This window comes from Pelobates fuscus, chromosome 5, assembly GCF_036172605.1.
Source record: "Pelobates fuscus isolate aPelFus1 chromosome 5, aPelFus1.pri, whole genome shotgun sequence".
In the NCBI taxonomy this organism is placed as follows: Eukaryota; Metazoa; Chordata; class Amphibia; order Anura; family Pelobatidae; genus Pelobates; species Pelobates fuscus.
In genome coordinates, this window is record NC_086321.1 from 147,828,662 (window position 1) to 147,900,750 (window position 72,089).

General features: G+C 37.7%; 1 protein-coding gene across 4 annotated transcripts; it reads right to left on the bottom strand.

The window, feature by feature from the left end:
* Positions 1-11,477: 11,477 nt before the first annotated feature.
* TBX1 (T-box transcription factor 1) lies at positions 11,478-45,381 on the bottom strand. 4 transcript variants are annotated; one of them, XM_063454445.1, is made up of 9 exons: positions 45,165-45,381; positions 40,053-40,163; positions 36,843-37,269; positions 30,589-30,690; positions 27,867-28,038; positions 27,190-27,345; positions 22,501-22,568; positions 20,446-20,543; positions 11,478-13,222 (listed from the first exon to the last, which is right to left on the bottom strand). In XM_063454445.1, the coding sequence occupies exons 1-9, from the start codon at positions 45,187-45,189 to the stop codon at positions 12,837-12,839; spliced, it is 1,545 nt and encodes a 514-aa protein (XP_063310515.1). In that variant the 5' UTR covers positions 45,190-45,381; the 3' UTR covers positions 11,478-12,836. The 4 variants fall into 4 exon arrangements, with proteins under 4 accessions (XP_063310515.1, XP_063310518.1, XP_063310516.1 ...); XM_063454448.1 differs by lacking the exon at positions 45,165-45,381 and adding an exon at positions 40,257-40,594; XM_063454446.1 differs by lacking the exon at positions 45,165-45,381 and having other exon boundaries at positions 36,843-37,218; positions 40,053-40,246.
* Positions 45,382-72,089: the final 26,708 nt, after the last annotated feature.

Consider the following 72,089-nt stretch of genomic DNA (forward strand, 5'->3'; position numbering starts at 1 on the left):
ATGACACGCCCTAGGCTGTCCAAGATGGCGCGCAACAACCATGCAATAGAGCCACTGGCTGGGCAAAAACAGCTAGAAATTGGAGAGCCCAAGAGATAATTTCCGACTCGCACAATAGTGAGGAGAAGGGCTCAGACGAGACATTCTAAGACTCGTATGAGGACGAGGTTTCCAAAGACGAGAGTATCATGGGGACACAGTTTGTCCCCACGCTTCGTTCAGAAAGGCCCAAACTAACGCGGACGACCTCCGGGATGCTATGACTACCCCGGCGTTCGACCCGGATGACCTACGGCATCCGCGCTCCTCAGAGTGGGAACGCATATTGCACAATACCTGGTGCTAAGAGTCCGCAAACCCCTCTCCCCGGAGGGCCATAATAAACTGAGGGCCAAATGCCTCCGGCCCATTATCTCAGAAATGGTGACTCTTACGATAAAACCTTCACAGCGCTGGATAAAGTGTAGACCTCTATTAAAAGATAGTCTCACCAAAAGGTTGAGGTAGGAGTCGTCTATCCCTTTCTTCCCTACCAGAGGACGACCTTGGAATGCCTACAGCAGTCGGGGAACGACTCCAGGAAAACGTCCTTATGGTGAGTACAATTTGTCCCCATTTTTTCCATATAAATGTGGGAGGAGGAGTGGCTCTGTTTTACCAAGCCTGGACTATGATTATGTCCGACACATGGGTCTTACACACAATCCAGGGGTACTATTTAGAATTAACCGCTTTACCCATACAGGACACGCTGCCTCGGGTGCTGATGATGTCCAAAGAGCTTCACCACCTAATCTCCACAGAAATCAGGGAATTGAGGTCAAAGAACGCTATAGAGGAAATTCCTTTGGGATATACCAGGGGTTTTGAGCAACATCTCTCTAGTCCCAAAAAAGGGCAGAGGCGTCCGACCGGTCATAAATTTGCGACCACTGAATGCCTTTGTCCAATACTGGCATTTCAAGATGGAAGGCAACCACTGCCTCAGAGACCTACTACTACCTGCAGATTGGATGGTCAAACTCGAACTGAAGGATGTTTACCTGACAATTCCTGTGGCAGAGCACCACAGGGACCTGCTACAATTCCTATGGGAAACAAGGAAATGGCGCTTTACAAGAATTATCTTGAATTGTAATAATACAGCAACAAAGGGATTGAAAAGATGGTTAACATTTATAGATAAATAAGTCATAAATAAGTAAAATAAGGGAGAAAAGCTGAGTTCCCCAAACGATAAATTATGAGCGACGTCTCCCAAATAGAAGGGATAAATAGTCGTGTGGGATGTGCGAGGACAATGTCTATAAATGTATCTCTGTAAACAAATGGTGTTTTGGGGGGGAGGGGGTTTGTATTTTTTTTTCTCCTTGTTTTTTTTTTTGTTTTTTGTTTTTTGTTCTTGTTCTGTTCCATAAATGGATAAAGAGAGAGGATTCAAAACATTGAAATATGATAAATGACTCAATTAAATAATGTCTTTTTATATGTATTTTGTCAAAAAAATAAAGAATGCACTAAAAGAGAAAGTCAGATAGACTCAAGAAGACAGACACAAAAGAGTGCTCATATTAAGACAGAATCATGCTAAAGACAGACTAACACAGACTTAGACATATTCATAGATTCTAATAAAGAAATCACATAAACTAAGACAGGTGGATAGATACTGAGGCAGAAACAGACAGGTTGACACAGACAAACACTAGGACATATACTAAGACAGGCTCCAATAACCAAGTTAGAGAGGCTGAGAAAAATGGACACTACTACAGATGGCTACGTGCCCAGACAGAAACACCCTTTCTGAAACCTATTTAGAAAGACGGAGACTGAGTATTTACCTATTATTTTCCATGTATCATATCTCATGTGTCAAAGTCTCCCCCCTTGCTATGTTTCTAATCCTGCATTTGCCATGTTTCATTCCAAGTGCCAAAATTCAACCATATTGAATCGCATATGCAATAAACTTAATTACACACCTGTGTTATTAAAGACCATTTTAAAATTATGATTGTCACATTGTCTTTCTAGCACACCAAAGGGATTCCTCTCACGTCTCACTCTGTAGTTAACTATAGTTTAACTCATAATATTTTATTTATTAGTTTAGTCTGATGTATATATGTAAATGTTTGGAGAGATAGAGAAAGAGAGAAATTATGAATATTGTTCTAAAATGTGTATAATTTCTTATTCTATCCATTACTGGATGTATAATATTTCAGGAGTCAAATATCTTCTAATTATATCATTACCTGAATTGTTCAGTGACCTTACTTTAGAGAGATCTGTGGTCCTTGTCAGACTGTGAGCCTCTTGGAGGATAAATTGATATATAAGCCTTGTAGGGATTTAGGTTTTTGTAACACATAGTTTACACAGGTGGCATATACTGCACTATCTTCTCTGGTTCATAGATCCAGGGCTATGATGGATTAATTCTCACTTTTCTAAATCCATTCTCTTGGTATTTATGTCATGCCTGTCAGCCTAAAGAAGAGAATCAGGTTTTTATCCTACTTCACTCTTATTTCATGTTTAAAGTAGTAATTTGTGACAATTCCACCACCGTCCACCCTATTATAGTAAAAATATACAATGTAAAGGAAAATGCATGTTTCATTTCTTTTAGAAGACATGTAGTTTTTCTGTGCTGTTCCTATGCTTGCTAGTTTAAATCTTCACTAGGGCTTTGAAGTGTGCACCGTCCAGACACAGACATTTATTTATGGTGAATTTAAATGGTTTTACATATAACTATATATATATATATATATATATATATATATATATATATATATATATATATATATATATATATATAGGCATATATGGGTAGTGATGTAAATGCATGATATATGATATATGATATATATGGGCAGTCTTCTAAATGCCACAATTATTCACAGTTGCTGACATTCAATTATAAGACATATAAACTAACAATCTGTTACCATTACTATTTATTTATTAATTAACTGCATTGTACAACAATATTTATTCATACTTGTAATATAATCCTATTCTATAATACTTTCCCTTCCTGCTTTGGATTTTTTGAGCGAGTAATTAAAATACTCATTGAGTTGAAAGTCAAGGATCAAATAAACTGCTTATGATAGATTCATCTCAACGTTTTCACATCACTATCTGGTATTTGGTTGGATTCTGAATTTCAACTTGTATATTTAAATTTTCTTTTCTTTATACAACTATATAAAAATATACAAATATAACAGTAATGACTCGAATCTAATGCGCCATTGAATCTAATGCGCAACTCAATTTGTGAAACTTGGAAGCTGAAAAATGTTTTTGCCGGCGAATGTAATGCGCATTTATACAAGAAGGTACTACTATAGAACATTGTGCTACAATGAAAATGTTTATTGCCATATACCATAGTAACACTGACGTTAATTTTAGTATTACATGTTAAGTCTATTCTTTCTTAAACCCTCTCTCAGGAACGATATTTTCCTATGTGCATTTGTCGGAATGAAATTCACCTGTGTGAATTCATCTGTTTGAATTCACCAGTTTGAATTTGTCTGTTTGAATATTCCTTTTTGAATTCACCAGCAGCAATGAATGAATTAGTCATATAGTTTGGAATTATATTTTAGTATTGCGGTATGCTAAATATCGTGCTGGTACTGGATCTGAGATTATAGGAGGTGGGAACAGCCGGGGAGAGCATTCTACTTAGGTAGGTTGGGAGCTTCCCAGAAAAGCTCTTATGCACAAGACTGGAAAGATGAAGAGTGCATTGGGATTCCAGCGATAGCCAGATTACCTCTTTTAACAGTGGTGGGTAAAGTAATTACATTCTAGTACAGATCAAATCCCAGTAATGTTGCTTAAGCTCAGTGCTCTGGCAATTGCTAAACCTGTCACTACCCTAATCATTGAATCCCTGGTGTCTGTATACATACCCAAACTTTGGAAGACTGCAAAAGTAGTGCCTATCCATAAAAGTGACATGTATGTTACGACATAATTGGCAGATGTAGGAGTAGCTGTCCCTTATATCCTGAAAGTAAGTTGTACGGTAGGTCTTGTCCATGGACTAGTATAATTAATTAGTGCCTATGAAAACTTCTATGGATCACCAGATCCTGTGCAAAGTGACAGTAGCGGTAGCGCTAAACATTCCATTAATCAGCCTCCATAATGGCTCAATGTCATCCTCATGGTTTCTAAATGTAACTTATGGCAGAGATCTGGAGACATTATAAAGTCTATTTAATTTCTTGGCATACAGTCACACACCCAATGCAAGTTATATATAGTGCTGATATAAGTCAGAAGGAACGAAGAACGCCCACTGCCAAAGATTTTTGGAATATCATAGTGTACAGACTCTGTTGAGAAAGTCTTGGGGCGCTGTTTTTTTATTTGTCAGTTTGTATATAGTGTAACGTTACTGCTTGAAAGAAAAAGTTGGGTGTAGTAACCTCTAGCACATTTTAACAAATACCATCCTTTGCTGTATTTGGTTGTGTATTTATGTTACAAGCTGGGAGCTACAAACATAGAAGCTTCATAATCTGGTATGACAGAGGCTATGGAGACTGGCAGCAGCATGTGGATTCTGTGCGACTTGGAATCTTGCCTTTTGTGTTTTCCCTCGGTTGAATGAAGTTCAAGCTGTAACGTAGACTGCAGAGTACGGACACTGCCAAAGTTATCTATAAAAAGATAGCACGTCAGTTATTGTGGGACATATTCTACAATATTATAACTAAAATATCAAGTCTCGTTTTGCAGTTGTAAAAAGATATTTTAAGCATGAATATATTTTCGTCATATTTGTTAAACAATGTAAATATTTGAGTGATAAAAACACACAACAAAGTTTATGAAATAATATGTATCTCATTATAAGTTTTGATTTCTTTATTGGTGGTTGCCAGTTGGTTAAGAAGTTAAACTTTAGTTCCCCCATATAAAAATGAGCCAATCTTCTTTCTTTTGTACATTTATTCACTTCTAATATTAACATAATGTTCAGCTGTTTTGGGGCCTCAAATGACTGCTTTGATGAGGCAATATTAATCTCGTGTACCAAGAAATAAGCAATTATTATAGTGATGTCATCATTCAAATAATATATAACCCAATCGTCCTAGCTCACATAGAAAGGATATCATGTGTCTGAGGCCCACATTCACATAATATTGTGTGTCCCATTGCGCCAACGTATGAAGTAGAAATGTAAATATAGATACAGAGTTCAAGCATCAGGTACATTGAATTCAAACAATTAAATTATAATACAGTTTGTTACAGTTTGGGTCTTTTGTTAATGAAGAAAGTTTACAATAAAATTCTCAAATGCAATATCAACCTTTCGGGCCTCCATGAATGCCTTCTTTAGACTAGTGATTCACAACTTTTTTTTTTTACTCAAGCAAGCTTCAATGAGAGAAACGGATTCCAATGCTTTCCATTCATTTACCTTTATTGGCAGCTTATAAATGTTACATTTACATGAAGCCTTACTAAGAGATATAAATACTTCTAGCTAAGGTGACTTATTAGTTGTAAGTAGTTACTAGATAGGAATCCCAAATGTAATACTGCCAATTACTAAAAAAAAAACCACACAAAACAAAACCCACACATTTTAAGAACTGTATTTAACTTATGACAACATTGAACTTAATGTGTTTACGGCTTTAGAGAATGTGAAGGAGGCAAGCATATATAAAGCCAAACAAATTAACACAAAAAGTACTATTCATGTGAACTAATGTAGAAGATATACACTCACAAACACAGTTGGTATTGGTAAATTCCAATAAGACCATGCTGATTCTCACCTTTATACTGGTAAGGGAATGTCATAAAATTGCAAATTAACTCAGGTGAAATAGTGCAGAATGCTAGTGTTTAGGATAAATCACCAATTGCATGTAACATATAAAAACAAATCACAGTCAACGTATAAAATATCACCAGATACGATCTTACTCCAGCCTGGAGCACTCCTCACCCAAGGCATTTCGTTGTGCATTGACTTCCTCAGGGGCTCCAAGTGGATACAAAAACAAAATACAAATAATCCAAAAATATAATGTCCCCGTCCCAGTATTTGTCTTTAAACCCCCTCCTTTTTAAAATCCCCTATCTTTTTTTAATATACGGTACATTTAATGTACAACATTTTATGTATTAAGTACATTACAAGCACTGTTTGCACTTTGTTTTCTGTGGATTGCACTTTGTATATAAATTAACACACATTAAAACGTCAAATTTAACTCAACATATACACTGATGTTAAGGGAATGGATGATAGATACTGTTACTGTCCTTTATTCCCCCCGACATGCCATATAAACTTCTATTATCAGCGGGTAATAAAGTACATTTTATTTTAAAGCAATACCCTTTGAATGAAGCAAGTATGCCAGCAGCTGTTTACATCATTACACAGTGAATAGCTCATTTTTAAACAGAAAGTGACAGGGAACTTGAAGATAGCAAATGCTTTCTTTCTGAGCCTTCACCGGGAATGCTTTGTATATATATTTCACTCCGTCATGTTCATATTTTGGACATTTAAGCCATTCTGTTCTGTGAGCACGGAATGTAAAATAAACACTCAGTGATACTGTGTGAAATTAATCCGCCTATTTTAGGAAAGCCTTAATGTTTTGGGTTATTTGGTTTTGTAAGATCTTGTACTGAGGTTAACAAATTTACTTCCTGCTCTCAGACTAAAAATGTGTTCATGCTATTAGGAAATGTACATGTGTTACTAATTGGTTTCTAAGGAATTCAATGTGGATGAATATAGGAACACATTCTGAATCTTCGCGGTTTGAACGCATTGTAAAGAATCAGTACGAGCTGCTTTCTGTCCCTTGCCTTGTGATAAAGTAAATAGGGAGTTATAGTTTCCTATAAAATCCTATACATTGAAATACAGAGTTATGCTTACATTTTGCATTGTTTATCCAAAGAGACATTGGCCGGTGTTTTTGTTTCCTGTAATATTTTTTTATTATCAGTGTGTATTGGGATTTCTATATATATTTTTTTTATTTTGCCCTTTTTGTTGTTACAAACCTTTCAATCCAGAGCAGTGACAACGAATGTATTCAAGTTAATTTGCTGAAACCAAGTAACTGCTTATTCAACACGCCATTCCCTCTTCTATTCGTTGTTACCACCACTACTACTATCTCAATTTGCCCTCTGTCTCTCAACTCCATAATAGCTCACCTTTTAACTGTGATGTTCTCTCCCAATATTTTCTAGTTTAAACAAAAGTTCTCTCTCTATCGGTCTTTGAATCTGTCTGTCTGATCTTCTATATAAGTACCATTTTCATTCTAATTATGGCTTTGATTTAATAAGCTTTGTAATGATTCGATGCTGTTAGCAATGCCTGCAGGCTTCTCAATGTAAACACTGCCTTTTCAGAGAAAAGGCAGAGTTTACATTACAGCCTAGGAACACTTCTAATGGCCACTCCTCAAACAGCCACTAGAGGTGCTTCCTGGGGCAGTGCAACAATATGCACCACAGTGTGCAGCACTGACATTCAGCGTCTCCACCCTCTGCATGGAGACGCTGAACTTTCCCCATAGAGATGCTGATTGGCTAGAGTGGCGTTTGTCTCAATTCTGATTATGTCAGACATGGAGGTGGATCGGGGTGCAGTTAGCGCCAGCAGACCTGTCAGCACTGGAAATACGTTTTTAGCATATTTAATGTGGGCAGGGGGGACTAAATAGTGTTTTTTAAACCGTAGGGTCAGGAGTACACATTTGTGTTCCTGAACCTGTATTGTTCCTTTAACCCCTTAAGGACCAAACTTCTGGAATAAAATGGAATCATGACATGCCACACATGTCATGTGTCCTTAAGGGGTTTAAGTCTATGTGGTTTGGGTTTTGTTTTTTTTTGTAGATAAATCATTTGGAAAGTCCAATTAAGTATGACACTCACAAATAAAAAAAATAAAAAATAGAATACTATCGTGCCATTTAGATAAGGGTAACTACAAATACCTCAATGTATTTAAAAATAAGAAATAAATATCTAGACACACACTGGCTCTTCTGAAGATGCAGACTTTATTTTATTTTGAGTGGAGCAGGCCTGTGTGACCGGATAAATATTTCCCAATTTTGGAAGGTTTTTCTAATGGTATTGAATCCTTTGGGAAGTTAATTAAACGGAGGCCAATATAATAATAATAATTTTTGTTTCTCCTCCTCATCCTTTTGTTTCTCTATTTGTCCTTTTTTTTTTTTTTAAAGTTTACCTTATTTAGTTTTTAGTTATACATAAGTCAAAGTAAGGACCAATTTTCCTCATGAGGAGAGTGGTCTTTGCAATCTATGGCTATGGGTGGAGTCTGAGTTCAATGCCCAAATTTACCCACAATCCATTAGTCAATAGAATCCCACAGAAGGGCAAACTGCAGATATCCTGGGCAGAGGAAAACAAAATGGCTGCACCCAGATATTGAGACCCTGCACACAGAAGAATAGACAATAACTACAAATAAAGGTTAGTGGCAATGGCAATAGAATAATCATTAAGATTCACAGGGCAATAAGGAAAGGAAAACTTAAAGAAAAATACAATGGCAGTGCTGCTGTGTGTGTTATAGCCCACTGATACAGTGCTTAGCATACATCCCACACCCTCGGCCTTACTATGGACCAAAATTAAGCAGAAGTTTTTTCAAGTCACCTTTTCTAAAAAGTGGTGGTTACACTGGTTTCCATGGAAACTGTCTCACTTTTAGAATATGACACCTTGATAAATAAAAGAAACCTCTCAATACCAAATGTGGCAGCTAAGCCATAGTTTTAGCTTGTAATAATTCACTCTGTCACTATAATATTGTGAATATAAACCAATTCAAATAATGTTTTAACATAGACGTGAATCATTTTGGGAGGTTTTTCCTCCACATACACAAGGGTTGCAGTTACCACATAGATTCACAGTCTTTTTTTGTTGTTGTTGTTGTTGTCTGTTTTTGGTGCGTTTTTTTTTTATTTTTATTTTTTTTATGGAAAATTTGTTTTAAACAACATATAGACAGAAATAAATGTAAGACTCCTTTGTTTATGAACCCTAGTCACACCTCCGTGCATGTGACTTGCACAGCCTTCCATAAACACTTCCTGTAAAGAGAGCCATATTTAGGCTTTCTTTATTGCAAGTTCTGTTTAATTAAGATTTTCTTATCCCCTGCTATGTTAATAGCTTGCTAGACCATGCAAGAGCCTCCTGTATGTGATTAAAGTTCAATTTAGAGTTTGAGATACAATTATTTAAGGTAAATTACATCTGATTGAAAGTGAAACCAGTTTTTTTTTCATGCAGGCTCTGTCAATCATAGCCAGGGGAGGTGTGGCTAGGGCTGCATAAACAGAAACAAAGTGATTTAACTCCTAAATGACAGTGAATTGAGCAGTGAAATTGCAGGGGAATGATCTATACACTAAAACTGCTTTATTTAGCTAAAGTAATTTAGGTGACTATAGTGTTCCTTTAAGCGAAGTCACCAATGGAATATGCCTACTGCTTCCAATGGTTTTCATGATGGTTTTCCTACACTTTGCACCATTTTTTAGAACCCACTGCTTTGATAGCTCTTCCCTAATATATCAGAGACCAGGAAGAGCTGTATGAAAGGTCACTAAAAATCTTCCATGTGCTCAATGTTACAATGGTAGCCAGAATGATCAGAACAATGCTGTTCTATTGACTGTAATGTTGGTGCCCAGCGACGTATCTTACACGAGTCAAACAAGGCATTTGCCTTGGGCGGCACTTCGCAGGGGGCGGCAAAAAAAGCCGCCCCAAACGCCCAGGCGGATGCCTTGTTTGCCTCGTGTCCTGGGGAACTCAAAAGCTGTCTGTCTTATGAGCACCCCCGAGGCGGGCGGCAGCTTCTATTGCGGTGGGTAGCATGCTCACTTGAGCTCTTCCTCCTCAGCTCCCTCGCGCGCCGCTTAATAAAGCCGGGAGCCGGAATATGACGTCACTCCGGCTCCCGGCATCACTAAACGGCACACGAGGGAACCGAGCAGGACGATAAAAGCTCCCACGCAGCCTACTCTGCCTGCCCGCGCAACAGCCCCACCGGACCACAGGTAAGTAATCCACTCCAGCTCTCTCAGGGAGGCTGGGTGGATTTAAAGTAAAATTAAAAAAAAAAAAAAATGTGTGAGTGTTGGGGAAAATGTGTGACTGTGTCTGTGAGTGAATGTGTGTGTGTATCTGTCTGTAAGTGTGTGTGTCTGTGAGTGAGTTTGTGTGTGTCTGTCAGTGAGTGTGTGTGTCTATCGGTGAGTGTATGCGACTGTCCGTGAGTGTGTGCGTCTGTCAGTGTGTGCAGGTCTGTCAGTGTGTGCACGTCTGTCAGTGAGTGCGTGTCTGTCAGTGAGTGCGTGTCTGTCAGTGTGTGTCTGAGTAATAGTGTGTGTCTGTCAGTAAGTGCGTGTCTGTCAGTGTGTCTCTGAGTAATAGTGTGTGTCTGTCAGAGTGTGTCAAATCAGTGAGTGTTTGTGTATGTCATTGTTTGTCAGTGTATATGAGAGTGTGTTTCTGTCAGTGAGTGTGTGTGTGTCTGTCTGTCTGTTTGTGAGTTAAAGTGTGTGTTGGTTAAACGGTATGTGTGCTAATGACTATCTTTTAGTGAGTGTATGTCAGTGAATGCATCAGTAAGAAAGTGTCTGTCAGTCAAAGTGTGACCTTGACAGGAAGGGGTGGGGAAAATTTTAATATGGGGGGAGGTGCCTGAGCACCGTCCTGCCTAGGGCAGCACAAATCCAAAATACACCACTGTTGGTGCCTCTATAAAGTCTATAATCTAAGCACTGCAGTATAATAATTCTTAAACATGTTCTTGCCCTGAAATGTTTATTAAGACAGACACCGGCTACAATTTGCTTGAATTGTCACTGGCAGCCCTACTGTCAAGTATATCTCCTGATCCTCTAGATTGTAAGCTCGTCTGAGCTGGGTCCTTATCTACCTATTGTTCCTGTGTCATTTTGTAATTGTCCCATTTATTGTTAAACGTACCCCCTCCATAATATTGAAAAGTGCGGCAGAATAAGGTGCTATAAAAAATTCCAATAATAATAATAATAATAATAGTAATAATAATAAAAAAAAAGGCTTCCACCCCTTGTTTTCTGTATATCACAAATAACAAAAATGGGTGTCTCTATATGTAACATAAATTGTGAGTATTCTACATCTGACACATTAATGGCAAAATCACCAGGTCTTCTTGAGCTATAGTAATTTCACTCTGACACACATTGTCATTCTGGACTTTTTTCTTGTAAAGAAACATAAGAAAATAAGCACAATTATCCTTTCCAAAAGAAGGAAAAATACAATTTATAAAAGTTAACAATTCAGTGTATTTTAGTATAACAAGTTAAGATATTCTACATACATATCTACAAATGTATCTACACAGATTGCTGAAATTCTCCTGTCTTTGCTTGAAATCATATTTTATGTAGAGCCAAAGTATGTTAAGACGCAAAGGACATCTAGGGGAAATAAATAGCAAAAAACTTTTAATTCTGTTTTAGGGAAATAAATAAAATAAAAAAAAAAAACACATTGAGCTTGTTAAGCCCTGAAGATCCATCCAAACACTACCCCAGTGGATGAACCACATGCTTTGGCACATACCAAATAACAGACCCTCTACCACTCTGTAACTACAGGATATATCTAGACAATAGTGTGAACTTGATAAAACGGCATTTAAGGCGACATTTAAAGACATTATTTCCAAAATACACTGCAAATGTATAATATTTGGAGTCACAGAACACACATTTCCTGGTGAGTCATTGCATTACTATGTACTGAGTAGGTGGATTTAGTTAATGACTTTGAAAAAAACATTGTAGATTTAGTTCTCTACTGGAAAAAAACACAATGCCGTATGTGACTAGCTTGAGCACTCTGCACACCAGTTTTAGTTACTTGATAAAGGTTGGTGGAGGAACTCATTTAAAATTTTTATATCGTACTTCAGAGTTTTCAGAATATGTTTTCATGAAGCGTAGGGCTGGCATGTCAGTCCTAAAGAGTGTGAAGAGAAAGAACAATCACTACTGGTTTTAACACAGCAGATTCCTCTGCCACAGAGTCAAATCAACATTTATTTTCATAAAATGAAAAATAAAATAACAGCAAAACAACAAAAGCATATGGCTTCTTTTTTTTTTTTTTTCGTTTTTTTTAAATGTTTTTTTTTTTTTTTTTTTGCATGATAGTGCATCTGGCCGTAGAGAAGTCAATGCCCTGTGGATGGGATATATTATTTCAATCATGGTTAACAGTGCACTTGTGGGGATGGGCAATTGTGCATCCTCTCATTTAGGCTCAGAAGAAGACACATAACTTTGTTTTTTACAAAAATAAAGTAGTAATAGAAGCATGATCAAAAGTCCATTCCATCATTCCTCTCAAGTGTCCATGTTCTTTTCCCAGTACAATATTTCAACAAACAAATGACATGTTGAACTCAAGTGCCCTTGTTGGCAAAGCCTGTCTTTTCTACTAACGTAGTATCTGAACAGCACAGGCCAGATTAAGTGGTAGATCCAGCTTGCATGTTGGTTGCATGAAGATTTTATTCACATATCACAATGGAAGCTGGAGAGGTGCCCTGATGAGTTTAGAAAGAGGGCAACTTTCGTTTCAGCAGTAATGTAATATCCAAAGCATACACTACTGAATAATTAAAATCATGCATAAAACATCCATTGTTTAATAGCTTTAAATAGTCTCTCAATGGGATCTTTCTCTTGTTTCAAATGTTATCTTGGCCCATACTCATAACTGCTGGGTGCCCCGGCTGCAGAGTACATATTAGCTGCTGCTGGGTTCATATGGTGGTGGTGATAGCCATGTCCTCTGATGCTCGGCAAAGGGTAGGGGGTCGGTCTGGTTTTTGCTCCTAAGTAGTGATCATAACTTGTAGGGTATTTGTAGGGGTGATGATGGAGAGGTTCTGAGCCCTGTGAATGGGGGTCAAGACGCAGTTCATGGGGAGGACTAGGTCTGCCAGTGCTAAGAGGGACAAGTCCACCTGGCACAGGGAGTGAAGGGCTGAGAACTCTGGACATTAGTTGTTGATGGGCAGCATCACTATGAAGGGGTGTGCCACTTGCGTCTCTCTCATAATCTCTTCGGCCATCTCCGTCTGCAAGACAAAGCATAATTAGCTTAGGACTTTAACAAACTTTCTCTGATTTTGGTGCTGCTTTGCGTTTTCAAGACTATTATTTTCTTAATATCATTGACAAAAGATTGTGACATACAAGCAGCCTGCATTAGGAAATGTTTAGAAGTCTTTTGTTTACAGCAAGTCATACTCAGTAGAAAGCCTCACTTATAGACCTTATATATCCATCTAATAATATCTCAAGGGGTCACTGATTCTATGGCACCAATTTTTGCAGATGTAAGTAATGAATATGAACTTTGTGAAAGAGGAAATACTTCAAATGATTTACATGGTGAAACATACAATCACAAATCCTGGCAGGTAGTAAGGCATAACATATTTAAACACTAGAATGATTTTTGTATATATGTACTTCCTGCTCTATTTTCCTTTCTACTTGTGATATTTCTGAAGTTAGACAGTGGCTGAGCTCTGGAGCATGACGTACACGGTGTAAAAACACAATAGTGGATGATGGGTGAAAAGCACTAAAAATGCAGGTCTGGCTGGAACTGTGAATAGAGCTGACAGTAAACATAGAAACATAGAATGTGACGGCAGATAAGAACTATTTGGCCCATCTAGTCTGCCCAATACTTTCATTAGTCCCTGGCCTTATCTTATATCTAGGATAGCCTTATGCCTATCCCACACATGCTTAAACTCCTTTACTGTGTTACCCTCTACAACTTCAGCTGGAAGGCTGTTTCATGCATCCACTGCCCTCTCAGTAAAATAATACTTCCTGATATTATTTTTAAACCTTTGCCCCTAATTTAAGACTATGTCCTCTTGTTGTGGTAGTTTTTCTTCTTTTAAATATAGTCTCCTCCTTTACTGTGTTGATTCCCTTTATGTATTTAAATATTTATATCATATCCCCCCTGTCTCGTCTTTCCTCTAAGCTATACATGTTAAGTTCCTTTAACCTTTCCTTGTAAGTTTTATCCTTCAATCCATGAGCCAGTTTAGTAGCCCTTCTCTGAACTCACTCTAAAATATCAATATCCTTCTGGAGATACGGTCTCCAGTACTGCGTACAATACTCCAAGTGAGAGCTCACCAGTGTTCTGTACAGTGGCATGAGCAGCACTTCCCTCGTTCTACTGCTAATACCTCTTCCTATACAACTAAGCATTCTGCTAGCATTTCCTGCTGCTCTATTACATTGTTTGCCTACATTTTTATATAAATAGTTACCCCTAAATCCCTTACCTCATATGTTGAGGTTAGGACTCAAATATTGTGTACTCTGCCCTTGGGTTTTTACGTCCAAGATGCATTATCTTGCACTTATCCACATTAAATGTCAGTTACCACAACTCTGACCATTTTTCTAGTTTACCTAAATCATTTGCCATTTGACTTATCCCTCCTGGAACATCAACCATGTTACATATCTTAGTATCATCAGCAAAAAGACATACCTTACCATCAAGACCTTCTGCAATATCACTAATAAAAATATTAAAGAGAATGGGCCCAAATACAGATCCCTGAGGTACCCCACTGGTGAAAAGCCCATGCTTTAACCTATCTTTTTATTTATTTTTTATGTTTAGATGTGGAATCTACATGGGTTCTGTATAATGGTAGAGTAGAGCATGGTATGCAACTATACTCATGAAGTTAGTTTATTTGTTTATATTTCACAAACTAAAAAAGCGCATAGAGATTTTGGAGGACCTGCATATGGCCATCTTACATTTAATCTCATGCTACAACCATAAGAACATAACTGTTGTTTTCATATTTGCACTTTCATTTTAGAAATCCAGAATTAAAAAGGAACTGTCATTTCTTCCATTTTAGAACAACCTAATATCTAACTAAAATGTAACTATAGGTCCTAAACACCTGCTACGACCTTGATCCCGGTGCTCTGGAACAGCACTTGTGTTCCGTTGTATCACTAATACATGTATTTGGCCCCCATGGATTGACTATTTAAGTGAGGCGTGTTTGGGTTGTGAGTGGCCTGGTGGCAGAGGCACAGAGGCGGTTGATGGTCCTCCCTATGACCTTTGACTCTTCTATCCATATCTCTCCTTCCCTTTTCTCTGGCTCATCCCTCAATTCTATTTTCTGATGTCTTCCCACATCTAATGGGTTCCCTTCCTTTTCTCTCTCTGCATCCCTGTTACCCAAAACCAGCATCTACTCGTCAAGGATTGTGCCTAATCAGCAGCCTTTTTTGTGCTATTGTGTTAATTCAATTTATATATTAATGACCACCATATGCTGAAAGAGTCCTTGTGCTTTTGGTTCTAATATAAGTACTGTACTGTAAAGCACAATTTTCTGCCGTAGCTTCTCACACTGTTATTCTATCCCCTGCATGGAAAGTCTCTTTTAATTGTGTAGTAATTTTCTTTTGCTTATTTTTTTTTCAATTGCTAAAAAAGATTGACCCCCCAAAAGTTATAGTTTGCAATATATTTTTAAAAATGTGTTATTGCTTCTATTTGTTGCATTTAGCTTACAACTATGTAAATTAGCTAATGCTTGCAATGCCATACACATAGCGCATGTGCACATATAGTACTGCTAGAGAAAATGGCAAGTGCACATGCACGTATACAGCAAATCGCTGTTACATACTCGAGGCATCTTTGGTGGTTGAAGTTGCTGTAGCACGTAAGTGCAGCAGACGTAAGTTTTTATTTTTACTTACTTCCCTTGTGTTATTCACGCCAGGAAACGCAACAAGTACGTTTAGTGGGGTGAAGGAATGCGAAACTGTCTTATCTTGGGAAGTCTTGGTCTGTGTTTAATACTGAGTATTAATTTAGCAAATTTTAAACAGTGTTTACTTATTGTGGGCCATATAATGTCAGTATAAATATTTTAAATAATATCTCTTAGATATTCATGTACAGATAATATAATACAATTAAGATTCTGCCCTCAGTTCTTTTTTTTTTTATTATTTCTTTACTCAGTAATTTTTTTCTTCCTACAATGGCTTGTAGAAAAGTAACATTTCCATGATGCCTTAATGTCACTTTATTATACATTGATATGTAGGTTTTTTTTTTAATTGTCATTTTATATGGCATTACGAAAAATAAACTGTAATTTGTGTAAAAATATACATGTGAAATAAGTGAACAATCTCATTCTTTATTAAAGAGTGGGAAGGCCCCTCATGTTTTTTGGGGGGCTTGTTCAACTGATTTTTTTATTTTTGCAATTTGACAAAGTAGTTGTAAACTTTCGATCGAATTAGAGAAGTAGAAAAAAAAATCACAGTTGCCAGATTATTTATTTTGGCCTAAATTTGAATTTCTCTGTTCAATTCTCCAATGTTCCAGATTTAGTAAATAAACCCCATCCATTGTTCTTGTTCCCCTGTTTACAGAGCAAATATGACATCAGTAACTTCAACTATGACATCATTGCTTTCTAAACATTTTCAGTCACTTTTTTATATTAGAATTTTTATTGGAAATTGAACAAATGTGACACAACATTGATTGGGTAAAGAATAAATAATGACATTAGTGTGCAGTACTTTGTGGTTGAGTGTCAATAAATAAAACATTATTGCGTTCCATTTTCCCTTTTTTGTTTAATCACATGACGTGAGGGTTAGTCACCAAATTCCAATTGTAGTGAATTGAAACAAAATCCCAAATTGAGGCTGAAATAGGTAAGCAATGACTATAGCAGTTGAAGAATTGTTTCGAGATCAGCTGGTTTAGCCTAAATTTGGTCATTTGAATTTCAGTTCCATACATTTCCAAGTTTAGTGATTAAATCTTTATGTATAATAACACAGCATTACAGGAATAAATATTAGCAAATAGTTAAGTGATTATCATGGAGAACAAAAAAGGCACCAAGAATTAAATTATAAAATAGAATAAATCGTCCTGGTGTGAGTAACCTTTTGGTGGGAGATATATGGAAAAAATTATGGTGGTTTTGTTAATGCAAATGTTTAAACATTTATTGCCTAAAATGAAAGGGTCGGAGTGGGTGGTTGTGTAGTGAGCTAAGAAATATTTGTGTAGTGAGCTAAGAAATATTTTGCAAGAAGAAATACAACAAAATACTTATACTCTACATATAGAGGCCATAATGTTAAGTGCGTATGAGGGGAAAAGGGATCTAGATGTGTTTATATTGCTTTTTTGTGTTCTCTGGGTCAGAAGTCCTTCTACCATGTTAGTAAAATAAACAAGGGCTTTTCAGTGGCACTAACACAGAAGCTGCAACAATACAAGAAAATCTATCTAAAAACTAAACTGACTATTTCTCATTACTCCAGAGCAGAGGGGAGGAGGGAGGGAAGGTATAACAAAAAAAAATCACTGTCTGCAAAGCGTCCAATCTATATCATTGTGCTCAGCTTAAACCTCTGTGATTCTGACAAGACATTCTTATAGGGATGAAATCTGAATGAAATGACTGACAAGTAGATACACGCTTGAAATTTCTTAAAGTTGTGTAACACTAAACAAACACAGACTGCGTTTATTTGGCCAGTCCCAAAGTGTGCTATAGAGGATGGGCCCCTGTGTGTCTCTACAACTATTGACTCTGCATAATGGAAAATAAATACATGTAAATGTGTGTGACATTTCTGAAATTGCCTGGTTTAGCAGCAAGAAAAACTCCCCTTAGTGTGTGTGTGTGTGTGTGTGTGTGGTAAAAATTTACTAAAACTGCAAAAAAAAAAAATTAGCAGTGGATTTGCTTACGGGGATCATTGTCTAAGGAGTTTATTGGATAACTGTAATAACGCCTGTGGGGTAAATTGGAGGAATTAATTGCAGTCAGGATATTTATTGCTTTATACTTTCACTGTTTTGGCTGCATTTATCCCATAAAAAGGCTCAGCCCAAGTTCTCTGTATGACAATAATTATAGGTATCTAATTAAAAAAAATATAACTCATCTCAATGATGGCGTTATTAGAATGGAGTAAAACTGTTTAATTGGAAAATGTGATTATTTCTGAGGGATAATAGGAAGAACCATAAATTAAGTAATTTCTGGCATTTCTAATTTAAGCACAATTACTAATATGAGAGAAGCAAGCAAGAGTCACGCAGGCATAGGCAACCATCGGCACCCCAGATGTTTTGGACTACACCTCTCATGATGCTTTGCCAGCATTATGGGTGTAAAAGCATTATGGGGGATGTAGTCCACAACATCTGGAGTGCCGAAGGTTGCCTACCCATGCACTAGTCTACTGTATACACAGACTTATGAAAGTGACTTAGTTATTGAACTGTTGAGTAATCCCTGTGCTAAATAAACTTTAATGGTTAAATTACATTTCATATCCAGGGTTGTTGTCCCTGTGTAGCATAATATCTTCCTCAGCATAAAAATGTCACATATTGAGGTAGGATTGTGCTTCTATGCACGTAACCCCTTCTCTACTGAGTTCATTTTACGCATAATATTTTAATTCATGGCATACAAAGGAAGAGTTAAAACAAAACAGTGATGTTGTAACTATATCGCTGTTCAAGGAATTCTGAAGAAATAATTCCTTTTTTAACTCAAATTCTTAGAAAATCAGAGCAGCTGAGAGAACGAACAGCATTAGAATTTATAACTCTTTTTATAAAAACCAAGTGGAGACGGTAAAACACACATTTAAAAACATTCGGTCGGTGGGGAATTAAAATATTTTAATGGGTAAATACACTACCTGTGGATCTTTGTAAAGAGCGTGCTGGTATTTTTAAAAATGCAGATTCACAAAATTCCAGCAAAATATAAACATTTTAACTTTATGAGGGTACAATGCCCACATGCAGTAAACAAAGTTACCTGGCCAAAGGCAGCTATTTGTATTAAACAAGGCAGGCTGTATATATACACAGCAGTGTGCCCAGTCTCTCCCTATCTCTTGCCTTGTTTTTTCCCCCTGTACTTACTGAGCCTCATAGGCTTCAGTATTGTGTTAAAGCATTGATGGGTGCAATTTTCAATCCCTCTGCAGAGGGGCTGACATGAGCTCGGGCTGAGAAATGTTTTTTCTATCATTAAAGCACCAATAATGGAGCCAAAGATAAGGTAATTGGACTTTATTTTTAGAGGTAGGAACTTTTCTTCAAAGTTTTTTACATTTATTTAATGCAGGGTAATTGGGCATCATTAAAAATAGTTGATAAGTAAAACTGAAGTTGCTACTAATATGTCATTTAAATATGTGTTTGAAATCATTATTAAAATTCACATCGATTAACATATTCAAATTGATTACACTATAAAATGATGTGAAAATAATTGACACAATCTTGTTCTCTTCTAGCGATGTTAAAGCAACTAGGTAGCAAGGAGGAAGTAGCCATACCAATGAGACTTTGGTTTTTTTTGTTTGTTTGTTTGTTTGTTTGTTTTTTTGCCTGCAGCACCTTACTTATCACAATGTGTGTAGTTTTATTTTTTATTATGCTTAAAGTAAATCACCCATTTTCATTTATTGCGGTCTTCCTCGAAGCAGTTAGACTTAGGTATGACAGATGAACAATATAAATACAGCTGGCTGATGACCACCATGGTTTTCCTACTTTTCTGAAGATTTCAGTCATTTGTGTATTTCTAATGATTTTTATATAAAGCATAACTGGTTTAACTCACACTACACCAGCGAGGGTGGCAGGAATTATAAAGCTCTACAGGTTTTAGAAGTAGTAACCACTACTCTATGATTTGGGTACATATAGAAGCCATATATTAATTATAGTGGACTGCGTGCAATGTGTTAGACTAGAAGAGAAAGGATTGCATCTCTTGCGCATAACTGTTCCTGTATTGTTCATACCTTTTAAAATATTTTAACAACATTCTTGTTCAAAGTCAGATAAAAAAAAAATGTACAACATTTTTATTTGACCAAAATAGGAACCTGCAATTTTGGTGAATTTAATTTTTTTTTTGCTATATTAAAGAAAAATTACTATATGTAGTTTAGTACTTTTTTTTTCTCCCTAGCTAACCATAATTGTCTGTTTAATGAATAAAATACTCAATATATGTTTTTTCAGAGCTGCCCCTATATCTATATAGCCAGGTTTACACATTAACTCAATGTATACAATGTTCTATAAGGGTCGATGACATTTACAACCATAACAATTTACCAGCATATGACTGCGCAGTTTATGTTTCCATACAATTCCAGGGAGGGCTGGATATAGGATTTAGTAGGACAAGCTGGGTGTTTTACTGACCTTTTTCGCTTCCATTCTGTGGAGGAGATGAAACTGGATTTCTAGACCTTGCAAAAGCACTCATAAGAGGGAGGGATCCAGGTCTGTGATTTCTGGGCCTGCAAAATCATGGATATACTGTAGTCATGTCAGAGCTTAAATGGTCAATATATTACAGTGAGCTCCCTTAATGGATTTATGTTTTTGTTAGGGGAATACAATGGAGATGAAGTTTCTGCCTGATTTAAAAATGGTTTTATATTAGTTATTTATTGGGAAGTGACAGTGTGCAATATATACAATACATTTATAGCTGTTGTCAGACACAAGCAATATAAGATCTTATGGGTTTTTACTGTTAAATTGGCATTCTTATATCTTACATTGTATTATTATTCTATTTAAGTTAATCTTTTCTTTAAAATGAAACAAATTCACTGTAGCCTTTCGGTGCTTTGCTGGGATTTCTCTATCCATCATGTTCACAAACATGCTCTAGAGCAGTGGGTACCATTCCCAATTCAGTCCTCAACATACACCAACAGAACAGGAGCTAGACATTTCGGATTACATGCCAAAGGGGTTACTGAAGAAATCTGGGCCATTGAGTACTCTTTTCTATAGCACCAAAAAAATACCACAATCATTCTGCTTCTGGTACCTAGAGAGTTAGACTGCCAATGAAATAGGCCAGGGATAGGCAAGCTTTGGCACTCCAGATGTTGTGGACTACATCTCCCAGAATGCTCTTACAGTCATAATGCTGGCAAAGCATCAGGGGATATGTAGTCCACAACATCTGGCGTGCTACAGGTTGCCTACCCCTGAAATAGACCAAGAAAACTGAACCCAAATGGAAGTAGTTTAGGAAACTGCATACAAATTTGCCATATCTTCTCTGCTCTCACCTGATCTGTATACGCCCTGCGTACAAGGCCTTTATATCTATGTATTTTTTTATTTACACTTTATACCTAGATGGTTGCATAACAATATATAATGTACACTCATTTAGCTTTCAGAAACATAGCTTTTAAAGATTGTTTACAATATAGGCATTTTATTTCACCTGTATCGCTGCACTGTATATTTAAACTCAATCTCCTGTACACACAGCCTTTAACAAGGACACAGGCATGCTGATACTTGTACACACAGACTCCCAGGTCGAGCTATGGAAGAGGCTAGTTGTAAAGAACTAGATGCAATGTCTTATATGATGGAAGTAATGCAAATATAATCTGCGTTTCTCTAATCCCTTTGCTGTCAGTGGCTGGGTAAGCCCTTCCAGAAAGTGAGCTAATAATACACACTACAAATTGGTTCTTCTTTGTACATGAATGTTTTCAACTAATGTAAAATATAAGTAGTAAGCCACATCACATCACTGTCATTAAACAATAAATATCTGCCAATCATAAGCCACAATCATGTTAACTATTAGAAGAATCACATCTATATACTACCAAACACTGGTACCAACCACCTCTTCCAATGGGAGTTCAACAAAATATGTTGCTGCTACATAAATAATGATAATGATATATATGAGGGTTTTTTCATCAAACCGTTAATAAAAAACAGATTGCAAATTTCCAGCCAAAATATCCAATTTGAAACTAAAGCTAAACTGACAAACTTTTAAAATTCATCTGTTTTGTCACAGAATTTGCAATTTGAAGGGTTATTCGTTAAAGTGTAAAATTGTTGAAAATACAGCTAAACTAACAATTTGACTATTTGGCCTAAATTTCTATATTATCTTTGAGTTCACTTCAAATTCTCCCATGATTCACATTTTAGTAAATAAATCTGGAAGTTTTAATTCACTACGATTTACTTATTAGTGAATAAACTCTAATATTTCCACATAGGTAGATAGGTTATAATGAAACTGATGCCTTGATTTCAGTCACCTGATTTTATTAGCTTAGGAAATGATACAAGATGTTGCATCACTAAAGCAGAGTTAAGGATTGCATTGTGCCAGAGAGTGGGGCATGAGAGCCAAGGATGCCCTTTATCCTGCCAGTCCTGTTTATACAGGAATGATTGCAAAAACTTCACTGTACTCACCAGTCTTCAGGGTCGCAGTCTCGAAATCCTTTGGCAAATGGGTTGCTAGCGATTTTAAGTTGTGTAATCTGTATGAGACAAACAAAACCAGCGTTAGCATGCCAGCCTGTGCTGGTTTTAAAAAAACAATGAGAATGCTGTCCTTATAACACTGCCCAAGCAGCCTATAAATGATGGGGAGATGGAAAAAGATATTACCTTTAAGTTAAACAAACGGCAGGGTTATCTAATAGCCTACAGGGAGTGTGGGTCATTTAATGGCCCTCTATCCATTTCCATATATTCATTCTAAGAAATTAAGGTATATGTTCATACAAAGAGCAATATATGCTAAGGGCAACAGCGCCACCTCTCCTTTATGTAGTAATTTTATTTACCTGGCTCTCTAAATTATAGACTTTGCTCAAACTATTTGTCTAATTAAGCAAGAACTTCCATGTTTTTATTGAGGACAGTATTATATGTCTCTCTCCAGCGGAGTAATTTTCTCTGGTTACTTTTTCCCACTTGATCTTTGAACCAAATGGTGGGAAAAAAAAACTCCTATTGGTGTATGTCAAAATATATACATTTTCAAATTTTCCCACCCTTTTAGGTTTGTCTAAATATGTTTTCTTTAAAAAACAATGTATACATGGTTTGGACAAACCAAATTTTCTTTCCACGCACAGGCCTATTATACACTCAGACACACCAACAAAGCAGAGCTGTAAGGAAAGAGGGATATTATGGTAGAAAAGAGGGACAAAGGGATTTGAGCAAAAATAGGGACTGTCCATCTTAAATAGGGACTCTTGGGAGGTATGTAAATGCTATGTTTGTAGTATAACTTGCACAGCAGTTATATAGAGATTTTGTTAAAGTTTGACAAGTTCGCAAATAGCCCTCAGCTAATGGAGAGTAGCATAGAACCCATTCTAAAAAAAAAAAAACATTTACAGTGATAAGAAAAAGGAGTCAATATAAATATTACCTGCAAAGAGGTAGTATAGCAGCTGAGCTAGGGATGGAATGAAACCCTTCCCCTTTTTGTTGCTTAGTATAGTGCCCCCCAATTATTACATTGACAACAGTCTATGTACTAAAACTCCCATCAATTGGTAATCACTAACACCCCAAAGTCCAACTGCAGTATCCTTCCTTTCTCATGACACTGTCCTAACCTGATGAGAGTGGTTCAATGGTTGCTAATCCAAGTTATTCCCTCGGTCCTGCTGGTCCAAGTAAAGCTATACTAACAGCATTAGTCCAGCAGGCTGCTGACAACATATGGTTCTTCTCTAGATGGGCAGAATGCAGGCGGCCATCTAATACCAGTTACAGGGGGAAAGCTGGGACTGAGGAGAAGGGCTGGCTTTGGAATAGACACTTTGTAACAATATTCCATATTACATGGATGGGTCTCCAGCATTGCAGCTAATATAAATCTCGGAATACATCGTACGTGTGGATTCATTTCACTCATCTGGGGACAAGCCAGTGAAATGTTCTATACTGAACTAAATCCGGGGATAAAGTGTGTGATTGTGAATGTGAATTTCCGGAATGGGTTGAAAAACAAACTTTAAGCTCTTTTCGGTGACAGTTTCAGACTTAGAGGTCAAAGTGATATAAAGCAGGGAGAGGGGAGAGAGGCAGGGAAAGGGGGAGAGAGGCAGGGAAAGGGGGAGAGAGTGAGAGGTAGGGAGAGGGGAGATAAGCTGGTAAAGGTGAAGATAGGTGTAGAAAGGCAGGGAGTGGGGCGAGAGGCAGAGAAAGGGGGAGAATGGCAGGGAGTGGGGTGAGAGAGGCAGGGAGTGGGGAGAGAGAGGCAGAGAAAGGGGGAGAAAGTGAGGGGCAGGGAGAGGGGAGACAAACTGATAAAGGGGAAGATAGGTGTAGAAAGGCAGGGAGTGGGGCGAGAGGCAGAGAAAGGGGGAGAATGGCAGGGAGTGGGGGGAGAGAGGCAGAGAAAGGGGGAGATAAGCTGGTAAAGGGGAGAGAGGTGTAAAGAGGCTGGTAAAGGGGGAGAGAGGTGTAAAGAGGCAGGGAGTGGGGAGAGAGGGAGAGAGAGGCAAGGAAATGGAAAGAGAGGGGTAAAGAGGCAGGGAATGGGGAGGCACGTCGTGCGGCTAGGAAAGGGAGAGATGCACGGAGAGCGAGAGATAGAAGGCAGGGAGAGTAGCAGAGAGGCAAGATGTGGGGTAGGGGGAGAAGGGGTGAGAGAGAGGGGGGAAATAGAATGGCAGAGATATGAGGAAGAAACAGGGAAAGAAGGGGCAGGCAGAGAGAGGGGAGATAGCAAGAGAGAGTGCAAAGAAGCAGGAGAGGGGGAGAGTGAAAGCAGCTGTCTGTAACCGTCAGCAGGGCCCTGCCAGCCAGCCAGCCCTGTGCAGGAATCTCTGTGCTAGGGCTGCACATACTGCCTGCATCATGGACTGTGTACACAACGTGTGATGGGATCTCCTGCCTCAGGAAATAAACCAGTTTTACTGCTACAAGTCACCTAGATACCTGCCCAGGTCACACACGGGGCTTAGATTCTCTGTACAGCCTGACTAGTCCTGCCTGGCCCTCCTTATATCTATTACATTATATTCCAATTAATGTGTGCTGCTGTGAATGAAACAGCTGTCACTGTGGATGAATGAACATAGTAGTTTGATTCTTGTTTTTGTTTGTTCTTCGTTTTATGTGTGTGGGTTTGTTTTTTCTGGCTTTTTTATTTTCTTATTTTTTTTCCCATCAAGGTCTTACGTCCGTGATTACGATTACAATTATTCTGATGATTCTGATCACTAACGCAGAACTAAAATCTCCTTCCACAAGTAGGGGAGATTTACTAAACATAAAGTTGCGATAAGTTTGCTTTTTTCTCGTGTGTCACTTTCATCGGTAGCACATGGAAAGACATGTCACAGTTGTCACTGTTTAAAAGGTGTCATTTCACTAAACAACTGAATTATTTTCAGATATATGACAAAACAGCCAAGCTGCAAACGTTGTTATGGATTACATTTTTCATTTCGTTTTTAAATCATTACAATTCGATGTTCAGTGAATGAGCCTCAATACAAGCCAACATCACATTCCTAAGTAATAGATCACGAACATGTTATAATTAATCTCATCAATCTAAAATAGTATTCCCAATATAATAAGTGCATTCTACTGCAAAGCAATCTGCCCGGTTAGGAGATTCTGTCCTCTCTAGGTAAAGACGGTTCTTTTAGCCAAATGTTTTGTTTAAAGGTATGCCCTGTTGGGAATAGGCCAGTGATGGGCATTTCCTTTCTCAGGAGATCCTGCATCAGGCTTGGCACATCTAGGTAAACAGAAAAGCAGATTTGTACAAACACTGTTTGATTGACATTTCGCAGTGGGGAAGCAGTAGAGTGAGTGTTGGGTTTGCATAGGGAATGGAATCCCTCTGGGGTTCACTTTTTTTAAGCTAACTTGAAATTGCAAATGTTGAGCTTCTGTTGTCCATCACTAGCAAACCCTTCCTCTTCTATCAGCTTCCTGGACTAGCAATGCAAATGATCTAGCTAGCAGATGGACAGAAGTCAACAATGTCTACTATCTGATGTGCTGACATGTCTAAACCTAGCGCTAGATTTTATTATCTGAGATAAATGTATCTCTAGTTTATTCACCCATAGGCCTGCATAGGAAACATGGATATAAACCACCAGCTTTTAACAAGTAATGGCAACATCCATTTACATATGGGTGCTATGGCTGGGCTCACATAACCAGTGAGGGGTGTAAGCTTGATACACCCTTCTATTTTAATTACAGCATAAAGATTTATTGTGCTAATTGCTTACAGTGATATCTATACAGGAATACTGGAATGTTCAGAATGGCCCATCAGAACACCTTTACATTGAGAACTAGACCTCTCTGGTTACACAGCCAAAGGGACACCTTGGAACTAGGTAGCTCCATCAGGCACACACTCTCAATTCAGCTTAAAGGGTTAAGTTCTGATTGCAATTCTTAACATTTCACATAATGTAGGATTAATAGATCATTTCTGCCTGTGTGAGTATTATTATTTTTTTTATTATTACTACCAACGAACTGACATATTTTACAATAATTATTTTACTATGTGAATACGGGAAATGTACCTTTAAAATAAAATTAACTTTTTTGTAAAAATTGAATTAAAAATTAAAATAGACTGATCACGAACAAAACTAGGACTGACTAGGTTAACAGTTTTCTTTATTTGTTTTCCCAACTAGTTATTTAACTAGCGTTCAAAACAATACAAGAAGATTGACTTTAATTTTCTGTTCCCCAGAATCGAATGTGTTAAACGCATTTCTTTCTTTGTCTTTTTAATGGGTTAAATAAAGACTGTGTTTGTTTTGTAACAGTATCCTGGGCTATCTGTGCAGAATTTAGATTTTTATACTTGCTCTGCATTCTTAATGAATTAGCTTTCTTAAACGAATCTGACATGTCTATTGATCACAGGAAAATCCGAACAGTGAAAAGGAAAAGCCTATTTATTTGTAAACCAAATATTCTTTCTCATGGCTACACAAACTCCTATACTCCCAGCTCTGATGGCTGCTCTGAATTAAAGTGATTTTTTTTTCTTTTTCTTTTCCAGACCATCATCCATCATTGAGAAAGGTAAGATAAATGATGTATTGGAATTATTTTGTCTCAGTAATACACTCCAGAAATACTTACTCTGTGATTCTGATATGCAGTTACTGCAGTGAAGCGAGTCTCTTCAAATACAAATGTTTTAAAATTTTCTTCTGCATATTTTTCGCTGTCCTTTCTGGGATCCACATATACCACATGGAAACGTGGCTGGTATCTGTGCATGGAATTTAGTATGATCTAGAAAAAACAAAAACTAGATTTTCAGTGGCCTAAATACTTCCCTTTCTGCTAGCTGCAGCCTATTCAGTTAGACAAGGTCAAAGGTTATCTGCATTCTGTTTACATAATACTATATTCTATGAGAGGAATTACTGTTTTATTTACATATAAAACTATTCTCTCAGTAATATCAAACATCCAAAGATCTAACAGATTTCTGATGAAGGGTAAAACGCTAATATTTAATTCTATGATTATTCCTGAAAGAAGAAAATAATGCAAGATTATTTTGTCATTGTAATAATGCCAGGCAGAAATTCTTCAATGCATCTTAGCATTTATAATGTTTAGACATGTACCTAAAACATAAAATATGTTTTTTTGTTTTTTTTCTAATGGTTAAGGCAACATTTATACGTTGTTTTTATTGCCTGGGTTAATATGCAGATTCACCCCTCACCCCCATGTTCAAATCTATTATCAGTTTGCTCTATCTATTGGGGTGCAGAGGCTGGCTTGGTGACCCATGTAATACTCACATGTCCATTGTCGTCCAGCAGGTTGTTGGTCAGTTTCAGTTTGTCAAAGGACACAATTTGCTTCATCCACTGCCCCCCCTTAGCAGGGGAGTCTGGGTGGTAATGGACCCTCCCCGGCGTGGCAGGGTCAGCCTTGCCTGCCACCAACCACGAGGAACTATGGAAGGCATAACTACAAGGAGAGAAAGGGAGATCTATTGGTTTATACTGTGTGGCATAGCTGCTAATACTGAGTGCTAGCACAATGTACTGCTTATATACACTAATTTCAAAACACAATCATCAGGGATAATAATTATAATGTATTTATCAAGACAAGTTGCACAAGTTAATGGTTTCATATATTTATTCCAGAAAAAAAACAGCATGCATTAGGATCAATAATAATATTCATAATAATAATATTAATAATAATATTAAATACATAAATAATTTATCAGGAGAAGAAGCTCACGTTATTGTTTTAACATATTATTTAAGAAATCCATAGATTACTGTCGATCCCCATAAATAATAGTAATAATATAAATGTAATATAACCTGAAGCATGTACAGATAATAATAAATGTATATGCAATTGGCCTTCACCCTATCGTTCCTAGCAGTTTGGAGACGCCATGTTTTTGGAGTAACCTCACCTAATTTTCGTAATAAAATAATTAAAATGAATTAGCAATGCTTGTTTTATTTGGGTATGTTTTAAAATCCCCAGTTCCTGTCATTCTTGCAGTGCAAAGGTTCTCAGGACTATTATCAATTGGCTTGAACTAGATGTTTTTAACTTGTGTCAGTGTGTCTATATAGATCGAATTAATTCCAATCAGCAGGCTGTACACAGGAGCTGGTGCCCTCTGCCATAAGTCTTGTCTGGGGCCGAATGGAACATTTAATAACAAGAAGTGTTTCATTGAATCCACATGTTATACAGAATTCAATAAAGATGTTCCATTTTCAGACTTTTTTTCTTCTATCTATCTAGGAAGTTCCTGTGGTTTGACCTCTCTCTCAAAAGCCTCAACAGCACTTTAGGGGTTACATTAGCTTTATTTTGACCCAATTAACATATAATCTTTCTGTCCATATGCTTTATGTATTGTAACGTATATTTACTAATAAACTCCCTTTTCATTTTGCATCAACTCATCTGAATAAACAGCCGGTTAATATTCTTTGCCCTTTACAATCATGCATTTTAAATATTTACATACACCAGGAATACTCACTTGTCTAGAATAGGCATATACATAGGGTCAATTCAATAAAAAACTAATAGTGAATTGTTCAGAACCACTTGAAAACTGATATTCGAACATAAAAACCTGGGGAATGCCTCAGAGCACTTAAATTCGATATTTCTCCCAACTTGATAATTTTGTAATTCAATAATTACAATAATTTATATAGAGCGAACATATTCTGCAGCGCTGGTTGTCAAATCACCCCAGTGACTTAATCACACAGAGGTACAGGGAAAATATTATTATTATTATTATTATTATTATTATTATTATTTATGCAAAATATGTTGGGATCTATTCATTAAACACTGATTGATTTGACTTAACAAGTGATCTATCCAATTAAAACGACATAGCCGAGTAAGGGGAGAATTCCTAACTCAGCCAAATTGAAGAACTGTTTACAACTCCAATGGTTTGTCCTAAACCTGTACTAAAGCCTGCTTCATAAATGGGAGGCTTTATTTTAATACATTTTGTAAACACTAGAACACCATAATACTTCTTTTTACAGCAAGGAACAAATTAACATTAGTCTGTTTACCTATAAACACAACTATTGAACTAAATAAATTAAGGCTTCAAAAAAGAAAAAAAACAGAGGTAACTCTTTTTGAACGACGCCGATTCGTTTTATAATAAAAGTATGTAACTACAAATACATAAACAACATCATGAATCTGCATATTTATCTAATCAATTGCTAACTTGTATTTCATAGTCATTAAACATATTGTAGATTTTTTTTAATGTGGTGCGTATATAAAAATATTCCTATAAAGCTGCATAGATAACTATGTACATAGATAACTATATATATAGACAGATTAAAATACATAATATACATGTTATGTATTGTATAGAACAAATATATATATATTGATATATTATTATATAAGTGTGAGTGTGTGAATGTGTGTGTATGTGTGTATGTGTGTATGTGTGTGTGTGTGTGTGTGCGTGTATCAACACACTCACACTCATATATTATATATTTCTATACCCACATTGCTTGGGGTAAAAAGGAGAGGAATGAATAATATTGGTATGGCAGATTGTAAGATATATTATACACTAAAGAATCCACATTCCTTCCATCCCCAGGAACATGCATTTTAATCATTTTTATGGAGCAGAGCTGAAGTGTTTAGAAAAAAAAACTCTGTAAGGAAACATGATTATCTAATTACAGACATATACAAGGAAAGAAAAGATAGGATTAAATGAAAGTGATTAATCTACACTTGGTATATGTGTTTAACACTAGCCCAGTTCTAGAGCCTCAGTAACAAGTCCAGCTTTAGGTCTCCTATCCTGGACTATTTATTCTAGTCCCTGCTTGATGGATACACATGCAGTGATGTATTGGGTTACCCTGCAAGCCCCACTAGACAGATTCTCGGTTATAAGGGATGCTGAAGGATTGGATATGTAGTCAGTGTGAAGTGGCCTTTATTTTAGTTCCCAGGGTTTATTTTACTTACCGATAGCGTTTATCGTCCACTGGTACAAAATCCATTAATAACATATAATCAGCCATGGGGTCCATCCCAAATATCTTAACCTGGAAGGTGGGAAACATGCGCCTGGTAGAAGAGACACAAAAACAGACTGATGAGAACATTGACGACAAGGGACATTACCCTACAGCACGATTGGGTCACAGGACTAGACAGCCACACATAGAACAGTTATTGGGTATCACTAAGAGCAATCAACACATTACATACATACAATGTAATTCATATCTCTCTCTCTCTCTATATATATATATATATATATTAATATTTTTTTTCATTTCTTTTTTAATATTTAAATTATGCTGTAGTCATGTTGTCTGAAATGTTTCTAGTTTAAATACTGTAAATGAAGAGTTTTTTTTTTGCACGATTATTGTGATATTGATGTTACAAGTTATGAGGAAACATTTCGACTGGTTAATACAAATAAATCGGGTCTATTCACTGACTGCTGTAAACTGTAAAGCGAATTTTAAAACTAAGGCGGAAAGAGCTGCTGTATACACTATAATATAACTATAACTCGGCTACTCCCACTGCTCGGTGGATTTAGACCGAATGTTGTTGCAGTCGGGCTTTCTATGCACTGATTCCTATTTTGTTTTTGTTGTTGGTTTTATTTTATTTGTTTTATTATATTTTTTATGAACCCCAATGAGCTTTTGTTTTGTTTTCCTTAACAGAAATGTTATTGTCTAAGTAATAAATATATATTTCGCTATTATTAGAGGATTGTTTAGTTTATACATCGCCAACTCGTTCTACGGCGCTGTACACATTCTACATTTCATATTCTGATTTAAATACCGATTCATTTTATAATTTTTTTTTTTTATTATTATTACTTTGTATTGTGTTTGTTTCCTCTAAAACCCTGGAGTGAGTTTATTTTCAGTCTTTGATCTTTTATGTTCTTAGTTATATTAGTAGCTTCCATGTTATTTTTATAATGCTTTATTGTTATTTTTTTCCTGTGGAACAAATGAACAACAAAAAATAGATCCCTGTAGATTTTCAACCAAATACTTCCTTTAATTATGTGTGTTTTGTATTGTGGCACGTTTTATTCGGTATTGCTGGGCATCATGGGAAATGTAGTCCTCAAACAAATGAAGTGTCAAGGTTAGCTAACACTAGCATAAAAGGAAACATCTCTCCAGTGTTTGTGTGTATTTCTATGGCATGGTCCAAGGGGTCAGACTATTGTATTCCTGAAATGCTGACCAGATAATTAACAGAGAGCAACCCCAGCAAGAATGTGCAACCACTTTAGCTTGGCAGATTCTCTTTATCCAGGTTAAATTATGAGTGAGGTGTGGGTGTTATGGATTGCAGAGAGGTGCTTGTATTGTCATTGGAACAATGCAGAGAAGGACAGCTCAAACAGAGCGCAAGGCACTCATTTTCCTGCTGAGTTCAATTTCTGAAAAGTGCTTTTAACTAATTTACTCCTTAAACAAGTTTCAGTGGGGTCTGAAAGTAACAAGATGTAATTTCTTAAATTCCTTTAACACTGTCCACAAACAATGTCTTGGGTCCACTCAGGCTGATCTATTTTCCAGTCCCTCTGGACTTACTGAAAAAAAAGGGTTAAGCAGACTTTAAATGGAGATGGCCTCGATATTGACCCAGTTCTTGTGTGAATAATTAAATGGCTTTTTTTCATATGATACACTGTTTAATTTCTCCACAATGGAAAAAAAGGATTCAACAGAAAATGATCTGGCCTGATACCTGCTATATAAACCCAATACATAAAGGGCACAGTGTGATGCATCTAAACAGGCTCTGATATTAGATATTAGTTGACCTATTTATTTAGATTTAAAACAAATGAATATATAGCATGGATATATTATTAAATATGCATAATGGACTGTGAAATATTTTACAGAAAATAAATCAATATAAGGGACTCAGGGAATAATTAGGTATTTTTACTATTGGTATTTTTAAATTTAAAAAAGTTTTAGAAAACTCAAACAATTATATAGTGACCATTTGTCAATACAATATAATAATAATAATAATAATAATAATAATAATAATACTTATTACTGATATTTTGCTACGGTTTACTGTTTTATATGGTCGACAGTAATTTCATTTTTGTTTTCTATTTCAAAACTCAAAAAGATAAAAAGAGAACAATTTAATTTATAAATATAGATTTTCTTTTCTTTTCCATTAAGCTTTGCGTTACATTGTCAGAAAACAATTCAATTAAAACACTGCGAATCTCAAATTAACCGAAACGAGTAGAATGCTGACAGCAAAGTGATGGAATATTGATAAATATTGCTTTTATTGCAAATTTAGACTGAATATATTTAAATGCATTTTTAACATTCGAGATATTTAACAGAACGAATTGTAAAAATGTCATTTCAAAACTGGGGGTTTAAAATAGCCGATCTGGAAACATTTCCCAAACTCAGCTCTAGGCACAGCCTAAATTTTGTAATTAGGAATTTAATTCGGTTCATTTAGCAAATAAACCCCAGCTACAAAATGCAATCTCACCAGTTATGGATCTCAAAATTAATCTTACCTTACAAATATGTGAGGATATTATCAGGACAAATATAATTTTAATTCGATATTTTTTATTTTTTTCAAATACTTTTCCATTTACTGTTCCTTTAATTCGCTGTAAATCATCAATAACCACTACCTGCACTTTCTGTCGCCAGTGATATGACTTTTATTTTATGCTGCCTTCTAAATGTTTAAATGTTTCAGTTCATCAAACTTTTGGGGTTTATTTTCAACTAAATAAGCTGCGACGAGTTGACAAATAACTCGCCAAATTTAGTCTAAAACAGTCACATTTGAAAGATAAACAAAACAACTTCCCCCTTATCCTGGTGTAAACATTAAATTAATTTTAAACCTACAGTGCTTGGCTGGTTAGTGAATAAACCCCCTTATACATTCTGTTCTAACATACATTTCCATTAACGAAGTAGAGGCCACAGGACAGACACTTAATGATGTGGAACTGACTAACACAGATTGTGTTTATGTGTTTGTGCATTGTGATTTATGTTTTATCACAGGCACCAAAACCTGCCTGTACAGCCATACACATGCCATCCAACAGACGTATACTATATTATCATAGAAATATATAATTCAGGCAATAATACTAGTACAATACACTAATACAGAGTGCATACATTTATCATGTATACACACACACACACACTTTGTAGATTTTCTTTATACAATTATTTGTCTCTATCATTCATTGCCCCCTGTGGAGTAAAAGGTTCATCCTGTTCAATCACCTGATGTGAAGTAATTGGATTCAGTAACTTGAAATAATATTGACTCTGGGCTTTAACTGGGGGAATGGGAGCAAACAGATCACACAAATACATAGAGCAGGCAGAAAACCGCTCCTAAAAGACTTTGTCAGTGCTAGAGTGGGGGTATTGGTTTTATCAAGGAACCATTGACCTGGGCCGGGGGCTGAAAGTAAGTCTGTAACAGCAGTTAGGATAAACTGGGAAAATGCATTATACTATTTATTAATATATATATACAGATAGCCATTTATTACACGTGATGGGAGAGCAGGCCTTTTTGAATAGGGTCACTGACTCTCCAAAACGGCTCTGACATCTGAGGAGCTAAAAGACACATATTGTGCTTTATTTACAATTCTAAAACCTAGTGATTCGAATTGGAACATTCAGTTAGGAAGCAAGGTCCTATTAAGAGCACAGACAGATATGCTGGTAAGATTTAAATATGCTGGGAAAGTGATTTAATATAATAAATATAATAATAGTTTAATGAATACATTATACACATTGTAAATTGAAATCAATTACTGCTTAAATTAATTAATTACTCTAAAATTGAATTAATCCTTTCTACAATAATATAGTAAGAACATACTTGTATTTAAATTCTAAAGATTATATGTTATAGGTATAATATATCAGTGACAATGTATTGGCTATAATGTTTAAATATTATTGAAAGTCTTTGGAAACAACAGATTCTATTAAACTTTCAGTTCAGTAAAACAGGCCTTTTGAGTTTTATTATTTTCATTCTTCAGTAAAAAGTGTAAATTGTAAATTAATTCCACATTGTAGGCCTATAGTAATATTCTAGCTGTAGACTAAAAAGGCTGGAGGCCTCTCAAACACACATCCAAAAACAATTCAAACTCAAAAACCTTTTTGATGCATGCAATGTTTACACATTTAATAAATACACATTCTTCTAATTCTATTCCATTGCAAACTCGCATTTTATAACAGTTATTGATCTTTTTAAAAAAAAAAAATTGCATGAGTCACTTATTTAAATGTTTTGCCTCTAATAAAGCAATTTATAAACACACCGTACGTACATAGATAGATAGATAGATAGATAAAAACCAACAACACATGCAAGACAAACAGAGGTGACTTGTTAAATATGTATGTAGCATAGCACCTAGTGTGTTTTTTCCCACTTCACATATGTTGTATATTTATGTTTACCTATGTATGTGTTGCCATATTCTACTGATGTTAATATTATATGTTCACATCAAGTCTATTTAATAACACGCTGACGTTTGTGCATAGGTTTTGATGTGCAAAAAATGTGTGTTGTGTGTTCAATTTTAAATTATGACCAGTGTACCTATCTTTTAGCATTTCTTTTTAAATTTCTAGTTAAATACACACATTTGATATTATTATTTTAGTGTTATCATTATGATTATGAATTGTTGTCAGTGTGGCAGTGTTAGTTTAGCAGATTGCACAGAGCAGGGCTAGCTGTGCATTGTGTTGATTTGTTAATGGGTTATCAGCAGATTAGCCTGTCCCCATCATACTCCAGCATTCAGCAGTCACACACCTAGCTCAGCCCTGTGCATTGAAGAAATCTCGGCGATAATCCTAGTGGGTTTTGTGCTGGGAGTCTCGGTTGGGATCTGGGCTGACTCTGCATTGTAAAGGGTTTACATAAAATAAAGGGGAAGGTATTAGGAAAGGCAGATCTCTGGATCAACGTTTTGACTTCGTATCTGCTTCTAAAATAGCCTTTAACACTTAATACTATAATATGTCACAACTGTTTATGCTGTAATGTGACTGGAAAACAAAGCGTAGACTGAAATGTGTGTTAATGCACCCTAATTAAATTACATGTATACAGTTATTTAGTTCCATTCCCCACTCACTCCTCCTTTTTTTTTTTTTTTTACATAAATTGATAGGAGTATTTTGGAGACAAGCAGCTGTTGCAATTTGTCCTACATGAAGATGAATCTTAGACCATAAAACAGCTTACTATGCTATATTCAGATGTCTCTTCCCATCCTGTATGTGAATTAATACAATTAAAGCAAGAAATATTCCAAGTATGAAATCATCTTTCTTAAAATGGTCATGTTTTCCAATCCCAGCTGCCACCCCTGCATGTCTTTGGGCTGGATACTTCCCAGTATCCCCCTCACCCTGGCCCAGGACAGTCTGTGGGTCAGACACAATCAGATTTTTTTTTTTATATTTTTTTTGCTTTTGCAACATTTGTTGTATAGGAATGGAGTGAAATTAGAGACTGGCCGAGTGTGATTGGCAATACCTATGTGTGATCTGGCAAATCAGTGCGTGATAAGGGAATGGTGTTTGTTCACAACTATTAGGTTATTTGAGGCTAGTCTGTGGGCAGTAGGGTCTAATAAATAATATAGGATAAGATGTATTTAGAAGGGTTGATCTGTGTACTGAGGCCAGTAATCACAAGAGAATAAGGTATGACCTGGGGACTGTGTGTATGACCTATGACCAGGAAACTGTATGTATGACCAGGGGGCTTTTATGTGATAAGGTGGCCTCGGTGTGATCAGGAGGGATTTGTGTGATTAGGGGAGCTCTGTGTATTCAGGAGTTTCTTTGTATCATTGTATCATCAGGGGAGCCCAGTGTGATCAGTGGAGCTGATCAGGGGAACTGTGTGTGTGATCAGGGGAGCTGTGAGTGATCAGGGGAGCTGTATGTGTTATCAGGGGAGCTCTGTGTGATCAGTGGAACTGTGTGTGTTATCAGGGGAGCTTTGTGTGATAAATGGAGCTCTGGGTCTGATGTGTGCAGTTGGAGCAGCAGGTTGCTAGGGCATTATATGTAGAGATATGAAATCAGTGATTATTTCTCTGCATAAAGATGGCGCTTTACACCCAATGTCAGACAGACAGACAGAGCTCCTACCTCCCAGCCTTGGTGACGATCATCTCGGTGCCCAGCTGGTTGAACTCGTCCCAGAGAGCCTTCATCTCCAGCTGCACGCTGATGTTGGCCACCTTGGGGTTCTTCTTCACCGGGGCCCTGGAGCTGCTGCCCTGGTTGGCGCTGCTGCCCTGGTTGGCGCTGCCGCTGCCCGGGGTGGAGGAGCAGCTGGAGGAGGAGGCTCCGCTCTCGGGCTCCGGGCAGGCATGGCTGGAACCGGGGCCGAAGCTGTAGGAGTGCTGGGCGGCCGAGCAGGGCTCGTAGTGGGGTTCGTGCTGGCTGTAGGGATCCCCGGGGGACGGAGAGAGGTGGTAGCCCCCCGAGGCATTCAGGCTACTTAAACTGTTGGCCGTGAAAGCTGCAACATCGCAAAAATGGGACAGCTGGGTGAGCCAAGGGCTGGAAATGGCTGAAATCATTCCAAAAAATAAAAAAAATAAAAGAACAAAAAAAGAACAAAAACAAAGGAGAAAACAGAATTTGATTTAATGCAATCTTCCTCTGTGATATCCAACACTTTGAGCAGCTCCTCAGAGCCCACCCTTTCACTCTATAGCAACTCTGGATGTGGGGGTACCAGGAGAAGCCCCCCTGCTTTGAGCTGTCCCTTGGCTGAGCTTGCTGTGAGTTACAGAGGGGAGGTCGCCGCCTGCTCTCCTGATTCACTGGCCTGAGCTGGGAGCTGGGATGGGGGCAGCATTCCTCTGCAGCAGCATGCACCGCTCCTTGTCAGAAATGTTCCTTTCCTCTCTGTGCTCAAATCAGGGTTTTATGGCCCAGAGTGTGCCGTCCCAGACACAGATCCTGCAGCCTTGTTGTGAGGAAAAGCCCAAAGCTAGAGTGCAGTGTGTGTGAGTCTTATCTCCTTTCTTGCACAGACAGGCAGGGCCACCCTCCTGCCAAAAAAACCGGTTCCTGTTTCTATTTAGATAAGCAAAGTGTGGGACCTGCAGGTATGGTGCCTTTTCCTCGCCTGTGGGACCCTAATGGGATGATTGACACAGAAGTGCCTCTTCTTAACAGAGTTTCCTCCTCATGACACCCACTTTTCTCTGCAGTTATATAAGGCGTGAACCTAAGCATTCCCCCTCCTCTCTCTGTGCCTCTGCCCTCCCCTTCCTATTGTTTAAACAATAGACACACACACACTGGTGGGGATCTCAATCCACAACAAAACAAACAGAGTATTTTTTTTTTTATTTAGCTAAAATGCAAACATTAGGCACCAATGGGGTGGCACACCCCTTGTCTTCTGCCCAGTGCATGCCACTCATTGCCAGGCAGAGCTTATACCATGAGAGGTGCCACTGCATGCCTTGCTGCCCCCTGCCAAGCTCTGGACCCTGTATATTTGACTCAGGTGACCTGTTGCTGATAATGACTGGGGTAAACTGATTGGAATTGAGAAGGCTACAGGAATGGTCTATAGGTAGGTTTAGAAAACCAGAGGTAAAAAAAAGTGCTCAGTAATTCTTTAACTTCCAAAAAAAGAGCTCATATCTGGGTCTAAAAGGGTTAACTACTGCTTGTATTTATTGAGTATGTTGTGGAATGGTTCGTGTTCAGGTGTATGTTTCTTTGCTCTGTACTATATCTATATAGCATATCTAAAAACAACACTTACCACTGTCATTCAATAGATTTCAATAAAACTCATCTTTCAAAATATTTACTCTGTGTAAGATACGTTCTTTGTTATAAAATAATTATATTCTGAATTATTTTAGAACTGTTTAAAATTGCGATTGTGTTTTTTTTTTTATTTATTTAGCATTATTTTAAACATTAACAAATATTGACTATTTATTTAATATACAATTTCAAAATAAATGGATGAACGTGTTTCGGCCATATTCTCTGTTAAAATAAAAATATCATTTGCAGTGCATTCTAAATAGAACGTTGGTGCATTTTTCCATGAATTTATTTCTAAATACCTTTCCCCCAATGCATTCTTAATAGAACCCCATTGCAGTTTGTTTTTATAAATAGAACTATTATTTACTTTTTACCCCGAACCCTCCGAATACCAGAATGGACGAGCTAAAATATTCTATCACATAAAGAGTTAATACATGTTTTACAACATATTCAACACAGTAGATCGCGTACTCTTTATTCAGACTAAACATAGTGTATGTACGCCGAAAACAAAATCCTTCGCTTTAATATTGCACACAATTTATGTATCCGTGTTATGACATATTTGTAAAAAAAAACCAAAAACAAACAAAAAAAAAACATTCGCTCTAATTCGAGTAATAAATTGCACATTCTCGTGCAATTCTTGTGACATTTGTTAATAAGTATTTGCTATTGTATCAGTACTGGCTCCTAAAAGCGTGATAGAAAAACTGTTATTTTTTTCATCATTAGCGAAAACAACCCCTAGCAATAACATTTCTTTATTTTTATGGTGTAACAGCTAATATTCATTTTATGTGTCATTTCAGACATATTATTTTCACTCCTTGCTACTTTATTTTACATTTCCACTGATTACACTTATTTAGGCTTTCAGGTTAATTGGTCAGGTAATAACTAGTATATATGGCATAATATGATATATATTATATATAATGTGCAATGAGGGTCTGCATACTATACTATATATCACTTGTCCATGGTTTATATTAATGGGCGACTGCTAACTCCATCAATGTCTGAGGGGGTGTTTTAGCACTTTACATCTACATGGATTACCCCAATAATGAGGGCGTGGGTGGTAGCACTTCTCTTTGTATCTCCATGACTTACACAAATAGGGGGATGCTGTTTGACCTATATCTCTCCATGGCTTAGACCCATAGGTATCCATGATAGCTGTCCTCTACATCTCTTCTCTGGGGCCAGTAGTGCGATTGCAATGTGCTCCCATATTTCTCCATGCTTTACACCAATAGGAGCTGATGTGACTTCATTGAATATTTTGGTTGGGATCCAGGGGAAGGTGCCATGAGGACAATGGCTCTTTAAGGGGTGTAACCATGAACAGCTGGGCTTATTCTAAGGACTATTGGGCCTGGCATTTGCAAGGGAACCACACAGGGGATGTGCTGGTGCCTCACATGGTAATAATACTGCTTGGAGAGTTACACAGGCACTCGATGTCACTTTATAAGTTATTTAATAAACTTTTTGAGCCACGTGATCAAGGTGTTGGAAACTGTAATTAGTGACAGGGACACTTACCCTCCATATCCCTGGTGACTGCACTGAAGTGCATTCTCATGGGGTGAGAGTCGAGCCTGCAGAACTTGTCCAGGGCAGCGCTGGGTCCCTCTGTGTCCACTGCTTCTGGGGCTGAAATCAGAGAGGCGATACTGAAAGCATTGGCTTTGGGGGACAGAGGGCTGCACTCTTCCATAAAGGAGCCAAAATAGCAGCACCTCTTACCGGCTCCCCCTCTTCCACCCCATCCAGGGGACACACACTACCAGCCAAGGACACACAATCTAACTGTCTGGGGGTATCTAGTCTGGGACTCAAATAGTTAACAGTCCTGCAGCCAGTGAGGTCCCTGTCCCCCTGTCCTTGACTCTGAAAGCAGACAGTCAGCACCAGCTCAGCTCCCTGAGTGAGTCCCTCTCTTTCCTGATCCCAGTGTCCCCAGGCTCCCTCCTGCAGCCACTAGCCGGCTGATGTCACTCTCTGTCTCTGGGACAGTGTCAGAGCTGGAGCTCCCGCCTCCTGGAGCAGCCTGATGTGTCTGCACGTTCTGCTGTATGGGAGATTTAAATAGACCCCTGTCAATCACAGCGAGTGCGAACTGGAAAATACACCGAACGTCACTCAGAGGATGTCCGGAGCTCGGCACGACACCTCTACACACAGACATACATACATATACACATACCTCCAAACACACATATACATACATAGATAAACACATCCGCACACATACATGCACACATATATACATACATACAAACACATATATTCACATGTACATACATACACACACACAGAAACATTTACACAGATATAAACACATATGCAAATACACACAAACGCTTATCTGTCTATATTTTCTATCTATCTATCTATCTATCTATCTATCTATCTATCTATCTATCGCTGAGCATTCACTGGAACAATATATGAAATGTCTAATATTACTTGGGGACATTGTGTGGGATTTGATCTAGAATAGTCCAGCATTTTATTAAGAGAGGATTAGAGGCTGAGATCCCATACTCCTCACATTACCTGATGAAATGGTCCATTATTGAGGACTCTCACACCCTGTGCGCCCTGACTGATACCTGCTCCGTATACCGAACGGTAATTAACCTGTCGAATGAAAATGCTTGCTTGTGATCGACAGCATCGACTGGGTTAACATTACATTACATGGAGTGTGGCTATCAAGCCTGGGCTCTATGTGACTGTAAGGGCACTAAGCATGGCATAGCTTCTCCAATATTATCCAATTAGCATGGTTTGGATAGGGTTACTTACTTTTCAGTGTCGTCAGAGGATTAAAAAGAGCAGTGCGATTCTATCTATTTTATTTTATTTTTTACTGGTATTTATAAAGCGCCAACAGATTCCGCAGCGCTGATCTATCTATCTATCTATCTATCTATCTATCTATCTATCTATCTATCTATCTATCTATCTATCTATCTATCTATCTATCTATCTATCTACCTATCTATCTATCTGACTGTCTGTCTGTCTGTCTGTGTGTCTCAGACAGACAGACAGACAGATCTAATTAAGGATGTTTACTCATTGGATTTATTGGGCCTTAATTGCAGCCTGTAGACTGGTTTATATAGATGATTCATTTATCGGCATGAAAGTAAGGTGAATGAGTTAAAACGCAAATAAATCTAGCGTTTTATAAAGTCAATGCGTTCTGTAGGAACTGGTTGTATTTTAAGCCTTTGTATACCAGTCTGTTAAACGTATATCTTTGCTTTGCATATATCTGAGACAGAGATAGGTTCACATATTGATTTTTGCTTGTGTGTCTGTCTGTGTCTATCTATCCACACGCAGTACAAGGACCTGCAAGAGTTTTCAGTAGTTAAGAAGTTAACACAAACTTTATTTGAATCACCAACTTTTGAAAGTTTTATTGCAAAATACAGGCCAACAAAATGGCAAGTTGGAAAACCGTAGATACCTTTTACCTCACATCAGTTGTTAGTTCTACGTGTTTAGTTCGGTTCTTTAATTCGGTTTCCATTTCACTAAAATCCAGAGAGACCTTTTCGAACTTGGCTGCATTGTGGCTCAGAAATTGGCAGTCAATGCATGACAAGTCGTTGTTTAGTAAATAAGCCCCTAATAGCATGCGTGCCTCTGCCCATTCATGTAACAGGGCTTGTTATTCAATTCGAGATTTATTCCCAGGCCATTCCCATCAGCCGCCCAGCTCTGTGGCCCAGGAGGGGTTAAAGGGCATGTCATTTATCCCTGTTTGGAAACGTCAACACCCACCTTTGTGACTTTGTTATTTTTTCCTGTTGCTTTTATTCTAAAATGAACACCCAGGGCAGGAAACCCTGGGCTCCCTTTCCAGCCCTATTACCTCAAATAGTGCACTTAGGGAAGGAGAGCTCTGTTTAACCCTTTAAGCTCCTCCTATTTCATACATATCAGGATCACTGTAGGGATTTGTCAGGGTGTGAGCTCAGCCTGACACCCAATATATAAGGTATACTATCAGATATATGTACTAAGGTGATCAAAGGAAATTCAAAGGAAATTTCAAAATAGTTCAACTGGAAAAAATCTGTGATTCCTTTAGTTCAGCTACTCTGGACTTAACATTGAAATTCCCTTTGAATTCTGACTTTAGTAAATAGGTCTGTTACCACTATCTGTCTCTGCTCTATCCCTCTCCTTCTCTCTCTCGCCCCCCCCCCTCTTTCTAGTCAAGTCACTAAACAATGCATTTTACGTTGTAATATAATAATAATAATAATAATAATAATAATAATAATAATAATAATAGTGTATGCTATTTATTATACATTGTCCCAAATTGTGGTCAGCTCACTCAAACTGTATTTGTTCACTAAAATACCCTAAATACCTGAGGTGGAAAAATATCTCATTCTGGTATATTAGAGATGTTTTCTTGGTGTGAATGTCATTAAAAGCTCTCAGTGTAAGTAGGCCAGTCCCACCTCCAGTGGACAGCACTGTGCCTGCTCCCTATTAGCATGCATTGCTGGAAAAAAAAATCAGGATTTGTTTATTATTCTGCAGTAATGAGATTCTAAGCAATGACTAAATTTCCTGCACATACATAGTATATATAGTGTTTAACCATCACTTAATCCTCATATCAGCAGATCAGGTGACTTATTTGTTACAATCTTCACTTTTTCCCAATCAACTCCCCAGTTTTTGCACCCAGTGTATCAGACATCAACCATAGCATTATATGTTCTACTGATCTTTGCCCTGAATGCCTTAACATCCTGATACTTATTATCAATATAGTTATAAGTGACTGTGTATCATGTACAGACACAACATGCACTTAGCTGGTGACAATGTAGGGGCATGCTAGTGAAATCTTACAAGGTTTGTGTCTGACTATATAGGTCCAGTTCTCCATGGTATGTATCAAACTGGAGACACATCTCCCAAAAAAACTCCCAGGGCAAATGGCAAGGTCAGATAGTTGTACAAAGCTGCAGACAGTCAGAGTTTGCTGCTTAACCCTTTAGTGTCAGGTTCCCAGGGAGTCTCCCCAGCCCCCATCTCTCTGCCAAGCATACACTCAGTCTCAGTACAATAAATGGGACAGGCTCCAGAACTGGACCATTTCATGTCTCTGGCGACGAATGGGCCAATAAAAAAAATAGAAAAAAATGAGTAAATAAAAATAGAATCCAATATTGATACCTGAGTATATATAATCTGCTATCACTTTATCAATTACGATTTTTATGGAGTCAACATTTCGCTCTGGTTAAATGGGGCTTTTATTAAAATACATTATGTAATGAAACATATTTTTATGTTTGTTTTTTTTATTATCGAATTTGGGAGGAAAATTCAGATGCTCTAGACTTGGATATGTTTTCCTAACTCGGCTGTATTGGCCTAAATTTTACAATTCGGTTCTCAAATCATCACAAATTACTATTTGATCAATACAGCACACAAACCGTGGCAACTTAATAGAAGATTGGTTGGACTGAATGAAATCATTTTATGGGTATTTGAAATGATCATGCATTAAGTAATGCATTATTAAAGAAGGTAATGCATGTAAATGTGTGTATGTTAATTTGATATAAATAAAATTAATTACACATATCACTATTAATGAGAATAACAGCCTATTATTTTACAGAAAAGCATAAATGCATAGAGACAGAGATATGTTGAGACCGGCGTAGCAGAAAATTGAACATATTAAATGAGGGACATAAATTACTGTCTGGTAGCAATCTGCAGAGAAATCTTGCGGTCTGTTTAATAAATAGAGCGTTAAGAACCGATTTGTAAAATTAGGAACAACATTGTAATGATGGAATAATTCATCCAGCGTGGCTGGGAAATGTTTCTATATATGTTTTAAAACACTAGTATTTAAAGATTAAATAATTCAACTCATCTCAATGCACTATTCAATAATAAACCCCAAATGACAAGGCTTAAATTTGGACTTAAGCTATCTTAAACTAAATAAACCTACATGTTATTTGGACATACGCTATAATTATTATTATTATTATTATTATTATACATACAAAATATAATAATACGTATAATTTATGTTTTCTGGAACCAAATACTTAATGTGTGTAATACAAACGTATGTATTCATACAGCCCATAAATACACCTTATGTACACCCATACAGCTAACTGACATGAGGAAGGGACTTTTTCCAACCTGCAAATCATTCATTCCATGTTTCCCTAAATTATTTGTTCTACGTATTTTTTTTTTTTTTTCAAAATTAGAGACTAGAATTTGGTTATAAATAACTACACTGAAGTTGGTGACACGATAATTATTATTAAATGTATCAGTAAGCTAAAGACTATACTGTGCAGTGTTTCACCTGTGGGCTGTGTATTGGACCAATCGAACCTGAACCGGTTCAAACTGTAAGATATTATCACATGTTCAATAAGTGTGCATTCACATGACTTTAGTAAACACATAATACAAGTCTTCCTGAATCTCCCATCAACTTCAGCCATAGGGTTGGGATCCTGTTAGTTGACAATAAAGGGACCCTAGGTTTAATAAGATGCTGTTAGATGGAGGTACAATTGAACGTTCCACATACCCTTGCAGGATTCTCTTGGAAGGTGTACTTACTTCTCGAGTCACAGGGGGAAAACATTCACTTGTCTTCAGAGCAGAGCTTGGATCTTGGATCAGACACCAGTAGCCAGGGATTATTTATACTGTTCCCATCACAGCATGCAGTCCTGTCTCCTTTTCCATCTTACCCTATAAACCCAGCACACGATTTCTTACACCAATATCTCTAGACCAACCACCAAGCCTTGCAGGTCTTAGATAATTTTCCCCTTCTATAAATTGAGCAGACAAGAAAAAAAAATAATATATATATAAAATAATCAAACCCAGAGCTTTGCACAGCTGCTGCTTTATCTTGTAAAAAATAGAGTATTCTGATGGATGCAATGTCCTTTACCCAGTATGGGTTGGCAGCTTAATTAATGAAAGCCTGTATAGGGAAAGTTAGAGCCACCTCCTCTGGAGACTGAGGCAGTAGTCTGTATTATCACAGTGCACACTATCCTTGGATTCTGAATAGGGCTCCTGTTTCCTACTCCTCTAGCGCCTCTTCCGTCTGGATGCAGGTGAATGTCAAGATCTCCATGTCTACAGTGATGCTCTGGTCCGGTCATCAATAAACTAGCAGCTTCCATATCCAGGCCTCGTACCCTGCAACAGTCCCACCACAAGCACTGGGTACAGCTGCGGCGCAGAGCCTTTATTGATTGTAACTTTCACTTAACTGTTTATAGCGGACCATGGCCAATAACCCCTTCACTGCCACAGTGGTGTCACAAAGGATTGCTTTGCAATGGTGGCCTGCAAGGACAGTCAGCAGTGAATAGGTTAACACACACACATTATTTTTATTCACTAATAACTCTGGGGTGCTGACATGGGAATAATATAGGCCAACATTATCCAATTAAAAAACATTTCTTCAATAAGATTGGAATATTCTTTTATGTTCGACTTGACAATTTTGGGAGGCATTTTACCTCTGGATTAACCTTTTCACTGCCGGAGGATCCTATAAATGACCTCCCTCTTAGAAATACAGTACACACTGGGGAATAGCCAGGATTGGGAAGACTTTATAAACTATCACTCATTTACTATGTTTAGTGTAGTATAAATCTGTCACTAAGTGCAAACACTGCATAGAGAATGCCTAAAATATCACAGAGACACACTATCTATCTATCTATCTATCTATCTCTATCGTTGATCGTCTTTTAAATTAAGATATACATATTACCCAGTGATATATTTGATTTATCGATAATGTACACAACTGGATTCAGCAATAAATCATATATTTTTTTTTCTGGGGAGGATTGGGGTCACTTGTGCTAAAAGAAAATAAGTAGAGATTTATCGATGACAGTTAATGTGAAGAAGACAAAGTGTGCAGAGACACCCAGCTCAGATTTATAGCTGATGCCTGGTCTATGAACAGACTCCATGTCATGATATAACATCCATGCAATGCCTAGTAATTTATTGGATGCCTCTGGCAACCCGCAACTGACTCAATTAGCAAGTTGTAGAGCTATAGTTTATATACATCATCTTATCTCCATGCTAATGGAACAAAATCAAGATAAGGGAAAAAGTAATGACGATCCCCATAGCAACACTGTGTGTGTGTGTGTGTTTGCGTGTTAGTGTGTCTGTTTAAATGTGTTCTGTGTTATTGTGTCTGTTTGATTGTGTGTGTGTTTGCGTGTTAGTGTGTCTGTTTTAAGTGTTTTGTGTTATTGTATCTGTTTGAGTGTGTGTGTGTGTGTGTGTGTGTGTTTGCGTGTTAGTGTGTCTGCTAAATGTGTTTTGTGTTATTGTGTCTGTTTGAGTGTGTGTGTGTGTGTGTGTGTGTTTATCTGTATGTGCTCTATTCCGACAACAGCTTAAAGTTGTCTGAGCATCCTGGGAAATGTATTTTACAAACATCTGTACTACCAAGGTTATCCATCCCTCTTCTATGTAAAGTATTTGCCATTCCATGCCTAAAATATGTGAATGTTCTTTTAGTGCTTTATTTGTGGCTCACCCACCTGGCACTCAAGGGATTAACTTGTTATATGCAAAAGGAGCAACAGGGATTGTGTTTAGATCAAAACAACTCTTCACAGCATATAATGTGTGCAATTATAGTTAACCTTCAAAATATTGTCTGGAGATCACATATATACTAATTACTAGGGTTCTGTCGATGTTAATATTAGCATGTCCACGATACTACTAATGTACTATACATATGCAGTTTATATGTTATGTATATATAATGAGTTTATTAAAAAACATATGTATATACACCCACACGTATATATTTAGATATAGCACAAACACATACACATATATAAAATATATGTGTGTGTGTGTGTGTATATATATATTGTATATGCTGCTTGGCACGCCTCCAACGTAGACAACAATTTGTAATGTGCATGGGTGCAATCCCGCGTTAATATATATATATCTAAAATGTAATACAGAGAGCACTCACAGCACGACATTTTTGAGAAGTGTGAGTGAGTGCTCCATATATTTCATTTATATATATATATATATATATACTGAATATGTGTGTGTGTTCATGTCTATAACTGAATAAGTGAATTAGTAGGTAGTTAATTGGCCATTTTATAGAAACAGAAGGTGTCTTTTCTCAGCTATAAACCACTGGAGACCCAGCACGTGTACAGGAAGAATACAGAAGTCTAATTCGATGTGAGTACTCGCAATTCCTCAGTTCCACAGAATACGGCTGTAAGTTAAACTTGAAGTCTGTAAAGGTGCATGCAATATGGAGTTACAGGCTACACCATTCCATTACCTGTTAGCCAAGCACAGCGACATCCTCGTTAAATTGCTTTCAATGAACCTCTTTTATAGAATGTAGAAATAGCAAATGGTTTCCTATTGGAGACGCTTTCTGTGAAGCTACGTTATAGGCATTGACAGTTTGCGTCATGTTCTAACAATTAGCGTCACATGTCTACGTTGTATCCTCATAGCGCTGATATTTAATACAGTGACATGTCATATAATAATATAATATAAAATAGAAATATAACATTCCGTAGCAACAACACAGAATGATATTGCCTGCCTGACAATCTTTTGGCGTCATTTGTCCATTTAGAGAACCCCGCTCACTGTCATAACGGTGTGGCAATTCGACAGGACAATGCAGTCTGATATATTTAATTATTTTATGTACATTGATTTTAAAAACAAAACGAAGAATTTAGACCGCATTTTAAACTGTGACTGGAACTATTATTCAGGCACGTTAAAAATATTTGTTTATGTGGGGTTTTTTTTCTTTTCGAAAATTTACCAAACCATTTCCCCCTCATTCTCTCTCTGTTCCCCTCCTACATGCATACATATTTATTTGGCAAAATTAAAAATCGTTACCCTGACCTAGCATACAGTATTTAAAATAATCGTATATTGTATTCGTATATTTTACTTTGCAATTTTTTTTTTAATGCAATGCTACTTAATTTATATTCACAAAAAAAAAAGTCAAATTAATGCATAATTAACGTATAACACAGAGGGATCACTTGTAACTTTTTAAAATATATAGTTTTTTTTTTCGTTTAACACACAACACATTTAACATAAGCCATTTAGCATATCCGAATGATACCTACATTGTTGTTATCCGGTATTATCAGGTAAATCCAGGGTTAAACCCAGTGTAATTTGAGAAAAAAAAATAGATGGGAAAAATCCCTGCAGTAAATCTTAATAAACAAAAATAATAATATTAGTAATCCAACATGTTTTAACTGGCAACGAAAATAATGCTAAGCTATTCATTATCTAAAAAACACGACATAAAAATAATGAGAATTAATGAATTATCTGAAAAACGCGACAATACACTAACGGTACATTTGTGTTTTTTTTTCCAAGCTTTTTACATGCAGAGAATTTTAATCTCATTTAAGTTAAGAGCCAGGACATTTTAAGATAAAAGGGGGGAGGCGAATAGCGCTTTATATTTAACCCTTTCATTCCAATGACTGTCCAATACTTGCATTGACTAGCAACATATTTGATCGAAATAGATTAGACTTTCTATTTTTGTTAGCATCATAAAGTTCAGCACTTGTGACATCTAAACAGCAAATAGTACTGTGGGTGTTAAATATTATCTGTAACATATCTTAATGACAGTGATCTGCTGAGAGATGATAGGTCCCCCTCCCTCCTACTGGGGTATAGAGCCTAGATTATCAATCTAACTATCAACCATTAATCACACACACATACACAACCATATAAGGAGATAACACATACAGGTAGATGGACAGACAGATGGATGGATGTTCTGCAAGATATATAGAGACAGACAGTAACACAGCACTGGGATATACTGACACTAACGGTGTTAAACCATTTATTTGGGTAGAAGTATTAACAAAACAAAAACAAAAATATAAGAGATATATAAAATCACACTGCATAAGTTTTACTTTGTGAGATAAAGTGGAACACTGCAGGAAAACTACTAGTGTTAAATAATGTTAGGAGTTTTAGTAGAATTGTAATGCTGTTACTTCTTACAGCACAAATAAACAAATATAGGTCACAATTTTCCATCCAGAAAAATTCTCCAGAAATTTCTCCTATGTAAATTGTTTTTGCAAACCACTAACCAATGACCTGAAAAAAAAAAAAAAGAATTCTTCTAATTAATTAAATAACTAAATAAACAATGCTTAATTTTTTTTTTTTTTAAATAAAACACATGAGCAAAAACCAAAACCAAAACAAATCAAATAACACAAACTTGCTATCCATAGATCACTAAACAATCCCAGGACAAAAAGCCATCACTGACTATCAGACCCATCTCTTTCCTTGTGTGTTGCTGGTGGTGAGAGGGCTGTGATCATGTTAAAGAAGCAATATTTTGCACCTGGATTTTGGGGAGAGAGATACCAAATACACCACTTGTGTGGTATTTAGTGACAGATATAAACGAAACGAGGCGACAGATTTTGCAAAACTAGCAAGGGACTCATCAGTCAACCTGTTAGAGCAACACACACTCATAGCATGTCTGCAATTAATAACCCCTACATAAATAATCCCAGCAACCCAACATGTGTCATAGTGTGTCTATAGAACAGTGTTTACATGAGGTACCCCAATCCTCTATAATCTACACCCAGAGATACAGAAAGTAAATAGACCATACAGGATACATGTAGTGATGGCAGGCTGCCTAATCCACGTGTTTTAATTACACCTCTGAATATTTGCAAACACGAACAAAATGCCTTTATTGGTCTGAACGATTCTAATTTTCTATTAGTATGTCGGTTTAGAGCTAATCTTCCTTAAAAAGAGGTGTTTTGATGGCACATTAAAGCTGGATTTCACTCATCGTGGATCCCCTAACATTGTATATTTTTTTAAACTGCTCTCATCAGACCATTATTTGCATATTTCCAAAAGAAGGAGAAAGGGTCTCCTTTTCCAGTTAATGCTGTCTCCATCAGTAAGTCATTAATTGGGAAGCCAGCACAGGACTGAGCACTGAATTCCTCCAGCTAATGAAAGGGACTTGAAAGGATAAGGACTGGGCTGTTTGCATATTTCTCAGCTTTTTGCAGCAAACCATTTAATAGCCATCACGACAGAAATCAGTTTCTCATCAGAAAAGAGCAAAACAAAGATATACATTGGAGGAAAACAAAGGTCTCCTGGGAAATAAAATTCTCCAATATTTTTTTGTTCTGCGTTAAATATAACATTGAACTATATAAATATATTTAACAATCCAGTGGATTCTGTTTTGTAATAACAGTTTTTATTTTAAATGAAAAAAAATGTGATTGTATATTCTGTGTAAATAGATCCAGATGAGGTTAGAATTTACTTTTGTGCTAGTCAGCAAATGTAAAATAATGTTTATTTTGCTTCTTCCTATCTCCACCTGCTCGCTGAAAAATACAAACTGGTCGAAAAAAAGATTCCTTAATAGGAGACATTTTATATCTCAGTATATATATATATATATGTATTATATCCCACTGATGGATAATTAAAATAACAGTGCGTGGCACATGGTAAAACCTTCTCGCACCGAAGGAGTTAATCACGTATCCTCCCTGGGGATCTACAGATTTGTGCACACACACCAGCTGGACTGGACAATTCACTTTGGTTGAATTCCTAATTTTTTTTATTTTTCTTATTTTTATTTGTACAATATTAGTATCACTTGATTGCATTCTTTGTGTTTATACACTTAATGTATTTGTATATAGAAATGTAACCATTTATACATAGTGCTCATTTATCTATCTATCTATCTATCTATCTATCTATCTATCTATCTATCTATCTATCTATCTATCTATCTATCTATCTATCTATCTATCTGTCTGTCTGTCTGTCTGTCTGTCTGTCTGTCTGTCTGTCTGTCTGTCTGTCTGTCTGTCTGTCTATCTATCAATCATTTTTTCTACATACATACAAATTGTTGTTAAGATCCAGAATGTACTGGTTTTCTGGCCCAAAGAACTTGCAATCTAAAGGATGTCAGTCGGCATGTGATGGCAGAGGTAGGAGAAGTTGGCGTCCATTGATGTGAGAGCAGGTAAGTGTCACACACCATCCGCCCGAGCCATCTCATTGAATCCTCCTCCCTGGGAGCTGCCAGATACTTTCATCAGGGATATAAACCGTTTCTTTGTCCAAGCTCCCCATCTCTCACCATCTCAGGGGAAACCCTATCAGTCTGGCTGCTCACTGCTCACATACAGGGCCGTTCTTCTGCTCCAGGAAATCGTGTTTTACTTCTCATTCTGCGAGGGAACGTCCAGTAAAGAATAAACAAGCCGTCCCTGAGTCACTGTGTGTCTGTTTACACTGTATCACTGTATGCTACATAGTGTGTCTCCCATTCTCTAATTCTGAAGATATCACACCTCTCTTCTTTATTTAACAAAGATATTAAAATGACTTTCTGAAAGATATTCTACCTAGATCAGACGATATACAATTACATAGTATGTTTCTAACCCATGCATACATTAATATAGTGAGTGCACACAGCTATATATACACTGACATTCACACTGAGAGCTGGATACAGTGTGCTGTATTAACCTGTTGTGTGCTGGGGCCAGGTTTGGCCAGCTGGGGTACATTTTCCTGGGTCTCATACACACAAGTCAATTGATGGCTCAGCACTGGGGCCTGTCTCCATGGCCAGACAGCACCAGGAGCCAAAAGAAACGAGAAGCTCTGAAAGCTGATCCTGTGGGATCTTGGAGAAGGAGGGCAAAGCATGTTCTCCGAACACACACACATGCCCTGGACTCAGGACCCCAGCCGGCTCTATAGGTGGGCTTGTTATAGAGAACACCAGGTCCTTCACTGGTGGGGCCTATCTGCCGACCTACACAGTGGAGTACCAGGCAGAACAATGCTATGAGAGCCCCAGCCCAGCCCTATCTGTTGGTTAATGTATTGGCTGGATTGTTAACATGAAAAGAAAGAAATACACTAACCATTCTACTACTATGCCATTATTTTCTCCTCTTTCATATATGTGTGTGCATAAATGTGCATTATAACCACACAACATGTGATTGATACTTAGTAAAGTTACCATAGTGTATGTTTGTATGTATATATGAAAAGGCAGAATGCCTAGAGTGGCAGGAGTTTTTTTTTTTTTTTTTTTTAATTCTGCCTGCCTATATCTACCCCCTTCCCAGCTTCATCCTGATATTCTGCCTTTGGAACCTGGTTGTTAGGTTACCGCACTCAATTTCTAGTTCACAGGCTTCCCAGCTTAGGATGGCATATGCCAAAAATCGGCTGCACTACATTGTTAAAGGGACAATATAGTCACCAGAACAACTGCAGCTTATTGAATTTGTTCTGGTGAGTAGAATCATTACCTGCAGGCTTTTTGCTGTAAACACTGTCTTTTCAGAGAAAATGCAGTGTTTACATTACAGCCTAGTGATAACTTCACTGGCCACTACTACAGTGTCTGTTAGAGATCCTTCCTGGGTCATTGCTGCCTAAAATGCATCAAAACATTCAGTGTCTCCTCCCTCTGCATGCAGACACTGAACTTTCCTCATAGAGATTCATTGATTCAATTAATCTCTATGAGAAGATGCTGATTGGCCTGGGCTGTGTTTGAATTGTGCTGGCTCTGCCCCCGATCTGCCTCTTTGTCAGTCTCAGCCAATCCTATTGGGAAGCATTGTGATTGAATCAGGCTACCATTTCTGCTGATGTCAGCAGGCAGTGGGCAGGTTTAAAGGAAACAGGGACAAAGTAAGCAGCTGCAGACTTAAATACAAGTAAGATTTTACTATATTTAGGGAGGCATGAGGGGACCAGGGTGGCTATATGGTGGTTTTAACCCTATAAGGTCAGGAATACATGTTTGTGTTCCTGACCCTATAGTGCTCCTTTAATTTTGGTTTACTACATTCGGCCACGTTCGGCTACTCTACATATTCACTTTGTGTTCACAGCATGTGGCTTACGATTGGCTACGCTACATAGTCATTGTGTTTCACTACGTTCAACCTATGTTCGTCCACGCTACATTTTCGATCTGGCTCAGTACATTTCGGTCCATTCGATCAAGCTTTCCTTATTTTAGCCATGCTGCTTGTCAGTAGGAATTAACATATATATTTTGGTATGCCATTTCTTTTTTTCCAGGACTGCACGTAAACTTTTACTGTATGTTTTTAAGGCCGTAAGCACCTTCATACTCTCATGCGTACGACACATTTTATCAGCTGCTTCATTGTGGTATTTATCTGCAAAATAGGGTGATTTGTGACTGTTCTCATTGACTCATTGAGGATTCCTGCATGGTACTGCATGGTACTGCATGCTTTTTTTTTTTTTTTTAAATGTTTATTTTCGTACAGGTATCAGGTTCTGATGTTTTTTGTTCTTAGCTACCTGATACTTGAACCCCAAACTAACTATACGGTATACAGTCAATATATTTAACTTATTCTGATCTCCTATTGGACAGCATATTGGCCTGCATAATCATGTTGTTATTGGTATTATTAGTATTTAGTTTTATGTAAAAGGTTTCTATGTTACCTGACCAATACACAGTACTTTGTAACACTACAAGAGTGCAGTTTGCTTTAGTTCCTAATATGATTATTGTCAGAAGCAAGAGGTAATAGTGCCCATGTTCAAAACAAACTAAACTTCACCACTCATATACAGGAACAGTTACACCAACAATTCTCATGGTTCAATTTATTACATTATTTGGTCATTTCCATAATAAGAGTCTCCTTTGCTTAGAGGGTAATTTCCATAATAACAGTCTCCGTGGCTTAGAGGTATGAAGTATACCATGTTTAGTTTCGGGGTTTGTCATATTCTCTTTTATATGATGTTACATGTGTTTTAGTTACCCCACATGTCCTCACTGTTATGTTTTATACTATGTCTTTCTATCGCAATTCCTACTTGCTCCAAACTTGCGGCTAGTAATTTACAAGTCAATGTTTTGTGTTCATGTACACTCACCTCTTGGTACATACCTAATAGGGGGCCGTGTTATTCATATATTCTGGCAAAGTTCCTTACGGCCCATCTAATGTATCTTACACATTACCAACATATCAGTACATCAAGTCTCACCTATAAACCTCATATCGCCCATTGATTATCTGGTTTTATTTTTAGTCTATATTATCAACTGGGTCATTTATCATGTTCACGGAGTTAGTAACATAGTTCTGAATTATAAACACTAAGTTCTCTGGTGAACTTTCCAGTTTTGGGATACGTTCATTAAACCGCTGTACAACTTTTTGCCCTCGACTTTCTATTCACTTATTCTTACTGTCAACTTCTAGCTTTCTAGTTTTCACCAATCAGTCAGGTGTATGTCTATTTAGCTCTGTCACAATATCATTGTTTCTCATTCACGTTTTTGAAGGTCATCATGCAAGTGAGTCGTTTCTTGAAACAACCTCCCTATTTACGACAACTACTGCTCTACAGAACATTACTTTTAGCTTGGTCTGGCTGATAGGATACCATGCATGGACAAAGGTAGTATTTTTTGGCTTCTTGTGCCATTACATAGATGTCTCGAGTGTAACTCCCATCCTCAACTATGGAGGTATTTCGTCCCTCCAGCCAAATCATAGGTAATGCCTCACATCTCTGCCATCTTGACAAAGCAGTTAGGACCCCACCTGTTACAGCCAACCTATCTTCAATCGCTTTAATTGTCACAGAGGCCAACAACCCACCACTTACCAAACAGTCCAACTTATAGATAGAGCCTCTCATCTCCACTTGGCAACTAGTTAGTTCCCAAGTCACCAACTTAACTTAATTATGTCGCCTCTTGGCATTACATAGGTCAGTCAGTACCTGGGTGTTATAGAATTTCTCCCACTAATGATTTTTCTGTTTCAGGTGTGGTTATAAATACCACTACAACACAGGGAACGACAATGGGAGGAAAAAAAATAATAGGGAATTAGGGGTCTACAAGCATTTAGATAATTAGTTTCAGGTCCAGTTTTGGCAGATGTACCGAGACACAAATCTTGGGAAGAGTCAGTATTTCCTTACAGCAGATAGTACGGAGCATCACTCACATCCACAATAAAATATCTTACAACTCAAAAAAACAAGTAATAGATGACCGCGCCTGAAATACAAGGTAGCCTATATGTGGAGTCACAAATAAAACATATATATCAAATGTATGGGATCTTTATCCACAATACAGTGTCTGGCTTCTCAAAAAGAAAAAAAAAAGGAACAATAATAGTGCAATATGTCCTTAAAAGTAAAATAGAATAGAGTGCTATAGCGAAAACTCTTACACATGAGTGTAATATCAACAAGAAATAAAGCGGATCACGCAGGGCCCAGATTCACATTTAAAGTATAACGAGACACACAGGTCTGTTCATTTGGGTTATATAAACAACATACATGAGTATGTGCCATCTTATACAATGGTGTTAAGGTGAACTTATTTGGCATTTTTAGCATGTACGGGCAGTGTATTGCGCTCTAGAAGGTTTCCCATCTTGTTGTGTGGTTGTTATCCCTTTCTCGGCCTTTCCTAGTTTTCCCAGTCGTGGGAGGGTTGTAGTGTGAATGTAGAGGTCCCCTCGTGCATTGGGGTAGCTATCTATTTTGGTTTAGAACCATAGATAGTGTGCATTCTAGGGGCTTGAGGATCTCAAAACATTTTAATAGTGGCTTCATTATGTAGGGCCCTCGTGTTCTGTTTCACGTACCTGGCTAGGGGACTTTCGTCTGGTTGGCAATTATCTTTCCGTATTTCACTTTCCGTATTTCAGCGTGGGCTTGTTGCTATGCATTCAAAGATAAAGATGAGACAGCGCTAGGTAACTTAAAAGCAGCAACCTATTAAAAGGGGATCCCTCAGACCCTTTAAAACTAGATTAGTAAAAAACAATAGAAAAGGCTGTGCTTACAATAAAAACAAATTCGGAGTAAAGTCCAGAGAAAAAAGAAGTCCAACTGTTGTGTCCTTACAAATGGTCTTAGCTGGTGATGTCCTCTACCAATGCAGTGGTTCCTCTCATATGAAAAGACAGAAAGGGAAAGACGGACAACCAATAGTGTAGTATGTAAAATACTATTGTAAATGGAAATAATAATAATATAGAACTCACATTTCCCAGAAATGGACATTAGCTCTGGGAAATGTGAGTTCTATATTATTATTATTTCCATTTACAATAGTATTTTACATACTACACTATTGGTTGTCCGTCTTTCCCTTTCTGTCTTTTCATATGAGAGGAACCACTGCATTGGTAGAGGACATCACCAGCTAAGACCATTTGTAAGGACACAACAGTTGGACTTCTTTTTTCTCTGGACTTTACTCCAAATTTGTTTTTATTGTAAGCGCAGCCTTTTCTATTGTTTTTTACTTGTTGCTATGCATTGCCTTGCAGGTCGGTTCGGCAGTGGTGTGCTTTGTGTCAGTAAGAGACTTGCTGGTCTCGGAGTAAGAGGAGGAGACATTTGAGTTCTGACGGACATGTAGCTCCCAATTCATGTACATAATGGAGCTATCGTCAGTGGGGATCGAGCTAGTTTGTTCCCGTGTGTGTGGCGTTAAAGGACCACTAAAGTGCCAGGAAAACAAACTCGTGCCCCCACCCTCAGGGTCCCACTCCCGCCGGGCTGAAGGTGGAGGAAGGGGGTTAAACACTCACCTTTCTGCAGCACCGGGCTCCCTCGGCGCTGGGGACTCTCCTCCTCCTTTGGCCGTCAATGCCAGTCCATAGGAAAGAATTCTCAATGCTTTCCTATGGACGCTGGCGTCTTCTCACTGTGAAAATCACAGTGAGAAGCACGGAAGCGCCTATAGCGACTGTCAATGAGACAGCAACTAGAGGCTGGATTAACCCTAAAGTAAACATAGCAGTTTCTCTGAAACAGCTATGTTTACAGCAGGCAGAGTTAATCCTAGTTGCAACTGGCACCCAGACCACTTCATTGAGCTGAAGTGGTCTGGGTGCCTATAGTGGTCCTTTAAGCAGTGTCAATGTTGTTTTGTCTACTGTGCGTGGTAGGTTGCTGCTCGTTATCCAGTGTCCCTGCTTGTTTGGTGAGCTAATATTAGTTGTTGCATGGTTAGGTGTGCGATTGTGTGTATTGGGGATGGTATGATCTGTTTGTTTCTCTTGTGCGGTTTTGTGTAGGTTCCACGGTGGGGAGTACTCCACCTGAGTCTACGTGGGGAGTACTACCCCTGAGTCTTGGGGAAGTCAGGTTCTCCCCTCTAAGACTTGTTTGGAGTGGGGAGCATTTCGGGGTGTGGGGGGAGAAGTAGGGGATGGAAGGAGTTGCCTTAAGCAGTAGGGGGGCTTTTGGCCTGCAGTGTGGGTGGTGTAGGGGGTGGGAGGATCCGTTGTGGGTTCCCGTCAATTGGTCGTTTGTTTCTCGTTGTTTCGGAGCTTCAGTGTAAAGTCATCTTTTGCAGTCTTGAGTAGCCAGTGGGTCTAGGTCACTGCGTAAGCTGTGGGGGTGGTGGTGGCGTTCATGGTCAGTTCCTCTATTGCCCTGAGTTCCTCCATTTGGGTAAACCATGTATTTTGCTTCCAGAACTGAGGAAGAGTTTGCAGTTCCTCTATTGCCCTGAGTTCCTCCATTTGGGTGAACCATGTCTTTTGCTTCCAGAACTGAGGAAGAGTTTGCTTAGCTACATTAAGGATTCTAATGGTCATGGATTTTTTGTATTTAGATCTAGGGAGGGATGCTTGTGTGATGAAGGAGCATTGCTGCCGGTTCCAGGGGGGTGGCGCATCGGAGAACATTTCCAGGATGCCATGTATTCCCTCCTAGTACGGTCTGATTACCTTGCAGTCCCACCAGATGTGTAGCCTGGTGCCTACCTCTTTTTTGCATCTTCAGCACAAATTGGTGTGTTCCAGGTCAATATTATGGAGGAGATGCGGTGTGCGGTACCAGTTAGTCAACAGTTTAAAGGCCGTCTCCTGCGTTCTACTATAGACCGAGCAATGGTGTGTAAGATAGCAGATTTTTTCCCACTCTTTGTCAGTGAACGTCCTGTTCAGGGCCGTTTGCCATTTTCACATAAAAAGGTTTTTTTCTATGGGGGTCTCATCCTGGAGCATAGAGTAAATGAAGGAGATTCTGTGTGGTTGGGGGTCTGGGTGTAAAAGATTTATAAAAAATTGAATAAATCGAATTCTGCATTGAGTCCATTAGGGTGTTTAAGTAGTATACCAGTTACAATTCTATTTGACCTAGTTTTTTTGACTAGGTCTTCATCTCTCTCAATGATGTTTTAGTGCAACTATCCCCATAAACTTTAATTTGCTCGAGTCGTTCTTATGGATAGATATTACATCTTACAACCAGCATAGTCTTAAGTTTTCAATATTCCGCACTGGGTTATGGTATAATTTTACCCAAATTTGCCAATTAATGAAATGTTTATTGTTATCTTTATTACAACCTGGGACATTTTGGCAGTGTATACAGTTGTATCAATCAAGGTAAAAGTACACTTAATCATTAGGGGCTTTGCTAATTTATGTAGTTACAAGTTTAGATAATTTTTTTATTTTGCCCTCTTTTTAGGCCTACCCTGTTCGTTGGTTTTGGCACACCACCATTGACTTGCCACTACTGATATAGCTCAAACTTTATTGTATATATATTTTTGAGTTTATATTTATAGACAGGGTTAAAGGCCAAGGCACAGTTGTATATATATATATACATATTCAACTGTATAGTTATAGATAAATAATTGCATTGGCAGAATTTTCTAATTTTCTCTCAACCAGTCCAAGTAGAAATAATAACACACATACACACTTTTTTCCCTCTCACATATAGGAGAGAACTGTCACCTATTCTATCCTATTCCATCAGTGTCAGAATCCTTCCTAGAGACATATATTTCTTATAACCTGTGTCATTAACCAATTAAATAATTGCTCTGTAAGTCAGTGCTGATCCAATATCCAGTCTCCCCAGTCTCCCCTGCCTGCAGGGAGTGGATTCCTACCAGAAATATCTCAATGGTAAATTCCTTCCCAAGCCATTGTAAGTCCTTCACCGCTGGCTTCTACGCAATAAATACAGGCCAGTTTTACTGCTCTGCAAACAAACCAGGTGAAATGGTCTGCTCTGCGGTCAGATCTCACAGCAGCCCCGAAATATCACAATTTATTGTCCAGAATCGCAAAGATTACACAGGGCATCGTTAATTATTATTAGACACTAAATGGCCTGGAATTTATATATGAAAAATAAATGTCAGCGACTGGGTACAATAACACGCCTGAGGTTCTATTTCGGAGGAATGAATCATTTCTGATACCCAGCGAGGTGCTGAAAACCATACATTAAAATCACCAGCTCTGGGTTCCCAGACCCTGACTGCTAAGTCGTTAGAGTCAGCGGGGGCTATTTATGATGAGCGATTTTGGGGCACGGTGCTAAAAATTGGAGCAGTCTCCATGGGAACCGAAAGAATGTTTACGTTGATTGCTCCTCTTTAGAACGTTTACCTAGCATTGCCCTTTAATTAACCCCTATCAGGTCACGTGTTTTCTATTGGAAATGAAACTGCAAAAAATAAAACGTATTTATAATATGTGTAATTCTTTGAACACACTAAAGAAAGGGCCACTAATGAGCACGTGAAAAAAAAACCCATACAAATGACTGTTACATATTGAAACAAACAGAAATGTTATTGTAATTCTTTAAAAGGGGAAGCAGCTTGCATTTTACAGATCACATGTACACATATCATGATTTTACATATACATATAAAATAATATCCAATAAAGTGATTTGTGTTCAGAAATTAAAGTCTGATTAGATCTGATTGACCTTAATTCAAATCATTTTATTGACATTATGGCTTCGAGTCTAGATGACCTAATAGTTAGATCAGTACACGGTGAGTAGAAAAGTCTCAGAGGTAAATGGATTATTTGCTAAACTGGGATTTTAGTAGAATTAACATTCTCTCATTTCTAACTACATTATCCATTAAATAAAAAAGGCTATCTTGTTTCTGTAAACTCTCCGTACACCATTTGTTTATGTGTGTGTTCAGCATGTTTGGAAACTGTGTTGTATAAACCTGTGATCTCATTGCTTTCTATAATTCCATTGTTTATACATCGCTTCACAGAAAATCTAACAATATTATTATACCTACTAAACAGCCAGAACAACACTCAGCCAAAACATCAGAGCTGGAAAAGGCTCAGTTAGTTTAGACTTAATTTTACAAGAGGCTCAGCTTACCCTCAGCTACATGTTAAGCGAATACCCTAATCTACTTCTTCAGAGGTTTGCTGGAGAGAAAGATGCTGCTGCTACTGTAATGCTGTGTGCACAAATGTATCTAAGGAAATTGCACAGAAAAGGTTTGCAACATTCTAACTACCCACATGGATTATTTGGAAAATGTTATTATCACTTTAAAAGTAAGCAGTAAGGAATTGTCACCGTGTAAATAAAATAGATGGCTTAAGAAATATCTATATTTTTTTTTGTGAGACAGAGAGCAAACATGCCAGTTCCCGAAAATAATATATTTTATTTTTTTTGTTTTAAATATATATAAATTATTTTCTGTATAAATTATTTTCTATTTATTTTATTTTCTTCTTCTGTATGTTTTTATTTGTGTTGTAACAGTCATGGTTTAAGGATTAAAGTTCCCATGTTTATGTTATAAATGAGGTGCTGGAAAGTGCAAGGTAATTATATGTATAAAAGGGGATTTATTCACTAAACAGTGATGACTTGATAACTCACAAACCTTAGGCCAGAATATTAACTATATAAAACAATCCTGAATGCACCCCGCACCCCCAACATTTTGGTTAACGTTTTGCAAGTTTATAGGCAGCTTGTTTAGTGACTAAACCTCAATTTGCTGATAGAAAAAACAGAAAAACTCTCCTAAAGATATATTTTAAATTTACAACAATGATAATATCGTCAGTCTTATACCAAATAACCTATTTTATTATATATTTTTCACGAACACTTTAAAAAAAAAGAAAATTAAACAAAAAACAATGCAATATTACTGTTTTTGGTGATGATGAGGATGATAACAATAATGATGATGACAGTAATAGCCTCCATCCATGGACTGATACATAGACACATTGGAAACAATACATATTTATAAACTTGTCGAAAGTTTTTTGTTTTTTTCAGGGTAATGCACTCATTAATCATTTTCTCATTTCAAATTAATTTGTGGTATCAGCACCTTAGGACATTGATGGTTGGCCTTGGCCCTGCAGATGTTTGTGAACCACATTTCCCATAATGCCCAGCCAGCCTCCAGTCTGAGTTAGCACCATGGGAAATGTAGTCAGAAACATCTGTCTTGCCAAGGCCAACCATCAATGGCTTGAAAGCAACACTGCTGAGCATTAATTAGCCATTAAAAGTTTATTGACATCATTGGTTTACAAGCAGGGGTCCAGATGTGTTCTATTCTCTAACACTTGTTACAAATGCTCAGATTATCCCTGTGAGAAGCTGGGATAAAGTATTAGAGGTTTCCTTTGAGATGGAGCTGTGGGATCCATTGGCCCAAGTAAAGTGTCAGAATGAATACACTTCTAGCAAACACCTCTCCAGAAATTGGAAGAATTACATTAACCTCCTCACCTCTGGCCCCAGCAGTGGCTCAGTTTAAACACAGCCAGTGATAACAACTCAGCGCTGTTTGAAGCTTTTGTAGATTAAGAAGCAATAATGTTCTCAAAACTGTCAAGGTTCAAGGACCCAGAATGATTGAAACTTGTGGGCTCTGCTGTATAAATATTATTTGAACGGGAGTAGCTAGGCTGCAGTGTGCCTTTAGATTGCAAGCTCTTCTGCTCAGTGTTTTTTAGCACAACATTGTTGATCTTATTTTTGGGTAAACAATAGAGGCAGGCATTTAAAATATGATTATCCTATAAAGAGGGCAACATCATGTGGAATAATCTTACCACGGATTGTGGTATGATTAATAATGGAACACGCTGACCTTATTGAAGAATGGATGTAAAATGCCTTCTGCACCTTTTTTTTGCAAGTCACCTGCCAGTCGACTATTTATTGAAAAAAAAACATCTCCATTCACTTTTAGATAATTAGTCTTCTGGTTACTATATGCTTGAAATAATTTCTGTTTAACTCCAGCACCTAAAGGGTTAAATGTTTTCCACTGAATTAACTATATATTTTGCAATGTGCTTTTTATTACTGTGTCATGTACATTATATTCTTCATCTATACAAAAACAGTGGAGTCGTTATGATTATTTATCATTGTGTTATTTTGTGTTAACAGATCCCCAGTTCTAATGTCACCAAGGTTTATAAGCAGTTTATTTGGATTGCTGTAATATGTACACTCTTTTTTATTTTGTTCATTAGAAAGAAAAGTGTCCATATTCTGTTCATAAGTAAAAGAGATGAATGCAACTGAATATAAAAAGAATGATATTGATAAAATACGACACAGTGTAATATTTTTTATTAGACTAACTATAGCTATATAAAGCCATATTATATATAATTATACCCCCATAATAAATATGACCTGTAACAGTATTACATAACAAATATATATTTTTTTAATAACAACACAATTAGCTAAAATGTAATAATTAAACTGTCCCAAAATGGATAATATATTGTTATTAAACTATTTTTTATGAATGTATTTTCTAAATTGAACTTTAATACTTCTAAATCCAGAGGGGCAGCTAGTATATTTACTACACTCATCATTTATCTAATTGTCTTTATTATCTTAATGTATTATGAAGGGTAACCAACAGGTCACACCACTGTTTAACACTAATTCTTCAAATAAAGAATACAGTATAATATAGTCTGCAAATACATAGTTTATTTTTTAAAGACACACACACACACACACACACACACACACACACACACACACACACACACACACACACACACACATACACACACACACACGTTGAGAGAGAGAGTGATCCAATACTTCCCCTCCTGCTGGTATAATTGCTATCTGGAGACAGGAAGGGGGGAGTCAGTTTGCACTAATTATTTTTCTTAAGTCTCCTAATTAGAACTAATTAGAAAATAAAGCTTTTTGAATCAAGTTTGTTTGGCCGGATATCTTCTTTTAGTTATTCTTGATATCCAAAACAAGACGATAGGCACGAAATGGAAACAGATATCTTCCATATCCTTCTGTTGGAACACATTATCTTACAGCCCCTTCTATTATTGTTCCTGGGATGTAATAAGGAAACATAGATCTAGCACGTGACCCATGACAGGCCAGGACATCAGTTAATGGTTCTTTATACAATGACTAAAAGGGACTTTGATTTGTAATTAACCAATACACTGTAAATATCGTAGGATCAAGGAAGTAAAAAAAAAGAAAAAAACCAACAAAAACCCCAACAAAACACACAACTTTGAAAAAAAGAAAAAAAGAATTAGTGATGTATAAAGAGTTAAATTAACTTACACATCAATGTTATGCTTAGCTAACTCTTTACAATCTGTTATTACCACTATATAATGTCAGATGAAAAGGCTACTGGTTACTATTTTGTTAAACCATTGTGTGCCATAGGGGTGAGAACAATAATTCACTCTCCTGCACTGAGTGATATACATGCTTTTCAAGATTGATGCATACTTCACTTTTTATTTTATTTTCATAGTTTTTAAACAGTGTTTTTGCTTGATTGAAATAGAGACATCATACCCATTGTACAGCGCTACGGAATTTGCTGGCGATATATAAATTAAAAGATAATAAACTAAGTAAAAAAAACAACCTATAAACTACGGTGGCCGTTTGGTTGAGTCGAATATTTTCTACTTACACAGCATGTATCGATAATGCAGAAGGATAGCAAAGGGACTGCTGTTGGTGTCTGTCTATACAGATGCTGTTTTATCCACCCACATTAAGCACGTGTTGTCCAGGAAACGGGACTGTTTGGATTAGAAGTGCCAGGGATTCAGCCTCCTTATGTGTATGAGGCCACATACCTGAGTCATTTTAATAAAATATCGTGAAACATATAAATAAAAACCAGGTCTGAAGAAACACTGGGGCAGTAAATATTTTGTGTGGAATTTTATGCTATGTGTATAATTGTTCAGTATCAATAATTATCACAATAATGTGCAGTATGTATATTTGTATAGTTAATTTGGCCTAAACATTGCATATTTTGTCAGTTCCTCAGAAATCCAAACAACCTGTATATTTTATTAACTTTTATTTTGTATTGCAAAACAATATACAGATCCATTTAGCTCACAGTTCCCAAGTTACCTTCAACATTGCTCCAGTTTTGCTTTCCACCCTGCAGATGAACTAACACCTCTGCCTGGTCCCATTCTGTCCTTCAGCATCTTTGATGATAGCTTCTCCTCTCTCACACTCTATAACATCAGCTGTGGTTCAAACTTTATGGATTCAGTCAGGGAGGGAAAGGGAAGAAGGGCATGTAATAGCAGGCTGTAATGCACTGTATTGTACAGATGTTTGGTGTGCATTTTGGTGGCACATTCCCACAAATCTCATTAAGTTCCTAACAAATACATGTAAGCAGGATATCTGACTTTTATTAATTTGTTTTTACTTTTATGCATATATTTAGATGCCCTCTGAAATATTGCAATAAAAATAATGTCATTAAGTCTCGAAAAATGTACATGCCATCAATATTTCTGTTAAGATAAATTAATACATGAAATATAAAAAATGTGTATCCACGGAAAGCTGTTTTATCCTAAATGTGTGTTTTAGGCTTCCTAAATTTCAATTCTGCATATTTAACGTCTGTCGTCAGTGCGCTTATAGGGCATTGTCAATATAAAAATATATAGGATTAAAAAGGGTTGGCGAAACCCTTTACAAATGGCCACCACCACAAAGTTAGGGTAAAGTAGGAAATGTATTGAAAATAGGTGTTTACATAAATGTATGGATAACAAAATAATACAAAAAGAGTCTCAAATACATATACACTTATAGTCTTAAAGAATTAAAGGGACACTATAGTCACCAGAACAACTACAGCTTAATGTAGTTGTTCTGTTGAGTATAATAGCTCCCTTCAGGCATTTTCATGTAAACACTGCCTTTTCAGAGAAAAGGCAGTGTTTACTTTGCCCCTAGGGACACCTCCAAGTGGGCACTCCTCAGATGGCCACTGGAGGGGCTTCCTGGCTCAGGGATGCACAGTAAGCAGCCCTACTGTTCAGCGTTCCCACGCTCTGCATGGAGACACTGAAGTTTCCTTATAGAGATGCATTGATTCAATGCATCTCTATGAGGAGGTCCTGATTGGCCAAAACGGCATTTGGCCCCGCCCCTGTGCCGATTTTAGCCAAACCAATGCTTTCCCTATGGGAAAGCATTGGATTGGCTAAAAATTGCCCATTTCGATTATGTCACAAAGGGGGCGGAGCCAGCGCTGGCGGACCCGCGCAGCACTGGAAATAAGGCAAGTTTTATACTTTTATACAGGGGCAAAGTGGGGGAAAGCCACCTAAATGGTGGGTTCAGCACTATAGGGTCAGGAATACATGTTTGTGTACCTGACCCTATAGTGATCCTTTAAGTTGATGTAAATGTTGCAGCTCACCTTTTGCCAACAATTCTTTGCAGTAATTTAGTGTTTGTGTTGCTTTGTTATTCCTAACCTAATCACTTCACCTTGTGTATTAAAAAAAAAACAAAAAACATCTGTAGTTGTGCAGTAGTGGTTATGATGCTTGGAGTAAATCTTTAAAGGGACACTCCAGGCACCCAGACCACTTCTGCCCATTGTAGTGGTCTGGGTGCCAACTGCCACCCCCCTTAACCCTGCAAGTGTAATTATTGCAGTTTTTATAAACTGCAATAATTACTTTGCAGGATTAAGTCCTCCTCTAGTGGCTGTCTATCAGACAGCCACTAGAGGGACTTCCGTGTTCTTAGAATAAGAAAAGTGTTTTAAACAACGCTGGACGTCCTCACGCTATGTATGAGGACCTCCAGCGTCGCCGAAATCCCCATAGAAAAGCATTGAATAATTAGGTCTCCCCCGCCGGCTGATTATTATTATTATTTACACAGTCAAATTTAGGTCTGTGAACAGGAGGAAGAAACAAAGTCTGTATTAGTGCTTTAAATGTTAAATGGTAAAAAAGTCCCACACAGCTGTCATCTATTAATTATATAAATTAATTCATATATAACCATTGTTTTTCTCTATGAAATGAACACTATAAAAGTCAATTACTTTTGCTCCTGAGATACGGTGGAGGTTCTTGTGGACCGTCGTATTTCTTTTCCTAAGTAAGGACAATTATAAAATTCCCTGTTGGCAACTCATCTGATGTTAAATTTAGCAGATGAAAGAATTACTTTGAAATCAGACTGTGATGGATGTCCCCGGAATCTTATATTCCTGAGACCTGGATTATTTCATAGTGAAATTTAGAGCACAGAGACCTTGCAAGTTGATGGTGATCGTAAAACCTAACATGGCATCAACACAAGATGATTCTTCAGCTATCCTTAAACGGTCTATACACTCCATGGGCAATGACAGATGGAAGTGTAAGGATGGGTGGTTTTCCTGTGTGATTCTCTCACATAAGAGAACAGGAATGAGATGACAGCTGCCCTACTATCCAGCTGCCATCCCTTCTACTAAATGACAGACATATTACTTAGAGCTAGAAAGATAACACGATGGTTGGGGCAGATTATATTTTAGTCGATGTTTGTTTACTTGTTGTAGTGCAGAAAACAATGTCTTGTTCGTGGTTAACAAAACCTAGAAAATATACAAATAAATTGTACTTTACTTAAGTGGAAATCCATAGAAGAGAGGTCTAGAAAAACTCCCATAATGCTTTGCAAGCCTTTAGGTAATTATATAATAGCAGAAGGCCTTTTGGTCAAATATATTCTAGAAAAAGTGCAAAGTAAACTTATTTGTTAACTTATAACTATTTGAGAAATTCTGCTATCACTTCAATATCACTTTGATTTAATGCCGCAGGTAAGTGGCAAAATAGAACAGGATTGAGCAGGTCTGTTTGGGGGCCATCCTTGAATACATGTTCTTATGTATTAACTATTTTCATTAAAAAAACAAACAGTTTTTGGTTCTAGTAACCCTTACTGGCTTGTTCCCCACCCACCCCAAAGAAAATAAACTACAAATTTACCTGTAATCCCACTCCAAAGTTATCCCTGAAACCTGATCCTTGAACGCTACAGGGGCAGTATGCCACCATTGGTTGTCTGTCGGCAGCCCGCTATCAGTGCACAGCATGCCCATCCATATGCACAAAATTAACATTAGCCAGCCCAGATCCATAGAATATTCCATTAATTGCTGGATTACAAATAGAGCTAATCGAGTCTGTAGATTAATGGTACTGTATCTCCTACCGATCCATCTTAATTTACCATCATTTATTAACCTGCATTCATCTTTGGAATTCAAAGTGAAGCAAACAAAAGGCAAAGCGGATTTAAAATTTTGGGTTGGTATAGCTGAATTGAAAACATAGCAATCCTGGGGGCGGGGCCTGACAGCCAAGATGGCCAGCCGCACATTTTGAGAGCTCCAGCACCCACGGACAAAAGTGGGAAGCTATCGACCGATACAATCGAACTAGCGGCAACCGGTGACCGGGATCAGTCACAGAACAGCACTGGGAACATAACGATATAACCCGATACAACGCAGAAAAGCCTCCCAAGACCATGCGGCCTAAGCTGGAGCAAAGCCTGCAGACCGAGGAAGACGGTCGATCTCCCGTCCCGGGGTGCACTCCTAAGCGGGAACCAGTCATAGCCCTGCTACCCCCCCCTATGGACCGGTGGGGGACATCCCAGTCCTCGTTGGGGACGAATACCCCCACAATCACACCTACACAAGCGTCTCAGTCGCCACACAGACGAAGACTACAGGACCCAACTAAGATGGCGTCGCGGCTGCGGCCTGGGCCCAAGCAACCACGCATCGCACCACCCAAGCACACAGGGGACTTTATAAGCTTGATATGCTCCTACCTCTGGGCAAAGCTCAAAGCCAGAAGGCAACCTTATCGGATGGCGATGAGAGAGATGGTGGCGTGGATCCGCCCGTCCACACGACGCACCCTGCAATGGTATCCCCCTCGCAAACCTGGAGCGACCTCCAAAATAAATCAGGGCCCAAGCTCAAAAAGAGGTGGGAAACGGAGCCAGATCCCCCGATCACCAAAATCTATCAACCGTACATCGGGACAAGCACCTCTCACTCAGCGGTCCCAGAAGCCGCGGACAGGCAAAGCACAAACCTGCACGCTACCATCCGCAAAGCCCAAGATGACGCTGATCAAGAAGCAGCGAGACAAAACCCAGGGAGACGAAACCAGCGGAGCGCTCAATCACGGCCCACCGGGGAGAGTAACCAAATAAACAGAGGAAGGAAAGCGGAGCCCGGTGACAAGCCGACATACCGACTCTGGATTCTGTGCGGCATCGGCTGACGGAAACGAGTGGAACCCCTAACAATCCCTCCTGGTAACACGGGAGCAGTGGTGATAGTCTATAAGTGACTAAAAACAATATTTCAAGTTAAAATGTTTCACCGTTGACTTTGTATTCTGACCCTACGCATTTGTGGCAATTAATTCACGGGACACGGGGGCAGGGAACACATGCTCGTATTGAAATTGCCTTATCGGGTCTTCACGTATCTAACACAATGCCATATACATATCACTATGCTCTCCGTTACTATGCATCCGCGAGAGGGACTTTCATGACACAAAAGCACAGTTCTCATATGTACATGTCTCTATAGAGAATAAGCAGCATACCCTGCTAACCTAATCACAGACATGATTAAGCCTGTTGGATAATTGAGGTGGAGATTTAGCTTTATAAACATACGGCATCTAAGTTCAAGTTTAAATGTGCTCCATTCTTGACCCCCAACGGTACAGCCTACATGCCGTTACTGTTCAGCTTAAGGTTACAAGAACAGTCCTAACATGGGCTACCTGCTCCAACACCCATGTCACGACATACTCGTGCTAGAATAACGTCAGTTTAGTTACTACTCTCTGTCACCAAACGCATAACTTTATACACGACGTAAATCACCACTTAGATACACGCCAGCCTGAGCTGACCTCACATACCCAGGGACACTCTGTCTCTGATTATTCCACATACACCTAGACTCAGTACACCAGTTGCAGTTATGTTTTGCTTGCATTTAATCATATCATTTCGCTAATCGTTAAGCCTGCACTCACCGCTGCAGTCGGCGCACCAGTTGAATTTATCGTTTAACTTTAACCTTGTGATCTGATTTAACTTAAATATAAGCCTGATAGATAAGCCTGATAGATAAGCCTGATAGATAAGCCTGATTTATAAACCTGATTTATAAGCCTGATTTAGAAAAATGTTTTCTACGCTAGTTTTTCCCAGTTGTTTTGTCCTGGGTACATAAAAAAGCGCAATGTCTATTCAAGCCACATTACAGTCCCCGCATGAACGCGTCAAGCCTGGTAGAATGCCGTAGTGGCAAACGCTGGCATAAATGTACTTTTTTTTTTTTTTTTACATACGTACCTAGGCTACAGCAACAGTTATACATAACCTGCCATACTAGGCGTAGTTTAATCAACTATTAATCTATAAAAATTGTGCAGAATATTCCACATGCCAACCAACTGTTAAATGTCTGTTTGTATGCTTGTCAAAGCTGTTGGGGCATGACGAGCCCACTTGTTATGTTTTCATGCACGCTAAAAATAAAGAATTTAAAAAATAAATAAATAAAAAAAATAAATTTATAAATAGCTCAATAAATAAATAGTTTATAATACTAAAAAAAAAAAGAAAACATAGCAATCCTTTGTTATTAAAAATAACATTTGTTCTCTCTTTTCATTAGAAAACATCACACGTATCTTCAGCTTTCTAGCAGTGCAAGAGTAATCGACAAATATGTTTGATCAATTGCATCCAAGTTTTGCTTTCCAGTTGTTAGGCTACTATTCCCAAAATGCTTTGCAAGTCTGAGGGTCAAAGACTAGCAGAGGATTATGGGACATATAAACCACCAACAGCAGGTGTGCATGTTTGGGACTCCTCTGTTTTAAATGGACATACCATATTCTCAGTGAAGGTGTAATGAATAAAGTAAAAACAAATAAAACAGCTTTAATAGTCTTTGGAAAAATAGATAAAATATTATAATCACACACTCTTTAAAGTTTTAGAGCAGTAGTTCTTACTATTTCAGTGTTTCCCTAATTTTTGGAACACAGACATCATACGGTGCAGGCCCCAGGCAACTGCCGCCAATGAATTGTTTATTTTAGCAGCACTGCCATGGTCAGGAGAGGTAGAGACCTCCTTTCCACTGGGGTCTAACAAGGGGTTAAACATAATTTATTGTGTTATATATTATATTTAATAGAATAATTAGTCACTGAGCAGATTTTAAAACTAAAGAATGGCTTGGCAAGGTAATGGTATCAATATCAATCAGATTGCTGTCAAAAAAAGGTATAAAAGGCAATTTGAGCACCATAACATTATAGCTCGAGGTAGTGGTTATTGTGCCAGCATGCACCTAGCACCTTCTTGGTCCTGTTTTGAATGGTTTGATGCAAACAGGGGTGTCCCAAGCACCTAGCCCTTGCTAAAGTGTAAATTACATGTCAGCTGAAATGCTCAGCCAATAAATGCTGTCCAAACAAACGTGAAATTTGTGCAAGAGCAATATTGCGATCAAGGGACTGGGCCATGGGAGCTTGGGTGATCTAAGTATATGTCATGATATTGGCAACTGATTCGACAAATAACTGGAGAGATCACCAAGGAAATTAATGCTGCCACCATAACCACTACAGTGGCATGTAGTTGTTATGGTGTTTAGAATGCTCCTTTAAGACACACTGTCTCAGAGCAAAAAAAATGAGAGATTGCAGGGTCTATATGCAGCTTGCGTCAACATTGTTTAACAAAAAAATGTTCTATGCTGGGACTTAAGGTTGTTACTAAGTAGGTGGGATGTATTAAACTATAAAACAGACAATAGAAAAGGAAGAATAGATGTTACAATGCTGAGTGCTCTCACATTTTCTGACAGTGCTGCTGTGTGTTTCAGAAAGAGTTAAAGATAAAGAAAACTGATACAACCCACTGAAAGCCATGTTATCTTTACTAGGTCTTATCTTAAGTTTGCTCTACTGTAAAATGGGGAAACCTGTCATTACCTTCCCTTACTGCCACCAACAGGGCCTGGGGGAGAATGGCGGCTGTGCTCCTACGCTTATCTCGAGCTGCATTTCATTTAGATGCTCAAAACACATTGAAAGGTCTCTTTGACATGTCAGTGTTGAGAAAAAATAT

Coding starts and splice junctions, on each gene's coding strand:
- TBX1 (XM_063454444.1), bottom strand. CDS start 40,227: ATGGAAGAGTGCAGCCCTCTGTCCCCCAAAGCCAATGCTTTCAGTATC. Junction 28,039..30,588: donor GTGGACGATAAACGCTATCG/GTAAGTAAAATA, acceptor CTCTCCTTGTAG/TTATGCCTTCCATAGTTCCT. Junction 20,544..22,500: donor GACTGCGACCCTGAAGACTG/GTGAGTACAGTG, acceptor ATGATTTTGCAG/GCCCAGAAATCACAGACCTG.